General features: G+C 39.3%; 1 non-coding gene and 1 pseudogene across 1 annotated transcript; one reads left to right on the top strand and one right to left on the bottom strand.

Moving 5' to 3' along the window:
- Nucleotides 1-37440: 37440 nt before the first annotated feature.
- Nucleotides 37441-37547, bottom strand: LOC126003028 (U6 spliceosomal RNA). Its single transcript, XR_007493573.1, has one exon. It is a non-coding gene; the product is annotated as a U6 spliceosomal RNA (small nuclear RNA).
- A 29937-nt stretch (nucleotides 37548-67484) lies between these two features.
- Nucleotides 67485-68086, top strand: LOC126000981 (adenine phosphoribosyltransferase-like; annotated as a pseudogene).
- Nucleotides 68087-72089: the final 4003 nt, after the last annotated feature.

Raw genomic sequence — 72089 nt, 5'->3', positions numbered from 1 at the left:
GACTTGGTTCAAACATAAGTATTAAACTGAGGGATTCTTTCACACCAAATTCCATATTGAGCAGTTCACAAAGAGAAGATAAAAAACATGGGGGGGGGGGAAACGTCACTGTATAAAAAAATATTCAGCAAAAGTTTATAGACGTCAAAGAAAACACCCATAAAATGTTGAAAACATATAAGTGTCTTTTTTATGCCTTTTAAAATAGTTGGGTGGGTGTTAATTCCAGGGTACCACTTTGGTCTGAGACTTAGGACTCTACAGTACTTAAGTTAGAAAGGGTAAATGAGGAGTAATGATGATAGGAATTAAAGAAGTTAAAGAGAAATATGAGCTTATGAAAGGGTATGCAAAAGGGCAGAGTACAAAATGGACATTCTGCATACATAAAAACATAATTCAATGATAGTGAGTACTATTAATGTTTCTTGTGTGAGTACTATTAATGTTTCATGTGAAAAAGAAAGAAAAAATAATATCAAAAAACAAAACAAAACAAAACCAGAAAAAGTGCTGGAGTGGCAGGGTTTGGTGTTACTCCACCTTTTTTTTTTTTTTTTTTTTGTATAGGCACAGTAAGTATTGGGGAAGGAAGGAAATCCCCATGGCCTAAGAGATTCAGGGTTTCTCCACTCTTGAAGCATATTGTCATGGGAATAACCACTGGCTCCATACCTTCTCATTGCCAGGGCTTTTTTTTTTGTGGTGTCAGGAACCTTTCCTCTTGGTTGTGGATGAGAAAATCAGGCCACTGTAGCAAGCAATCTTGGTATTTGCGCAGATCCTAGGACAAGGCCTAGTATAGAGTCTTTTTTTTTTTTGGTTTTTGGGTCACACCCTGTGACGCTCAGGGGTTACTCCTGGCTATGCGCTCAGAAGTTGCTCCTGGCTTCTTGGGGGACCATATGGGACGCCGGGGGATCGAACCGCGGTCCGTCCTAGGCTAGCGCAGGCAAGGCAGGCACCTTACCTCCAGCGCCACCGCCTGGCCCCAGTATAGAGTCTTTAAGGTTCTAGAGGTTCTGTTCCAACATTGTTGGTGTGTTCAGTTTTCTGTATCATGTGCTCCATGTTTTTGCTCGTTCCCTAAGCCGAAGTCTAGGAAATTATGGTTCCAAAGGTTCTGCTCAGTTTCTGTAGTCAGAATTGGGTCTCTGTACTAAGACATCTTGATTTTTGTAAGAGACCTGGGCTATACCCTAAGGTAGGGTTTTCTTTAATGGTCTCAAGGTAAGTTCTGCCCAGTCACGGTTGTCAAAGTCAGTTTTCTGTAGTTAGTGCTCTTATTTTTCATAATTCAAAGGACGATACATTTTCTGATTTCCACTTAGTGTTAGGTGATGTGATAGGACCTCCTGGTCTGAGGTCAAGTTGTCATTTCCTTGCTGTCCTCATTGTCATATTAACACTGGCACAAGTATATCTCCCAATGGAGCTTAGTTCCTGGTGTTGTTGCGGGAAGTTGTTTTAGTTCTACGTCTGGGATCTGGAATTTGAGAATGAACTAACACTGTCCAATCCCGTGGAGCCTGAGTTGTATCCACATGACATATGTCCAGGATAGGAGGCATTCTTGGATAAAAAGTGTGAGTTCTTATCCTTGGAAGATAAGATCTTGTGTCTGAGTCCATGATTTCCCCTTATTTACTTTGCATATACAAAAACGTATGGTGTCCTTTTGTATTGCTGGTGCTATTCTGGTTAAAGATGACAGGCTACACATATAGTATCTGTGGTGTGGTCTGAGCTTTTATTCCAGGCAAGACGTTTTTTTTTTGGTTTTTGTACCAAGCAGCCCCAAAACTGGTGAGGATAGAGAAAATATGTATATATAAAAAATAGAACAAATAGATAAAACTGAGATAAGAAAAAGTAAATTGAGGAAAAAAAACGAAAAAAAGGTATTTGAAAAAAGAAAGTAATGAGGGAGGCTATCTTTATGTTTAGGAATACATATCTTATTTTTTTTTTTAATTTTTTTTTTATTTTTTGGGCCACACCCAGTAATGCTCAGGGGTTACTCCTGGCTATGTGCTCAGAAGTTGCTCCTGGCTTGGGGGACCATATGGGACACCGGGGGATCGAACCGCGGTCCGTCCAAGGCTAGCGCAGGCAAGGCAGGCACCTTACCTTTAGCGCCACCGCCCGGCCCCCAGGAATACATATCTTAAGATGCATTATTATAAAGGTATTAAGCTTATGTAGGCAATATAGGCCTCCCAATTAGGTCTTCTGAGATATTCTTGTGGGGAGTGAATGCCAAGGCACTTTTTCGTATCACGGACTTTGGTCTAGAGTTTAAGATAAGATTTGCGGCATTTCAGAGTCCTGTAATGTCCTTGAGCTGGGGGTTTTGCTGCAGCTGAATCCGGTATCATGCAACAGTCCACGATTTGATGGGGGTGAGATTGGTCACAAGCTTGAGTCAGCAGGCGTGTTGGTTGTGGTTTCTTGCTGAGACACGAGAAGGGGGATCGAGAGGGTGTCTTTCATTGAGGAGCTGGATGGTGATCTGTTGGGGAAGGAGGTCGGTCTTGATGCCTAACGAGTTAAGAACTGAGGGTAAAGAGGATTAAATAAGGGGGAGATAACAAATCCGGGTTGGGATATGGGGCAGTAGAAAGGTCTCTGTGTGTGGAAGGGCAATATATAAGAGTGGCTATATACATTGTATAGATGAATTCTTTAAGGATAAAGCTCTGCAGTCACAGAGGACAACTGTATAGAAAGTAACATTCGCATAGACACTGATTTCAGAGATCTATTTGAGTGCTATCCTATATATATAGGGTATTCCATTTCCTTTCCTATAAATAGTCAAGAATTAGAATATTTTTGGACGATGTTAAAAGGGTATTTGTAGCAGGGCGCTAATGCGCCCAAGCGCTTTTAAAAATGATTATCAGTAAGAAAAGACACCCCTGCAGGGGGTCTGTTATGGATGAGAGAATTTTCCTTTAGCTAGCTGTCCTGGCCTGTGGGGTCTCTGAACCCAGCTCTTGCCTCTGCAGTTTGTGAATGAATGCATGGGGTGGAGGAGTTTTTCCTCCACCCCATCCCATCCCCCAGGGCCCAGGTTACCAGATCTGGCCCTGAATCCCCTTCTGATTTTTTGAGAGCACAAAAGTTCTCGGAAAACTGAGGACATTGTGGAAGGTGAGCGACTCAGAATTTACAAGATGTGTGTCTTGAGATCTGAAGATGAGGCCTGACTGACGTTTTTTAAATTATAAATCAATGTAAATAAACAAGTCTGTGAAGTGTTCAAATCTACATTTCAGCAGTAATACAGCCAGATTCCCTGGCAGGCTCCTGGTGTTTGGCATCAAGATTCCTCGATGCTCCTGAAAGGCAAAGGAAGTGTGCCAGACTCCTAAACAGGCCAGTTTACCTGACAAGGAGGAATGTGTTTCACACATAATGGTGGCAGATTTATGTGAAACTCTATAAAAGAAAGTTGTGACTGTAAAAAAATGTACCAGCACTGTAAAAAAACAGGGTGTGATGATTATGAAGTGAAATATAGTAGGAGATAAGTCTAAGTATTTATCTAGATGTCTTTATTTAGCTAGAAACATAGTAGTGCTGGGATTGAACCTCATGCCAGGCAAGTGTCTTAATCTTTTTGCTACTTTGTGCTATCTCTCTGGTTCTTAAGAAATACTTTTAACACTTAAAATAAGTCTCTCTGGTTCAAGTGGTAGAGCACACGACTTGCATATGTGAGGCTCTGGGCATCATGTAGTTTCTGATCCTTAGTGGGTGTAGTCTCCCCAACAACAACAATTGAAATCTTTTTATTGTATGTTCAAAGATAATTTCTTATATAAAATGAAATGAAAAACTCATTAAGGAAAGATGTATTAGGCCAGAGATATAGTATAACAGGTTGGGTGTTGATTTGCCTTACATTTGGTCTATTCATTTGGTTTAATTTATTCTATTAGATTCCATCCTTGGCACCACACACAGTCCCCTGAGCACCATTAGGAGGGATCCCTGAGTAAAGAGTTAAGAGTAAGCCTTGAGATGTGGACTCCAAAATAAGAAAACAGCATTACACAACCGGCATCTTTGTACCTCAGAACGTAAGAGGGAACAACTTTGGAAAACTCATCTTTTCAGTTTTAGTTTCTGCAGATAGGATCAGGACACAGTGGAATTCAGGGACTTCATTTGGCTGGTAGCAGGGGTTCCAGCCATTTGAGCTGGGTATATTCACTTTGATTTTACCCACAACAAGGTAGAATTGCAAGCAGTCCCAGAGCCATACAGTCTTTTTTTCTCTTTTTTTTTAGTCACACCCAGCAGTGATCAGGGTGTATTCCTGGTGCCATACTAAGGAATTACTTATAGCAGTTTGCGCACGCATGTATGTGTGTGTTTGTGTGTGTGTGTGTGTGTGTGTGTGTGTGATATAGGATGAGGATGTTGAAGATCAAATCTAGGTCAGCAACATGCAAGGCAAGTGCCTTACCCTCTGTATTATTCAAGCTCCAGTCATGCATAGTTACATTTAAAACTGAACAATTGTGTGCATCATCTTTTCAAAACTTTTTGTTTCTGTCTACTGAGAGGAACTTATGGTTTCCACTGAGCATTTTTTTTTTTTTGTGGTTTTTGGGTCACACCCGGCAATGCTCAGGGGTTATTCCTGACTCCAGGCTCAGAAATTGCTCCTGGCAGGCACGGGGGACCATATGGGATGCCGGGATTCGAACTGATGACCTTCTGCATGAGAGGCAAACGCCTTACCTCCATGCTATCTCTCCAGCCCCTCCACTGAGCATTTAATATTTGTTCATATTCTCTTCTTCTTTGGGAGAGTGGGGAGTACAACAGGGACTGTTCCTGGCTCTGTGCCTAGGGATCACTCCTGGTGAAGTCCAGGATCAAACCAGCATCACTGGCAGGCAAAGAGAGCACATGTACTATCTCTCTGGTTTGTGTCCTTTCCTATAAAGTTTAAAATCTTTGACTTTGATGTGATGATAGGAATTGTAACTTTGTGTTTGGTGTATAGCTCCTGCCTTTCCAGTGTAAAATTATGAGTTTTCCTTCCTTCTTCCTTCCTTCCTTCCTTTCTTCCTTCCTTCTTTCCTTCCTTCCTTCCTTCCTTCCTTCCTTCCTTCCTTCCTTCCTTCCTTCCTTCCTTCCTTCCTTCCTTCCTTCCTTCCTTCCCTTTCCTTCCCTTTCCTTCCCTTTCCTTTCCTTCCCTTTCCTTCCCTTTCCTCTTCCCTTTCCTCTTCCCTTTCCCCTTCCCTTTCCTCTTCCCTTTCCTCTTCCCTTTCCTCTTCCCTTTCCTCTTCCCTTTCCTCTTTCCTTTCCTCTTTCCTTTCCTTTCCTTTCCTTTCCTTTCCTTTCCTTTCCTTTCCTTTCCTTTCCTTTCCTTTCCTTTCCTTTCCTTTCCTTTCCTTTCCTTTCCTTTCCTTTCCTTTCCTTTCCTTTCCTTTCCTTTCCTTTCCTTTCCTTTCCTTTCCTTTCCTTTCCTTTCCTTTCCTTTCCTTTCCTTTCCTTTCCTTTCCTTTCCTTTCCTTTCTCCTTTCCTTTCCTTTCCTTTCCTTTCCTTTCCTTTCCTTTCCTTTCCTTTCCTTTCCTTTCCTTTCCTTTCCTTTCCTTTCCTTTCCTTTCCTTTCCTTTCCTTTCCTTTCCTTTCCTTTCCTTTCCTTTCCTTTCCTTTCCTTTCCTTCCCTTCCCTTCCCTTCCCTTCCCTTCCCTTCCCTTCCCTTCCCTTCCCTTCCCTCCCCTCCCTCCCCTCCCTCCTCTCCCTTCCCTCCCTTTCCTTCCCTCCCTCCCCTCCATTCCCTCTCTTCCCTTCTTTCCCTTCCCCTCCCTCCCCTCCCTCCCTTTCCTCACTCCCTCCCTCCCTCCCCCCTCTTTCTTTTTTGGGCCATACCTAGTGATACTCATGGGTTACTCCTGGCTTTGCACTCAGAAATCGCTCCTGGCTTGGGGGACCTATGGGACTCCGGGGGATCGAACCGCGGTCTGTCCTAGGTCAGCTGCATGCAAGGCAAATGCCCTACCGCTGTACCATCACTCCGGCCCCAGGATTATGAGTTTCATCTCTGTAGACTCGTCATTTACTGAGAATTGTTCTGATTCTGCTACCTGTGAACCCCCAGATCATGACTTCTAGCTTCACTATAGCCAGATAGGTGTAAGGGGAGCAAGATTTCAATGAAAAATGTGTGAATATCATGACTAGGAGTTTAGCGATGCTGGCTCATATGTAAGCAGTGTAAATAAAGGAATGGGAACCCGTGATGAGTACTACATCCAGGATGTATATGAGCAAAACAGTAGAGCATGAGACCTCAGTGACTACTGAGGCAGTGAGTAAGCATCTTATTCCCTCCTAAAGGTCTCCACTGAGCAACTCAGCCAACTGTATGAACACCATATAATCCCCAGTCATGGGAACAACAGAGAGAAGGGAAGGAGGGGAGGAGTAAGTAAAAACCAAAAAAATACCCAAAAGAACAAAGAAATGTAATCTTACATATTTTAGAACCCTTGTAATTGTTGTGTGTGTGTATTGTGTATCTGTGTGTGTTGTGTATCTGTGTGTCTATCTCTCAAGTGGTGCTCAGAGAACTCTGGGGATACTCCTGGCAATTGTCAGTCAGTGACCCAGATCTGGTCATTCTCAGGAGCCACATAGTATTATTCAATTGTTAGATGAACCCCTATATCATCTCCTTAATCCAACCTTTGTAATCTATGTTCAAAGGATCTATAACTCTTCACTTTCATTTTTAGGTAAAGCAATCTCAAGTTACACCCTATTACATTTTGGATGTCTTTTTTGACTACTTAAATTGAGAGCAGAATTTATTGACTCATCTTACTATTATTTATTCTTCATTAGGTGTACTTTTAAAAGGATAAATATAAATGTACTTTCTCCTCTTTCTTACTATATAATTAATCATCTACTTAAACATGATTAGATAACAGCATTCAATAGAAATACATGAAAGCATTTCCCATTTCTTTTTTCTTTTTTTTTTATGTGTTTATGCTGTTTATTATGAGGAAAATACAAGTCAAAACAACAAGAAATCATAGCACACCAGTGACAATAGCATAAATAAAAATGATCACAAACAAAACAACCTATGTTGGTGGGAATATGGTAATAAAAGTAACCCTTTTCACAATTAGTGACAATATTATCTGGTTCAGACTCCATGGGGAAACTGTATGGAAATTCTTTTTTTTTTTTTTTTTTTTTTTTTTTACAAGTACAACAATTTTAACCAATGGGAGCATAAACACATTTTGATGGCAGGAAGGATAAAGAGGAACCTGGCAGGATGGGGGGAGGGGAAGCAAATTCTTAAACAAATAGCTAATTGATATTTACGCAAATACAATTATTTGTTTAGCCTATTTTCCATTTAGATCTATCTTTGTGCAAGCAATAAGGATCATAATTTAAACTTTACAAAACATATCTATAACTACATGCTTGAGAGCAGTTACATAAACAGGTTCCATGGAAAGGTTAAGGCATCTGGTTAAGCCAGATTCTTTGTGCTGAGCTAAATTTATTTGCAGAGTTTTCTGTTGGTTCGGGGCTATGCAAACTTTTGTGGCTTGAATCAGGCAGGCGGTGGAAAAATCATTCAGAGTTCCTTTGATATGTGGGGATCATTAGAAGTACCCTTTCAGATCACTATGCAACAGAGCTTATAATTGATGTCAAGAAGAAGCAATGGAGGAAAACTAATTCCTGGAGATTAAACAACATGCTGCTTAACAACAGCTGGATCAAAGAACAACTCAAGGAAGAAATAAAAAGATTCCTTGAGACGAATGACAATGAAGAGACAACATGTCAAAATTTATGGGACACAGCAAAAGCAGTAATTAGGGGGAAACTCATAGCAATACAGGCCTATATCAAGAAACAGGAAAATAACAAAACCAACAGTTTAAAAGATCACCTCAAAGAATTGGAACAACAGCAACAGAGAAATCCAACCACAACCAGAAGGCAAGAAATAATAAAAACCAGAGCAGAAATAAACAACATAGGAACTAAGAAAACAATACAAAAAATCAATGAGACCAGGAGTTGGTTTTTCGAAAAAATAAACAAGATAGATAAACCATTGGCAAAACTCACCAAAAAAAAGAGGGAAAACACCCAAATCACTAGGATCACGAATGAAAGGGGAGAGATTACAACAGAACCCCAAGAAATACAACATATCATGAGATCATATTATGAACAACTTTATTCAACTAGGCTAGAGAACCCACTAGAAATCGACAGATTCTTGGACAAACACCCTCTTCCAAGACTGGAAAAGGAAGATCTAGAAAGTTTAAACAGTCCAATCACTTCAGAGGAAATTGAAGATGTAATTAAAAAACTTCCTAAGAACAAATGCCCAGGTCCAGATGGATTTACAGGTGAATTCCATTTATTTTTTATTTAGGGTTTTGGGTCACATCCAGGAGTGATCAGGAGCTACTTCCTCTCTGTGCTTAGTAGCAACTCTCTTTGCTATTTGAGGGATCAAATCTAGGATTGTTTCCCACTTGAAATGCATGTGCTCAGCCTGTTGGATACCCATCCAGTCCTTCACTTTCCTTTTTGAGTAGTGCCTGTTCACTCTTTCGCACATCTTATAGAATAGGTATTTTTTCTTATAGAATAGATATTTTTTCTTTTGTTTCTCAGCCCTCTTGAAGAATATGGTGACCTCTTGATCATCTCTTTGGAATAAATCACAGTGACAGCTTGTCCTGAATCTTAGCTCATAGATGCATGCTGGTTTGATGAACTTTTTTGGGGGGCATACCTGGAGGTATTCAGGGGTAACTCCTGGCTCTGCACTCAGAATTCGGAACTGGCAGGCTTGAGGGATAATATGAGATGCCAGGCATCAAACCTGGGTCTGTCTCGAATTGGCAGCATGTAAAGAAAATGCCCTACTTCTGTGCTATCACTCCGGCCCTAATGAACTATTTTATCTCTACTTCCCTGACTGTTGTATTTTTGTACTCCTATGATTCTACTTTATCATTGCCTTGTTTTACTTTCATTAATTTTAATACCTCATGAAGTTAAGTACTACACCAAGATTTTTCAGTACAGTGATATGGACACATGTAACATTGAATAATAATATCTCTCTGGGGTTGGTGCAGGTTGCCAAGTGACAATGATGATCTTGGAGCTAGTCACTGAGTGAAGAGATGAACAGAGTTAGCAGAATAGGTGGAGGTAAAAATTCCTAGTGACCTGCAGCAAGTGTAAGCACAAGATGCATAGGCATTTTGGTGAAAATTTGGAGAGAAGCATCTGGATAGTGCAGAGGTTTGGAATTATGGAAAGAAAGGTGAAGAAAAGAGCAATGCCAATAAGAGAACATACAAGGAGGCCTCTCACTTTATAGTTAAGTACCAGTATCAATTACTCATTAATGCTTCTGTTCTTTGATTTGGATATGTGTAGAGGCATCCTAGATAGAGGCAAGAGTAGCTCAGCCAGTGATATCTTTGTCTCTGAGTATATATCTGCCAACCATTGGAAGAATTGAAGCTCAATCTTTTTTGTATGACAGTTTGACATGTGACCTTTTTTTTTGTTTTGCTTCTGGGTCTTGTGCTACACCCAGTATTACTCAAGCACAATTTCTGTCTTAGGGTTGGGGGCTACCACCATGGTGCTCAGGGGACCATACAGTACCTGGGATTGAACCTTTACGTTCTGCATTTAAAGCACATTCTCCATCCCTCCAACCCTGCTTCTTTTAACATAGGTGGTGTTAGAAAGGTTATCTGATGCATATAAAATATTTAAGAATTTATGTGAGCAAAAGTCCATTTGACCAGGCCAGAGCCCATTTGAAAGGAAAGTTTTGGCAGCAGGAGTCAGGAAAAGACACAAAGAAGAAATGCAGAAGCTAAGAAAGGGAATGATTTAATCAGCTAGAAGTTAAAATGTAGCTAGATTTTTGAAATTGATTGTCCTTAGTATCTTGATTTTATAAATTGGAATAGGCTTAGATTTTGGGGTGATGAGTACATTGGCTCTCATGTTAATCTGAGTCTAAACAGTTTATGAATCCTTATTAAATTAACAGTTGTCATCATCTTCACCATCAACAATGACAACTCTCTACCATCACTAATTCTGCATGAAAGAATTTAGTTCAGGCTCAGATATATATATAACTACTAATGAAGATGAATGAAGAAACCATAACTTTGCTTTAGGATTCAGATAGCCTTATCTGGTTCCATAGCACATTAGTTGGCATGAAAAATGTTCTGGTGGAACTGAATGATGTGTAATATGGGGACCATATCTGGATCAGCCCCAACCTTCTGTTAGACCTTTACTTGATGCTTTGGTTGCTCCTTATCATTATATTCTGGATCCCGCATAGGAACAGAGTATTCCTATTAATATAAAAATTTGATTATGATGCTTTGTAAATGGGAAACATTTTCATTTTCCTAGTTTCTACATAGCAACATACTAGCCTCTATATCCACAGCCCCTTCTTGGCCTGACACCTACTTTTGTGCTCTGTCTCTGATATTGCTGCTTAATTAACTTCTTTATTTTCTCATTTTTTCCAATGATTTTTCTTTAGTTTTATGAACTCTTTTTATTATTGTTGGTCTGGAGAATTATTATTTATCCTTTGCAAACCGGTTCAAATGTCACTTCTTCCAAGAAGATTTCCTCTATATCTCAAGGGACAAATAAGACTTTATTCCATAGAGTTCCCACTGTGCTTTGCTTTGATTTGTATGAACACATTACAAAACATATAGAGATTATAATGTTGGGATACGTATGATAGTAGTATTTGTGGTCTGCTCACCTTTTATATCTTTGTACAGGGTTAGATACAGACTTGTCCATTAGTAGTTATTGAAGGAGTAAAATCACATTATTTAAGATAACCTTTAAGGATTAATATGAAAAGTTTATTCTTCTGAATAGAAGTTTATACTTTATTTTCTCTCCAGATAATTATGTCCCGTTTATCTTAGCAAGAATGGAATGGGGAGTTAAGAACAGAGCTTGAGTAGATAGATTGAGATATGGATTTAAAGAGATTCAAGTATAGTGAGTGATCATTGAAATAGAGGAAAGTGAAAATCAGGCTATCAAGCTTTGTAAATAAGTCAACTAAAATTTATATTCATATATCAGTATGAGAGAGAAATCTCCAGGATGTTTAAAAAGAATAAATCGGGATTTCTAGTCTGGTGCATAGTGATGCAACGTCCATCAATTCTTGCATCTGAAGAGGACATGAGTAGTCTCCCTGTACAAAGTTCAGAAGGAACTGGAGCATCCACACTCCAGCTGTCTCTTCATTCTGTTTATTTTCTCTTTTCATTCTTCCTCCCACCACTTAGGAACCTTTCAATTCAGTATGTTCAGCTGAAGTCCTCCAGGAAACATGACCTTAGTAACACAGAGGATCTCTAGGGCCCATTCAGCCTTCCTTGACTCCCATTTCAAGGTCTAGGTTTTAGTTAATTTTACCAAAGACTCATCTTGCCTGAGAACCAAGTGTTCAATGACCTGGTGGTGCTCAGTCATCATATGAAAGGATGTTGACTTTTTTTTTTTTTTTTTACTGGAAGTACTAGGTGGTCATGCATGTGTGTGAATGTGCTGTTTATCCATCAAAACTGGGAAGACATATTTGAATGAAGACTATAGTTCTGGGCCCGGAGAGATAGCACAGTGGCGTTTGCCTTGCAAGCAGCCGATCCAGGACCAAAGGTGGTTGGTTCGAATCCTGGTGTCCCATATGGTCCCCCGTGCCTGCCAGGAGCTATTTCTGAGCAGACAGCCAGGAGTAACCCCTGAGCACCACCGAGTGTGGCCCAAAAACCAAAAAAAAAAAAAAAAAAAAAAAAAAAAAGACTATAGTTCTGTGTGTCCTTATATTGGGAATGGCTTTTAGAAATGTTTCTTTTGTAACTTGTTTTTAGGAGGATGTCGTGGTGGATGTCCACTGGTGCTTTAAATATCAGCTACTTGGGCCAGAGTGATAGCTCAGGGCATGTTTTGCATGCAAAAGTTTGGAATTCTGGCCCTTCAGGATGCTGTGAGCACTGCTGATAGTGACCTGTGACTACTGAGCTTGAAGTAGGCTCTGAGCATCACCTCAAAAACACACATATACAAAAAATGACTCAGTTCCCTTAGAGTATTGATTTTCATACAGAGGCCCCATTTGCTCATTTCTTGGATGGTTCACTTTCCTAGTTATAAAGGGAGAATAAAAATGAATTATGTTTAGATGTATGTATGGTTTGTTCATGGGTTGCTAGACTAAGAATGCTCCAATTCTGAGGATCTTTAGAAAAAATCATATTTTACTTTCATAGTCTATGCACAAAGTAAAAGTATTAGTTTTCTCCTGGATGTTAGCATGGAAAACACCATGATTTTGGAAAGACAAACATAACTAAGCACATAAGTCCATATGCACATTTTAGCCTTTTCTTTTCTTTTCTTTTATTTTTTTTGGTTTTTGGGCCACACCCTGTGACGCTCAGGGGTTACTCCTGGCTATGTGCTCAGAAGTTGCTCCTGGCTTCTTGGGGGACCATATGGGATGCCGGGGGATCGAACCGCGGTCCGTCCTAGGCTAGCGCAGGCAAGGCAGGCACCTTACCTCCAGCGCCACCGCCCGGCCCCCCATTTTAGCCTTTTCAATGATATGAGGAAACAAAGCCATTGTCTCATTTATTCATTCATACATAAAGTATGAGCATTTATTTGGGCAGGGTGTAGGTGGGATCACCAATGCTCAAGAGCTTTGTTGAGCACAGCTGGCTCTGTGCTTAAGGATCACTCCTGGCAGTACTCAGCAGACCCTGTGCAGTTCCAGGGATCAAGGAACTGCCAGGCAAGTGCCTTAGCCTTGCACTGTCTTCAGCTCCTATTCTAATCATATTTATGAGACAGATACTCTAAGAGCCAAGATCTATGAGGCGATTTGTCAGCAGGTCTTTATCCTCATGAGTCTCCTATTGCAATAAGTAGAAATCCATATTATTGCTCCAATACAATATTTCATCAACATTTGTCTTTGTTTTCCTATTCCTATCCTGAAAGTCACACTGGTTCTGATGACAGCAATCCTATAGTAGAGTCATTGAGGGCAGTGCCAGCCATAGACACTGGGCAGTGACTGGTAAAGGCCTGGATGAGCAATGGGTTTTATGGGGCTGTCGATTTGCACACCAGTTACTATGACAAAGTCAAAGTCCAAGCCAGTCATTTTGTTGACGTTAGTACTGCAGCTTTTCTGGCAAGTATCTGGATGCTTTTTTTGCCTGTTAGATCTTCTAGCCAAGGTCTGTAGATGAGGTGGGAGGACCACCCAGAAGGAAGGGGCCTGCTGTGCTTCATTGAACAACCCTGGCTTCTTTCTGCCACTGTGTTTACAAAGTCTGCTCAGTCTCAGATGCGCGAACTCCAGGCTGCATAGAATCCTGGTAATTTTCCTCTGTGAGAAAAGAGGCTGGTTGCCAGCCTGCGCCTGTGATCCTGCTGCCATTCCCTCCCATGTCAGCTATTGAAATAAGGACTTTTGATTCCCTTTTGTGTTATTTTCTAGGACATGGAACCACTAGGGAAATGAGGTTAAACATTTTTCAGGTTATTCCTGGCAGCTGAGAGGAAAGAATATTCATAGAAACCTATATTCATAGAGTGCAAATATTAGACTCCCTGAATCCTGGGACCCTTAGTCCCAATGTTATCATTTATGGACCACATTATGTTTGTGAAAGCTTATGTGGAAGTGTGAGAGGGTAGAATTCCCTATTCTGCCAACACTCTTCTCTCATTATCTTGTGTGCTTTCTGTCTCATGGACAAAAAGCAAAAGCTTTCATTTTTCCAGGTCTTCAACAAGTGAGTTTCTTCCCTCATATTTTTAAAAGTGGTTTTTTTTTGGTGTGTGGGGGCATCCCATGTGGGCTTTCTCAGAAAAAGGAAGAGGTGGAGGAGGGTTCCTGCACTTGCTCCAAAAAAGCTGTGGTGATATCTCCAACAACTGGCATACCTGGAGTATGGTCAGATTGGTGTCCCCACAGGGAATTTTAGAGGGTCACTGATGAGGCAGGCCATTGGGGAAATGGTGATTCTGGATCATGGATGTAGAAAGCATGACTTCTCAGGGTGAGTGATTGGTCCACCTTCCTCTTCTGAGATGGCCAGCTTTGTGTTGTGTGGGAAGGTGTAGCTATAATCTTTCATGGATAGGCTTACATCTCATTTGAGTAAAGAGGGAGTCTATTGAGCTGGCCAAGTTCTAACATGGCAACTGCATTTGTGGGTATCTGGAACTACAGTTCTGAGAAAGAATCTTTCACATGGAGTCTTGATATGGACTCAAACTATTTCAGGGTGATTTTATCAAAGGGCAGAGAAAATCTGTTACACATAGGAATATCTCCAAATAGAGCAAAATAAGGATGCAAGGTTCCACAGGCCAGGGACTCTCCATAATTTTTCTCTTGAGTAGTTGAAAGCAGCAGAAACTTTACAGACTCAAAACCAGCCTTTATTTTTTTATTTAAACATCTTGATTACATAAATGATTGTGATTAGGTTTCAGTCATGTAAAGAACAGCCCCCTTCACCAGTGCAACATTCCCACCAGCAATGTCCCAAATCTCCCTCCATCCCACCCCACCCCACCTGTACTCCAGACAGGCTTTCCAATTCCCTCATTCATTCACATGATTATGGTAGTTCTCTGTGTAGTTATTTTTATAGCTGCACTCACCACTCTTTGTGGTGAGCTTCATGAAGTGAGCTGAAAGTTCTAGTCCTCCTCTCATTGTCTCAGGATTGTTGCAAAAATGACTTTTGTTTTTCTTAAAACCCATAGATGAGTGAGACTATTCTGTGTGTCTCTCTCTCCCTCTGACTTATTTCACTCAGCATGATAGATTCCATGTACATCCATGTGTAGGAAAATTTCATGACTTCATCTCTCCTGACGGTTGCATAATATTCCATTGCGTATATGTACCACAGTTTCTTTAGCCATTCGTCTGTTGAAGGGCATCTTGGTTGTTTCCAGAGCCTGGCTATTGTGAATAGTGCTGCAATAAATATAGGTGTGAGGAAGGAGTTTTTGTATTGTATTCTTGTGTTCTTAGGGTATATCCCTAAAAAATATTTATCGATTCATTGATTGGTTTCTGGGCCACACCCAGCAGTGCTCAGGGGTTGCTACTGGCTCTGCACTGAGAAATTGCCCTGGCAGGCTAGAGGACCACATGGGATGCCGGGAACCTAACCGGGTTCCTCATTGGGTCAGCTGCATGCAAGGCACATGCCCCACTACTATGCTATCTCTCCAGCCCTCTCAAAACTGAAAGGCCTACTTTAAGACAAGACTGACCAACAGACATTGAGACTAAAGACACTTTCTTTCTTTTTTTTTTTTTTTTTTTGGTTTTTGGGCCACACCCGGTAACGCTCAGGGGTTACTCCTGGCTATGTGCTCAGAAGTTGCTCCTGGCTTGGGGGACCATATGGGACACCGGGGGATCGAACCGTGGTCCGTCCAAGGCTAGCGCAGGCAAGGCAGGCACCTTACCTTTAGCGCCACCGCCCGGCCCCTTATGTTTTTTTTTTTTTTTTTTTTTTTTTGGGACTAAAGACACTTTCAAGGAGGAAACACCACTGTCCAAATAAGTGGAAGCAGGGATAAAAAAGTGAGAATAAATTAAACTGAGAACCTTCTGCACTTAAAAGGAAACAGTGACTTGGATATGAAGGCCACCCACAGAATGGGAGAAACTATTCATCCAATACCCATCAGATAAGGGGCTAATATCTAAGATATACAAGGTACTGACAGAATGTAACAGAAAAAGACATCTAACCCCATCAAAAAATGGGGAGAAGAAATGAACACTTCCTTAAAGAACTGGCCATAAAGCACATGAAAATATGCTCCACATCACTAATCATCAGGGAGATGCAAATCAAAACAACAAAGAGGTATATTTCATGCCACAGAAATTGGCACACATCACAAAGAATAAGAACAATCAGTGCTATTGGGGATGTGGGAGAAAATAACTCTCATTCACTGCTGGTGGGAATGCAGTCTAGTCCAGCCCTTATGAAAAATATATGAACATTTATTAAAAAAAATGGAAATTGGGGCTGGAAGAGATAGCATGGAGGTAAGGCATTTGCCTTTCATGCAGAAGGTCATTGGTTCAAATCCTGGCATCCCATATGGTCCCCCGAGCCTACCAGGAGCGATTTCTGAGTGTGGAGCCAGGAGTAACCCCTGAGCACTGCCGGGTGTGACCCAAAAACCAAAAAAAAAAAAAAAAAAAAAAGGAAATTAAACTCCCATATGATCCATCTATAGCACTTCTAGGGATATACCCTATTAACACAAAACAATTCAAAAAAGCCCTCTGTATGCCTATGTTCATTGCAGCACAATTTACAATAGCCAGAATCTGGAAACAACCTAGTTGCCTGACAATAGATAAGTGACTAAAGAAACTGAGGTATATCTTTACAATGTAATACTATGCAGCCATTAGAAAAATTGAAGTCATGAAATTTGTGAATTCATGGATGAACATGAAAGATTATTATGCTGAGTGAAATGAGTCAGAGGGAGAGACATAGACACATAATAATCTCACTCATCTGTGGGATTTAAGAAAAATAAAAGACAGTATGTTAATAATACCCATAGACAATAGAGATGAAGGCCAGAAGGACCAACCCATGATATAAAGTTTATCACAAAGATTGGTGAGTATAGTAAGAGAAAAACTATACCAAAACTATCATGACAATGGTAGTGAGAGAAATAGAATGCCTGTTTTGAATACAGGCAGAGAGGTGGGAGAGGAGGGACATGAGGGACACTGGTGGCAGGAAGGTCGCACTGGTGCAGGGGGTGTATTTTTATGACTGAAACCCAATTACAAACATGTTTGTAACCATGGTGCTTAAATAAAAATATTAAAAAAAGAAATGACAGAATAGAATGGTGATATATGTTTTTTTTAATTTTTATTGTGACCAAAGTGCATTACAAATCTTTCACTGCATCATTTATGGTACATAGTGACAATGAATGAGGGACATTCCCACCACCAGTGCTGTATCCTTCCTCTGCCCCATTCCCAGTATGCATCCCATATCTCCCTCCTCTACCCTCCAATATGCTAGTGCAACTGGTCTCCACTTCACAGCTTGTTGTAGATTGAGCATCTATTCCACCGTCATTGGAGATAAAAAGGATAAGAAAAAGGGGAGAAAAAAATTTGGTGACAACTACCAAAAAAAAAGAAAGAAGAGAGAGAAAAAAAAGAAAAGAAAAATGGAAGAAAAAAGAAAAAAATGGGCCTGGCAAATAAAAATAAAAATAAATCTCTAAATAATAACAAGAGTGAAAAAGAATGAGAAAAGTGGAAGAAAAAAGAGAAGGAAAATAAAGTAAAAACTAACAAATCAAAACAAAACAAGAAAAAGTATGGATGCTGGAGTGGTAGGGTTTGGCGTTCTCCCCACTTATTTTATTTTATTTTTTTGCATAGGCACAGTAAGCATTGGGGAAGAAAGGGAATTCCCGTGGCCCAAGAGATTCAGGGTTTTTCCATCCTTGAAGCATACCATCATGGGATCAACCCTTGGCTACATATATACTCATTACCCCATCCCAAAGGCTTTTTTGTGATGCCAGGAAAGTTTCCTCTCGGTTGTGTGTGAGAATATCAAGCCACTGTAGCGCAGGTTATAGGTCAGGGTCTAGGATAGAGTCTCTAGGTAGGTTCCTATCCATCATTGTTGTGGTGTTCAGTCTTCTGTAACACTTGCTTCTTGTTTTCATTCAGTCCCTAAGCCGAAGCCTAGGATATTATGGATCCAAAGGTTCTGCTCAGTCTCTGTTGTCCAAGTTGGACCTCTGCAATAAGACATCTTGTTGTTGTTGTTGTTTATGTGTCCTGGACTACAGTCTAGGGTAGGATTTTCCTTATTAGAGAATGGTGATATTTAAGGACCTATGATGTTTAAATTATCATGCTCATGTACATGTTATTCATTTTGCCATTAAAAATTCTTAACTATTACTTCAATTTTCAAAACTAATAATATAGGAGTATTCATGTTCTTTTTGCCTCTTTTAGGAGGTGATATTGTTAGCTTGTAAAGTGTAAGAGTAGGTTGATTTTAAATATGCTGTCAAAGTTAGGTTCACACACAATATCATCACATTATTCTTTTAATGTAAAATAGGCCCTCCATCACTCTGGTATTAGTTATTAATATCTTTATGTTTTTCTATGTCAGTTTGATTAGAGATCAATAATCAAATATTTTTACTAATCTTTTCACAGGACTTTTCATATGGTTTACTGACTATATCTTTTTTGTCTCCTAATATTAGTTTATTTATATTTGCTATTTATTGTGCCTTCCTTCCATTTGCCCTCATTTTTACTTTAATACAATTATTTTGTCAAGAGAAGGTTAGTGGGCCTGGAGAGATAGCACAGCGGCGTTTGCCTTGCAAGCAGCCGATCCAGGACCAAAGTGGTTGGTTCGAATCTCGGTGTCCCATATGGTCCCCCGTGCCTGCCAGGAGCTATCTCTGAGCAGATAGCCAGGAGTAACCCCTGAGCACTGCCGGGTGTGGCCCCCCCCCCAAAAAAAAGAGAAGGTTAGTTATTTTGAGATTTCTCTTCTTTTTTTTTCTTGAAAGCTATAAACTTATTTGAAAAATAATCATTTATCTATCTGGGTTTTTGGATAATATCTAGATGATTTTACTGGGTGTTCAGGGGACACTCTTGGTCATTTAATCTTCCAGGAGTTGAACTTGATTTGGCTGCTGAAGGTCTAATTTCTACATGATCTCTTTGACCCTAAATTTCCTTTGCTTTAAATCTGCTTTAGCTAGATACCACATATTTTGACCTATTGTATTTTATTTAATTCTACTTTGTAATTTTACCTGAGGACTCTGATTTATAGATTGTTTAAACATGTATTATTGAATATCTAAGCACAGGAAATGTTTTGGAATTTTTAATTTTATAGTTTCTGGTGAGGCTGGTGATCCAGGGCAAGTAAGAGCTTACAGATTCAAAAACAATCCACAAGCTACTTCGGGGAGTAACTCCAAAAACCCTTTTTATTTTAGGTGGGGAAGGGATATTTATAATGTGTCTCAGCCAATCAGGTTCGGAGGAAAACAGTAGAAAAAACAGGGTCCAATCAGGCAAGGAGAAAAAACAGGATCTAATCAGATTAGGAGGAAAACAGAATAGTGCTTTGTTTAAGGAAAAGAACAACAATAACTACACTATCAACTATCATGAAAATGCCTGTCTCGAATACAGGTGGAGGTAGGGGAGGAGGGAGATGGGGTCATTGGTGGTGGGAAGGTTACACTGGTGAAGGGGGTGTACTTTTTTTTATAACTGAAATCCAACTACAAACATATTTGTAATCATGGTGCTTAGATATGTTAATAAAATACTTAAGAAACAAAAGGAATAAATAAGATGTTCACTCTGTCTAGGGAGAAAAACAAGATGTTGGCTCTATCTAGGGAGAAATACAGGATGTGTGATCTATTAGGTTCTGTATTTAATTACAGTTTCTATATTCGATTCTTTTTGTCCAAGTGATGCTTCATATATCTTTTTGGGTCACCTTGAGTAATTCTTCGGCTCACTTCTGGCTTCGTGCTCAGGAACCACTTCTAGTGGACTTAGAAAATCTGGGGTTCCAGTAATCAAATCTGGGTCTTTAGCCTCTGTGACCTACAGTACTGTGAATAGTTCAGTTTCAGGCATATAATATTCTGACACCACATTCACCATTAAAATGGCATAATCTCTCTACTAATGCCCATGGTTCCCTTCCACCTTCACCACCCTCTTAATAAACTCAGTTATGTAGGGCATTTCTCAGGGTTTGTTGTCATTGGTCTTTTATTATTATATTACTATATTTTCTTATACACTTCACATATGAGATAGTTCATTTTATATTTGCCTCTCTCTTTACTTTTCTCAGAATGGTACTTCTAGTTTCATCCAGATGGTGGTAAATTGTAAAATTTTATCTTTTCTTACATTTGAGTAGTATTCTATTGGCTATACACAACATAGTTTCTTTAGTCATTTCTCTGTTCTTGGACATTTGGGTTGTTTCCATATGTTAGCTATTGTTAACCAAGTTACAATGAATGGAGGTATGCACATAAATTTTCAAAATACTTTTTGTGTTTTTGGTATAGATGCCAAGGATGGAAATCACTAGACCATATGGAAGCTCTATTTTAAATTTTTGGAGTTTTTATACCAGATAACATTTCAGCCAGTAGTGAATAAGGGATCTCTTTTGGCCATATCTATGTCAATACTGATTTTCCCCCTACTCTTTGATGTGTGCCAATCTCACTGGTTTGAGGTGCTAGCTCCTTGTTGTTTTAATTTGCACTCCCCCAATAATGAGTGTTGAACCTATTGGCCATCTCTATATCTCCTTTGAGGAAGTGTCTGTTCAGCTTTTTAGTTTCTTAGACCTACTTATGAACTAGAATATGATCTATCTTTGTGAATGTTTCATAAAGATGTAGTGAATCTTTATAAACATTAAGTAAATCTAATAAATGGCATCTTTTCTATATACTTATCAATATTCTTTATTATTTTTATCTATAACTGGAAGAAGAATGCTAGCCTCAAGCAAATAATTTTCTAATATTTCAGATTTTCTAATTTTCTAATAATTGCTATGCCAACCCAACTATAAACATGTTTCTAATCATAGTGCTTAAATAAAGATATTATTAAAAAGTACATTATAGTGGCTGGAGAGATAGCACAGCAGTAGGGCATTTGCCTTGCAAGCACCCGATTCAAAATGGATGGTGGTTCGAATCCTGGCATCCCATTTGGTCCCCAGTGCCTGCCAGGAGTGATTTCTGAGCACAGAGCCGGAAGTAATCCCTGAGCACCGCTGGGTGTGAAAAATGATAAAAACAACAACAAAAAACAATATAGATAAAAGATGGCTATTTCTTTTTGATAAATTAACATTTTTATTATTTTGTAATATACTTATTACAGCTGGCAATTTTGTTTGCTCTGTTTTTATCTCATATTAATATAGCCTTTCTGATTTTCTTCATGATGCTTGTAATCATAACTTCTCCATTTGTTTACTTGTAGCCTACCTGCATACTTTTATTGAAATAACATTTCTTTTTTGTTGTTGTTTTGGTTTTGGGCCACACCCGGTGATGCTCAGGGGTTACACATGACTATGCACCAGAATCGCTCCTGGATTGGGGACCTTATGGGATGCTGGGGAATTGAATCGAAATCCATCCTAGGTCAGCCGTGTGCAAAGCAAGCGCCCCACCACTGTGCCACTGCTCTGGCCCCTGAGATAACATTTCTAAAGAGCTATCTGAGAGATTTTTTCTTTATTTAAACACTATGGTTTCAAAGTTGTTCTGATAATCTTTGTCCTTTAGCCAATGTAATCATTGTGATGCTAGAATTTGGGTCTATTAATTTATTTGTTTTTTGTTTTTCTCCTTCAATTTTTTCAATATCTCTGTTTTTCTTTGGATCCTTTGAATACTTAAAAGTTATAAAAACAATGTTTAGTCACCATGATTTACAATATTGTTAATCATAGGGTTAAATACTTTTTACTATATGTATCTATATTATCATAGATCTGACAAGTATAAAGATTGAGACCCAAGCTAAAATAATCAAATATAAAAATGTGCCCATCAAGGAGGCGAGTTGGTAGGTGAGAGGGAAAGTCACACACAATGTATGTCTAAAACTTTATTATTGTATGTCTAAACTCTATTGTATGTCTAAAACACTATTATAAACTACTTTGTAAATTAAGGTATTTAAAATGTAAATAAAATATGTTGGTGTGTGTGTGTGTGTGTGTGTGTGTGTGTGTGTGTGTGTGTTTGGCTTTTGAACCAAACTAAGCTCTACTCAGGACTTACTCTCAGAGATCCTTTTAGGTGGTATTGGGGGGGGACCATATGTGGCTCTAGAGATCAAACCAGGTTTGGTATATGCAAAGCAAACACTTTAATCTCTAATATCTCTCTGATTAATCTTTTAGTAAAAAAAGTAATCCTCAGGTAATTATTTTTCTCCAGTTGAAGGTCCTGAGGGAAAGGAAATGAATTACTCTGACAGATGTGTCTGCCAACTCTGAGAGGAGGGCAGAACCGCAGCAGCCTGAGGAAGGCAGTGAGCTGAGGATTCCCTTCCCAGGTACCTGCATGCCTCTGTTCCAGAGGGAAAAATATTCTGAACAGTGATAGAAACTGAGCTCCTCTCTAATGGAAGATTTTTTTTACTAAATTTCCAAAGAAATGCAAATGAGAAAAATGGGGTTTGACTTTCTATTTTGTGCTCTTGTGCCTCCAAGAGGTGGGCAAGGTCTGAGGCTTCTCCAAAGACCCCTTCATATTTCTCTTCTCACTCCTTCTCTCAAATCCTCTAGTTTCCTCTTAATTCACCAGGCACTCTTCCTTAGGAATATATTATTTCCTCTGTTAAGGCCTTTTCTAATACATGAATTCTAGCAAAAGCTAAAGGCAAGGTTCTTCATTCCAACTTTATCATCCCCAAGGCAGGAGGCAAGGTCTGTGACCAGAGACTTGATGTGGTAATCCTGGATGCTCCAAGTCTAGTTCAAACTCTGACAACAAATGCCATCATTGTCTTCTGGTGTATCTTTTCACAGAAGAAGGGTGCATATGTATGTCTCTTTTAGCAACACAAAATAGTATTTATTAAATGGGACTATATTAAGCTGAGAAGCTTCTGCACCTCAAAAAATAATAATGCCTACGATACAAAGGCCACCCACAGAATGGGAGACGCTATTCACCCAATACCTATCAGATAAGGGGCTAATATCTAAGATATACAAGGTACTGATAGAACTTAACAAGAAAAACACATCAAAATCCATCAAAAAATGTGAAGAAGGAATGAACAGACACTTTCTTAAAGAAGAAATACAAATGGCCAAAAGACACATGAAAAATGCTCCACATCACTAATCGTCAGGGAGATGCAAATCAAAACAATGACGTACCATCTCACACTACAGAGACTGGTACAAATCACAAAGAAAAGAACAATCAGTGCTAGCGGGGATGTGGGGAGAAAGGAACTCTCATTCATTGCTGGTGGAAATGCCATCTAGTTCAGCCCTTATGGAAAACAATATGGAGATTCCTAAAAAAAACTGGAAATTGAGCTCCCATTTGACCCAGCTATACCTCTCCTAGGTTTATATCCTAGGAACACAAAAATCCCTTCCTCACACCTATATTTATTGCAGCACTTTTTACAATAGCCAGACTCTGGAAACAACCAAGCTGCCCTTCAGCAGATGAATGGCTAAAGAAACTGTGGTACATATACACAATGGAATATTATGCAGTCATCAGGAGAGATGAAGTTATAAAACTTTCCTATACATGGATGTACATGGAATCTATTATGCTGAGTGAAAGAAGTCAGAGGGAGAGAGAGACACACACACACACAAAAATAGTCTCACTCATCTATGGGTTTTAAGAAAAATGAAAAACATTGAAATAATTCCCAGAGATGAGGGCCGGAAGAACATGCTCAAGACATGAAGCTCCCCACAAAGAGTGGTGAGTGCAGTTAGAGAAATAACTACACTGAGAACTATCATAGCAATGTCTGTGAGTGAGGGATATAGAAAGCCCGTCTTGAATAAGGGAGGGGTGGGGTGGGGAGGGAAGAGATGGGGGCATTGGTGATGGGAAGGTTGCAACTGGTGAAGGGGAGTGTTCTTGTTATGACTGAAACCTAACTAAAATGATGTTTGCAATCACAGTGTTTAAATAAAGTAAAAAGGAAATAAAAAATAAATTGGTTACAAAAAACCAAATTAGTATTTATATTATATTATTTTATTTATTTAATTTTTAAATCTGCACCCCACTACCTACCTGCTTACTCCATGTAAGCTCAGTTTGGAGGAGAAAAACTTCAGTTCTGATTCTTTGACCATTTGTTTTCTTACTATACTTTTTTATTTTATTTATTTATTTTTTTTATTTTTTTTATTTTTTTGGTTTTTGGGCCACACCCGGTGACGCTCAGGGGTTACTCCTGGCTATGCGCTCAGAAGTCGCTCCTGGCTTGGGGGACCATATGGGACGTCGGGGGATCGAACCGCGGTCCGTCCTAGGCTAGCGCTGGTAAGGCAGGAACCTTACCTTGAGCGCCACCGCCCGGCCCCCAACTATACTTTTTTAAATATCTCATTTATGTGTTATATCATATTTTTGTGCTTGTGGTGACATCTACACACATAGAAATAAAAAAAATCTAATCTCCTGGATTTTCATAAATTTGTGAATAATTTTTCTAAAAATAAATTTTTTTTTTTTTTTTTTTTTGGTTTTTGGGCCACACCCGGTAACGCTCCAGGGGTTACTCCTGGCTATGTGCTCAGAAGTTGCTCCTGGCTTGGGGGACCATATGGGGCACCGGGGGATCGAACCGAGGTTCGTCCAAGGCTAGCGCAGGCAAGGCAGGCACCTTACCTTTAGCGCCACCGCCCGGCCCCAAAAATAAATATTTTAATAAAGAGGAACACATGTTTCATAATATTAAGAAAAATATGTGCTAATATATTTTGAATTTATATAAAATAGGTAATAGTACAAATGTAAAATTTAGTAAGAGTGAAGAGAATTAAGAAAATGTAAAGGAAAAAATTCTAAATATTACCTACCATAACATTTTCACAAATTAGTCTTATATAGTGAGGGTATTACTTCTCTAATTAAGACACTAATTTCTTCACTTTCTGCTCATAAATAAAATTAACATTACTTTTCTAAACAGAATTAATGCTTCCTGGTGCTCATCCACTTCACCTCTCGAGAGATCTGTGTAAACTGTCTAAAAGAGGGAACCAAGTTAAAAAATTAGATGATTTTTTTTTTTTATTTTGGTTCACACTCGGTGATGGTCAGGGGTTACTCCTGGCTATGCACTCAGAAATCACTCCTGGCTTGGGGGACTATATGGGATGCTGGGGGATCAAACCCCCATCTATCGTAGATCAGCCTCGTGCAAGGCAAACGCCATACTGCTGTGCCACCACTCTGGCCCCAAAATGAGATGATTTCTGATTCTTAATGCTCTTTTTAAGGGGCATGAGGCTTAGTCAGTGATTCCAAGAATCTATTTATCAGGGCTGGAGCAACAACACAGTGAGGAAGGTGCTTGCCTTGCCTGTGTCCAATCAGGTTTGATCCCTGGCACCTTATGTGGTTCTTCAAACTCACCAGGAGTGATGCCTGATCACAGGACCAGGAGTCAGCCCTGAGCACTGTTGGGCAAATGGCCTCAAGCAGAAGAAAACAAAAGAGAAAAAAAAATCCTTCATTTGTGGACACACCCTACATGGACAAAAATCTTAAACAAATTTGTTGCTTCATTTCTTTGTTTAATGATAGTGAAATACACACTTTTTTTTTTTTTTTACTTGGGCCACACCCAGTGACACTCAGGGGTTACTCCTGGCTATGTGCTCAGAAATCGCTCCTGGCTTAGCGGTCCATATGGGACGCTGGGGATCGAACCGAGGTCCATCCTGGGTTTGCCGCTTGAAGGCAAAAGCCCTACCGCTGTGCCATTGCTCCAGCCCTTGAAATAGACTCTCTCCACAGCTCTTTTGGAATCAAAGCAGCCCTGTATGGGCAAGATCCCTTTCTGTGTACTCCAAGGATGAACTGCTGACATGTTACACTTGCTTAGTCCTTTTTCGTGGTGGTCACAGTTGGTAGTATTATGCAGTCTAAAGACACTCAGTTATTGGAACAGTGCATTTTTAAACTCAAAAAAAAAATTCCACAGGTAGGGATAAAAAGTGATAGCAGAATAAACAATCTCAAAGAGGCCATCAGACTTGCTCATCATGTTTGATCATTCCCTCTCGAATCATCCACACAGTGCTGGGATTATTATTTAGCTAAGTGATAGATAGTTATTCTCTTTTCTGGACACTTTAATTTCAGGAGATGCAGTTGTTGTCATAATCTTCCAGTAACTATGGCAATGAACTCTGTGCTGATGAGTTATGTATCTGCCATTATTAGAGATGGGATAGTGTTGTCAACAACAGTTAATTGGAATTTGCCCCTTGGGAACTGTGAGACAATTGAATATAACATTTTCAAGGAACTGAGACAGGCATCATGGATATAGAAAGGGACGTGACTTAATTTGAAGATCATGGTGTCTAGTTGGAAAGATAGCCCGGAGAGAAATGCAAGCTGAGAAGCTGCAGTCTAGTCTACCTTTCTCATCTCCAAGAGAGGGGGGTTGTCAGTACTCTTTTTTTGTTTGTTGCTTTTGGGAAGGTAATATTTAGTTAGTTGTGCTCAAGGCCCACTCCTGACTTTGTGTTCAGGTATCACTCCTGGTAGGCTTGAGGGATTATATGCGATGCTGGGGATTGAATCCAGGTAGGCCTTGTGCAATGCAAACGCCTTATCCACAGTATTATCATATTATCAATCTAGTCCCTTGCCAGCTCTCTTGAATGTGAAATTTGAATTTATGGTCTTGGATAGATCTGATGTAAAACTGCTAGATTTTTCCTTAAAGTATTTAGTGAGAAAGCATCTCAGAAAAAATTCAAATTATGATATATCTTGGATAATCTTGAAGGAAGCTTTTTCTCAGTCTCTCTAAGGAGTTATTTGCAGTTGTACTTCTCTGGGCTTGCTGGTGAAAACAGATCTGCTTATCTTGATTTTGCAACTGCTTTGCAGCATTGGTTGCAGGATATAAATACCTTTTGGCAAGAGGAGTTTCCAATGAGCATAGCTGACACAGACAGGGTTTAGAGACACTAAAAGGTACCTAGAAAGAATTTTCAGCACATTGCAGAACAAGAAGTTGTTCTTGACTACTTTCAGAGGTCTTGAGGAATGCCAGAGAGCACTTTTATATTTATTTTCTCACTGAAGAAGTTAGTATCTTGAAACAGGAGAGATAACCCAAAAGGCTCATTGGAACATAAGCTTAGTATGCAGGAGGCTTGGATTTGATCCCAGGCATCAAAAGGTCTGCCAAGCACAGCCAGAAAAGACCCCAGAGCACCACAGTGTGTATGGCTATAAATTAAAAAGGAAAAATTTTATAGTATCTTATTTTTGTATAAAACTTTATTTAAGCACCATAATTACAAACATGTTTGTAGTTGGGTTTCAGTTATACAAAAAATAACACCCCCTTCACCAGTCAATCTTCCCACTACCAATGACCCCCAACTCCTTCCCCAACCTTTTGCCTGTATTTCAGACAGACATTCCATTTCTCTCACTCACAACCATTGTCATGATAGTTGTTAGTGTATTGTTCTCTAACTTTTTAAAAGTATCTTTTCTAAAGTTAAAATAATTTTGGAAAAAAAATAATTTTGATTGGGGCTAAAGAGATGCAGAAATAGCTTGACTGTTTGAACACATGCTTTATATGCACATGGCTTGGGTTTGATCTCTGAATATCTCCAGGAATGATTCCTGAGCACCAAGCCAGGAACAGCCCATCTGAGTACTGATGGGCATGGCCACTAACTCTTTTTCCCTGCAACAAAGAACTCTGACAATTGTACTTTGTCACATATATAAATATTTAATATATGCACATATTTAAAACATGGCATTGTACTTTTTGACCCAATGAGATAATTAACAAAGGATAAAACAGAAAATCTATCAGGTCTTGCAGATACGACTCTCAAAAAGTGTGGTTGTGATATCTGGCACCACAGCCAGTGCAAACCCTAAATATCACAGTAATCAGTGACAAACACCACCAAGGAATGGAAAGGGTGGGGGTAGAAGTGTCTCTCTTTGAATTCTTGTAGAATTTTATATAGAACCCCCCCAAAAAACATAGAGTCAGAAAATATTTGGGTGTTCCCATTATCAACTTTGGGGGCTCTTCTTCCATTATTAAGGTGACAAATTCTGTCTCCCCCTAAATAAGCTGTAAAACATTTTAATCACCCCTGAAAGTTTTCTTGTGTCCTTTTTCAAGAAATATTCCTGTCTATCCCAACATAAGAAACTCCTCTTCTCATTTGTATTGTCATGTATGATTATTTTGATTAACAATTAGATATAAATGAAAGCATACAGTAAATAATTTTTCCTAGTGAGCCAATATTTGGACGTCCATCCACTTTGTTTCTTTTACTGCATAAATGGGGCCCCACATTTCATTTCCTTAAAGACAAACTATTATGTTTTGTTTTGTTTTTGAGCCACACCTAGTGATGCTTAAGGATTATTCCTGGGTCTACTAAGATATTACTCCTGATAGTGCTTGGGACCACACAGGATGCTGGGGATCAAATCTGAGTAGGCCACTTACAAGGCAAATGCCTTATCCACTATACTATCACTCCATTGCTTACAGACAGAAACTTTATTATTATTATTATTTATTATTTTTCTTTTTTGGGCCACACCCAGTGATCAGGGGTTCCTCCTGGCTATGCTCTCAGAAATCGTTTCTAGATTGGGGGGAACATATGAGACGCCAGGGGATCAAACAGTGGTTCGTCCTAGGTTAGTGCATGCAAGACAAATGCCCTACTGCTTGCGCCACTGCTCCTGCCCCGAACCTTTTTATTTTTGTATTCACACTGATTTTAGGACCAGAATGATCTTGAATATCTGTATCAATTCAAATTGATGAAATAGATGAATGAACATTTTTCAGAAGACATACAAGGTGTTATCTAGAGAAGGGCCTCTAGAGCAGGGTCCTGTTTTAGAGGTTATCCTTAGTCACTTCATTTTAGACAGTGGTGGGACTAGATGAGAGACAGACAAAGGGAAAAAGAATGGCTGGGGCGGGGCTGGAGAGATAGCATGGAGGTAAGGCGTTTGCCTTTCATGCAAGAGGTCATCAGTTCGAATCCCAGTGTCCCATATGGTCCCCCGTGCCTGCCAGGAGCAATTTCTGAGCATGGAGCCAGGAGTAACCCCTGAGCACTGCCGGGTGTCACCCAAAAACCACAAAAAAAAAAAAAAAAAAAAAAAAAAAGAATGGCTGGGGTGAGGATGAGGCAATTGAAAGCACAGGATAGTGGTTACTAACCACTGTGACTCCCACGCACTATTTTAACAACATATGTGTGATATTGAATGTCACCTCTGCTTAGAAAAAGTTCTCTTTATTAAGAGTCTCCATGATACTTGTTTACTGAATGATAGCTGCAAATTATTGTAAATTAAGGACCCTGGCTTGCATTTCTTGAAATGGTTATGTCTTGCAAGTGTTCCTGATTATTTTGATTTTATTTAAAAAATGTATGAGTTGTCAGATATTGAAGGCTGTGAAAGCCAATTCAGAGCCTATATCTGGGTATGGGTTGATAATAATCATGATATAAGAGACATAAATGACCAATGCTTCCATGAAATCTTGAAGATCCCAATCACAGAGAAGACAAGTAGGACTGTACCCAACTGAGAACCCGGTGCATGTTGGATGAATGATGGTGTGGCTTTCTGCTGAATGTAGGTTTCAAAAGAGAAATTGATCAACAGTGACTGCCCCATCTAAAGGACAGTCTTGGGAATGTGGGCTGAAGATATATGATGTAGTTGATGCATTTGACTGATTATGGTGAGGGTAGCATGAGTAAAGAAAAGGCATGAGTTCTGAGTGATACTTGTTTTATTTATTTATTTTTTTGCCTCCCTAGTGCACTTCATTTTTGTTCTTTTGGGAGAATATATTACACATTTTTTTACTGCAGTTTTCAAGTGTGGAGGGATTGCCAATCAAAACAAACAAACAAAGAAAAACCCCTGTTTTACAGGATGAAAAATGTACAGGTGAGGCCTATGGAGTTCATATAGTTGTTAGGATATGTGAAAGGCATGAGTTTAATCTGGGTTTAATCCCTGGAAAAAGCCACAATGGCTCTGGTGGTCCTGAGCATTGTCGGGCCAGAGCTGCACTGGACTGCCTGCTGGTGGGCTGAGAATGCCAGGAGTGACCACTTCCCCACCTGGCATAATTAACATCACTTGGGAACATTCTTCTCTCTTTTTTCAAAGAAAAAGGAGAAGTGATAAAAACTGCAAAAGTGAGAGAAGAGATCTTTCTCCCTAGGAAGTAGATCTCACATAGAAAAATCAGAGTATTATAGTTGTGATGAATGCTAGTGCCCCAGCTCTGTACAGACTTTTACTTGTCTCCTGTTATTTACATTGTCATCATCTTTCTTTTCTTTTTTTTCCTTCCTTCCCTTCCTTTCCTTCTTCCTTCCTTCCTCCTTTCCTTCCTTCCTTCCTTTTTTCCTTCCTTCCTTCCTCCTTTCCTTCCTTCTTTCCTCCTTTCCTTCCTTCCTTCCTTCCTTCCTTCCTTCCTTCCTTCCTTCCTTCCTTCCTTCCTTCCTTCCTTCCTTCCTTCCTTCCTTCCTTCCTTCCTTCCTCCCTCCCTCCCTCCCTCCCTCCCTTCCTTCCTTCCTTCCTTCCTTCCTTCCTTCCTTCCTTCCCTCCTTCCTTCCTTCCTTCCTTCCTTCCTTCCTTCCTTCCTTCCTTCCTTCCTTCCTTCTTTCCTTCCTCCTTCGTTCCTTCCTTCTTTCCTTCCTTCCTTCATTCTTTCCTTCCTCCTTTCCTTCCTTCCTTCCTTCCTTCCTTCCTTCCTTCCTTCCTTCCTTCCTTCCTTCCTTCCTTCCTTCCTTCCTTCCTTCCTTCCTCCTTTCCCTCCTTCTTCCTTCCTTCCTCCTTTCTTCCTTCCTTCCTTTTTATTCTTCCCCTCCCTCTCTCCCTCCCTCCTTCCCTCCCTCCCTCCCTCCCTCCCTCCCTTCCTTCCTTCCTTCCATCCATCCATCCCTGGCAGAATTATGTAATTTTCAATTTATAGCTCAAATGAGTTTTAGGATATACTGACTGGTCTGTAACTGGCTACAGAAAACTAGAATGTTTGCTTTGGAGAGTATATTTCCCTGGATATCCTTTAAAAGCAGGTCATGTCATCTCACTATCTGATTTATAGATTGATGTCTGGAAATTAGATTCTTTATGACTTTCTCATTTTCTACGCATGAGCCCACGATAGATTCCACTGAAATGACTTCTGTGATTTTAAAATGATACCAACCATCCTGAAGATTTGAGAACAGAGGTAAAATCTGATATGAGGTAATTTCTTAATTTTCAAAACATATACATATATATATATATATATATATATATATATATATATATATATATATATATATATATATATATATATATATTTGGTTTTTGGGCCACACCCGGCAGTGCTCAGGGGTTACTCCTGGCTGTCTGCTCAGAAATAGCTCCTGGCAGGCACGGGGGACCATATGGGATTTGAACCAACCACCTTTGGTCCTGGATCGGCTGCTTGCAAGGCAAACGCCGCTGTGCTATTTCTCCGGGCCCTCAAAACATATTTTTTGTTATTAAGGAGACATGGTTGGAATTGTGTTAATGTTTGGGTCAGAGCCATAGTAGGTAGGGCATTTACCTTGCATGTGTGTCCAATCCTGGTTTTCAATCCCTAGCATCCCATATTGGTCCCCCTGGCCTGAGAGGAGTGGCTTCTGAATGCAGAGCCAGAAGTAATCCCTGAGCCCCATAGGGTGTGCCCCCCAAACATAGTGTTAATCTTCATTCTCTTGATGTGCAAAGTTACTGCACTTTCACCACACCAAAGTGCTAAGGATCATTTACCAATGTCTTTAGGTCATTTCTTTTCCTCCACTTCCTTTCGTATCTTCCAACCTTTCCCCTCATTTGGTTAATTCATTTCTGTAGTCAAAAACCCTGTTCAAAATCCAAAGGCTTATTTTCTTTGGACACTGTCCATTTCCTTGCTTTGTTTCTTTATGTACAACAGATGAGTAAGATCATCTGGTATTTGTCCTTCTCCCTCTGACTTAATTTCTTTAACTTAGTCCTCCTCTAGTTCTTGCCAAGTTGTAGCAAAAGGCAAGATTTCATCTTTTCTTATAGTTGAGTAGTACTTCATTGTATATATCTGCCACAATTTCTTTAAATATCATCTGTCATAGACATTTACAAACCTGAACTTGGCAGTCATAAACATCATTACAATGAACTTCATGTCCATATATCTTTAAAAAATGATTTGTTTCCTTGGGATGGATTCTAAGGATTGGAATCATTGGATTATGTAGGTATTTTAGTTTTAAATTCTTGAGAAGGTTCTATACTGCTCTCCATCAAGAATAAACCAGATGTCATCACCAACAATAAACAAGAGTTTCTTTTTCATCTCATTCTGCCAATACTGGTTGTTTCAAGTCTTTGATATTGGCAATTTTTACTGCTGTGAGATGACATATAATTTAATTTTTTTGCATTTACTACTAATAAAGGATGATGAACAGGTTTTCAGTTTGTATTAGCTTCATATATCTTCATTGCGGAAATGTCTATTTAGACTCTCTCTTGGGTATTTCTTGAGTTTTAGCTATAGCCAAAGTCTTTTATAGCTAAAGCTATAGCTATAGTCTTTTGTTTTTACTTTCATTTAATTTACACAATAAAAATAATTATTTCTAATAGTCATTCCTATTTTCTTTTTTTTCCTTTGCCCCTTTGAGGGGGCCAAATGATCACACTATGTTAGCACATTCTTTTTTCTTTCAATCCTCCACTGACTTTTTAACTTGCTTTCCTTACTTGGAATTCTTTCATGTTTGATTCTAACAAGTGCTAATTGAACTATAGTCCTTATTTTTTCTCATGAATCCTGGGGAGAACAGCATTTTCCTCCCCAAGGGAAAAATGAAAACACAACAGAAGACCAAAGTAGCTATTATGTAAACAAGAGAGGACTTGTAGAACAGATTTCAGTAGCCTTTGTGCCAAAGGAAAACAGAAGGGACAAGAGCGTTTCCAATCCCAGGCCTCATGGCCTCTTCTTTTCCCACTATTGCAGGGCATGAGAAAAAAAGGGGCTCTGGCTTAGAGGAAATGCTCCATGCTTGACCACTGAGCTAGTAGTTGCTGAGAGTGATCTGAGGTTGGATGAAACAAAAAAGGTCTAAGGAACCTAAACAGATACAAACTCAAGAGAATCTGTCAGGAAGTAAATTTGATGCTTAATAATTCAGTTTGCTCTCGTTGGTGGGTGATGAGAGGAAGTGCATTTAGCAGATAGAAGATGAATTAGGGGGATCCTGACCTCTGGCTTCAAGGGAAGTGTTTTATCCTCTAGTGATTTGGGAACTATCTTCCATGTCTGTCACCTCTTTCTGTTTTTATCACCAGATTTTATCTGTGCTCTCATTGCTTGTGGCAAGATTTTATTTAAAAGGCTTTCTTGTTCCTTTTTTTTTCTTCAGTATCTTCTTTCTACCCCTCAAATAAACAACACTTGAACATCTCAACCACCTGTAATAGTTTTTAGGGTGTTATAGGGTTTAAATTATATTAGGCAGTGCTCAGGGGCTGCACCCTGGCCTGTCCTCTTAATGACATTCAGGAGACCAAGAAGTGCTGGGAATCAAACTTGGGCCACTTGCATGAAATGTAAATTCTAAAATCTCTCAATCATCTCTCTGATCCCTCAGTCACCTGTTTATAGACTTTTATAGTAGCCCTTAACTCACAGTATCAAGGGATACTTTCATGTGATCAGTAGGACTCTATTAATGTGGCTATACTCTGACATCTAGCTTTGTCCCTGGCTCTGTACTGTCCTTTCTTTTTCACAGTACTTTAACTTGTTCCATAAACTTGCCAAATATTTTACGGCCTTAATGCCTTGATGACTTTGAACAGACCTTTTTAATGTTGGTTTTCTCCTCAAGCTTTCTTCAGATAAATAATTTTTTTTTTTTTTTTTTTGTGGTTTTTGGGTCACACCCGGCAGTGCTCAGGGGTTATTCCTGGCTCCAGGCTCAGAAATTGCTCCTGGCAGGCACGGGAGGACCATATATGGGACGCCGGGATTCGAACCGATGACCTCCTGCATGAGAGGCAAACGCCTTACCTCCATGCTATCTCTCCGGCCCCCAGATAAATAATTTTTAAACTTTATTTGAGAATCTTCCTCAGTGGATTCTGGAGGCTACCAGGATAACATACATTAGTGTTAGGGAGGCTGTGCAATACCAGGGATCAAAATAGGGGCCCTATGCCTGCTAGGCTTTCACTCTGTCCCTTTTGAGAATTTTCCTGTTCTAAGAAAAAACATGTAAAGACCACAATTAAAGGTCAAGTTCTCTACCTTTTTGTTTATGGTTGTCTCTCTCTCTCTCTTTTTTTTTTTGTTTTTTGTTTTTTGGGCCACACCCAGCGATGCTCAGGGGTTACTCCTGGCTGTCTGCTTAGAAATAGCTCCTGGCAAACATGGGGGACCATATGGGACACCGGGATTCGAACCAACCACCTTTGGTCCTGGATCGGCTGCTTGCAAGGCAAACGCCGCTGTGCTATCTCTCCGGGCCCAAATATGGTTGTCTCTTGATACATACTAGGAGATGGCACAAACATCAAACATGTGTAATCTAGTAGAAATGCAACATAATCAGATATTTAAAATTTTCTAGTGGCTGTGTTAAAAAGAATAAAACCTTCAAAGCTAATTTTAATCATGCTTCTTTATTACAAGATATATAATTTTAATTTTAATGTGTTATCAATAATATACTTATTAATGATTTAATATATTATTTATAATAATGCATTCATATGGGATGCTGGGGATAGGATCCAGTTTGGTGACATACAAGATAAATGCCCTACTCACTGTACTATCTCTCTGGCCCATAGAACCAACCACCTTTGGTCCTGGATCGGCTGCTTGCAAGGCAAACACCGCTGTGCTATCTCTCCAGGCCCAAATATGTATATTTTTTAATGTTTGAAACTTTAAACACCGTGATTTACAAAACTGTTCATAATACAGTTGTTTCAGGCATTCGATGTTACCACATCAATCCCACCATCCCTGTGATCTTTCTTCCATCACTGTGCCGAGTTTTCCTTTCAATCCCCTCAAGATTTCTCCCTTAGCAGGCACAAAAAATTTGCTTTATATTGCTTGTTACAGCATGCATCTCACAATGGCATTACTAAAGTCATTGTCAGAAGATTTACTGAGCTGTTAGTTGAGCTAACATTTTTGCAAGTTGAGCTTTGTGTGTTATTGTTTTTGATCACTAAACTTAGTGGGATTCTATGTAACTTTCCCACTTAATGTCCTGAGCTTCCACTGGGCAAGAGTACTATGAATCTTGGAGTTATCTGGTTGTGCACTCTAGAACCTATAGAACTGAGATGATTCTATTTTTTCTCTTGGTATTAGTTTCTCTTGATGTTTCATGGAGTTGGACCATTTAGACACCAGAGAAGTCAGGTGTGAGTGAGATTTTGAGTCTTCAGGAGAGTAGGGATCCCACCCAGCTGCTTCCTAAGAAGGCTCCTTAGATCTCAGCCCAAAGCTATCTGGGCCCATCTGTGATGATATGATTTTCTTATAATATACCTACATGCATGTCAATTTGCTACATTGAAAAATATCAGCAGTGACATTTTCCTGCTGGTTACCACACAGAGTATTCCATATCATGCTACAGATCATTGTACACATATATCTCATTGGCTACAAGATGTATTTCTTGGGGATATGCCTTATTATTGTTTTGATATCTGGTATATAGACCTATAGAGGGGATATAGCTAATGAGTAATAGTGGACTTTTTAAAAGTTTTAGAGATTTATTATATTGGGTCTCAAATCAAGGGTAATATTTTGTTGTTATTTGAGTAATATGTTAATATTAAGTGTTATTAATAACTTTATTTTTTGGATTTTGGGTCACACCCAGCAATGCTCAGGGGTTACTCCTGGCTCTACGCTCAGAAATTGCTCTTGGCAGCCTTGGGGGACCATATGGGTGCCAGGATTCCAACCACCGTCCTTCTGCATGCAAGGCAAACACCTTTCCTCCATGCTATATCTCCAGCCCCATAAACATATTATTTGACTAATGCCTTAATTTCATGTAGCACTTATAGCCCTCACTGGGTAACATGTTTTCATAGTGATCCTATGGGTACTGGGTCTCAGGGATCCTGTGGAATCTTTGAGAGAAGGGCCTGCACTTCATTGGCCAAGATCCCATTCTTGAATTCTGCACTGTAGAACCTCCTCAGTACCACTGGGACAGAGTCAGCAGTGAGGACTCTTGGGATTTTAGGATGAAATTACAGAATACAAAGTACTGTAACATGTATCTAATGTATTATAAACAACATCACTTCTTGCCAGAATAAAGTCCTTGAGAATCACTTAGTGACTCAAAATACAAGTACTGATTTTGTCTAAAAAGATAATCAAATAATGCTTTTAAAAATGCCTTAGTAAAAATAAAACCCACATATTCTGTTTTTTAGAATTTAATTAAAGTGAGTTTCTTATCATGCTATTATAGCCATCATTTTAGGTTATTTTAATATTTCAATGTTTTTATCTTATTTTTAATATTTTTTTTTTTTTTTTTTTTTTTTTGGTTTTTTGGGCCACACCCGGTAACGCTCAGGGGTTACTCCTGGCTATGCGCTCAGAAGTTGCTCCTGGCTTGGGGGACCATATGGGACACCGGGGGATCGAACCGCAGTCCGTCCAAGGCTAGCGCAGGCTAGGCAGGCACCTTACCTTTAGCGCCACCGCCCGGCCCCTATTTTTAATATTTTTATGGGATTCCAATGCTTATTTTTACATGGTATCATCTTTCATATTGCCCATCCATCCATCCATTTACAACAGGTGTCAAACTATTATAATCATTGAACTATGATTTACATGGGATAGCCAGTGTTTAAAACTCTTTGGCTAATCAAAAATATCTAAAAATAACTATTTGACTCTAATTTTAGAAAAGTTAGTAACAAAATAAAGAAGTATAAGTGAATAAAAGAAGGACTGGTGATTTTTTCTGATAAAAGATGATTTAAATACAGTTTATCTTTGAGTTCTTTTGAACCAAACATTCTCAGTAGAATCAAGTCAGGTCTGTAGAACATTAAAGTGTCATAGCAATGAAAATAGTATTGGCATTTAGTTATTCAATTTTATCTTTTATTGTTTTTGTTTTTGTTTTTGGGTCACACCGGCAGTGCTCAGGGGTTACTTCTAGCTCTATGCTCAAAAATCGCTCCTGGCAGGCTCAGGGGACCATATGGGATGCCGGGATTTGAACCACCGACCTTCTGCATACAAGGCAAATGCCTTACCTCCATGCTATCTCTCCGGCTCATCAATTTTATCTTTTTTTTCAATAGTAAACAAAAAAAATATGAAACGCTTCACAAATTTGCGTATCATCCTTGCGCAGGGGCCATGCTAATCTTCTCTGTATTGTTCCAATTTTAGTATATGTGCTGCCGAAGAGAGCACTCAATTTTATCTTTTAATTAAAAATACTTTAGGTTATGTTCCATACCTGGTGGTGGTGTTCAGGGCTTCCTGACTCTTTACTCAGGAGTGACCCTTGGGGGATGTTCAGTGAGCCAAATGTGATTCCAGAGTATAAACCAAGGCTGTGGTTGAAGAGACTACATGCAAGGCATAGGCTTTACCTCCTTTACTAAGTCTCTGGAAAATCATTGTAGGGCAAAGCTATTGGTGCTGTTTACTTAAATCCTGAACAAATGAGTTACATCTTTGCAGTTGTCAGATGCACAAGAAAGTTGTTTTCAATTGTCAGATGTACAATGCATGCTTATGACATGTGTGTAATGTGCTGAGCTGAGAATCAAATTCTATTTTATGTACATATGACATGGGGTTATGAGGGCAAGTATAGAGATTAATGTAATTCCTCTGTAAGCAGATAACCTGACTGTACATATGATTCCATGAATGTTGCCAGGAGTAATCCCCGAGTGCAGAGATAGGAGTAACCTCTACCACCAGATATGGTCCAACTACCCCTCTTCAAACTCTAGCCACCAATTAAAAAACATCATGAGGGGTTGGTTGGAGGGAGAGACACAGTTTTTACACTAAACCATGCATTTTCTGGGAAGATGACTCTAAAATTGAGGGAAGAATATACCATGTTACTTTGTTTAGAGTCCTTCAGAGAGCTGTTTTGTTTAGAATCTAAGAGTTGTTTCTGGATTGTCCAGATTATTGTGGTCTGGATTGTTTTTGGATTGTCTCTGATATTAAATACCTGAGAATGTAAATGTGGTTAGAAATAGAAACCCTGGGGGCCAGAGCAGTGATAAGGCATCTGTCTTATGAGTGTAGCCTAGGACAGACCATGATTCAACCCCCCAGCGTCTCATATGGTTCCCCAAGCCAGGAGCGATTTCTGAGCACACAGCCAGGAGTAACCCCTGAGTGTCACTGGGTGTGGCCGAAACCCCCCTTCCTGCCAAACAGAAACCTTGCAAGTGCAGTGAGTTAAATGTATTATTAGGCTGGGCCTCACTCCAATATACCTGGTGTCTATTAAGTGACAAAGGGGGCTGGAGAGATAATAAAGCAGGCAGGGCATTTGCCTTGTATGTAGCAGTCCTGGGTTCAGTAAGTGGCTTCCCATATGGAGTTATTCCTGTGTGCAGAGCCAAAAGTAATCCCTGAGCACTGCCATGTGAGTCCCACAAACCAAAAAAAAATAAATAAAAACAGAGGAGACAGACTAAGAAAGTACATTGGTGTCCAGATGGAAAAGTAGAAAGTGGCTGTATGCTGGCCAAGGAGAGACCTCTGGAAAAACCAAATATGCTGTTGCTTGATCATGGTCTTGTAACTTCCATACACATGTGCTATTGCTCTAGTGTCCTCCTTTTTAAATGGAAGGTACTGTAGACCTGAATAGTTGCTTATTTTATCTATAAACATATGTATTTGTTTATGGGACACACCTGGTAATGCTCAAGGGCTATCCCTGACCCTTCATTCAGGAATTATTTCTAGAAGTACTTGGGAAGCCTCATGGGATACTGGGGATCAAATTCAGGCCTACTATGTGCAAGGCAAATATCCTATACACTATGCAATCTAGCCTCATTTGTCTATAAGTATTTTTTGTAGTGTCTGTGATTAAATTTCTGTCTCACACATGCACTAACACTGAATTACTTCCGAGTTGTTCTGTATATATGTTCTTTATAAACACATATGGAGGGCACAATTGGCTGTGATCAGGGATTACTCTTAGCTCTGTGCTCAGGAATCTCTTACGACTGTGTGATCCTCAGAACAATATGGGATGATGAGGATAGAACCCAAGTGTCTTACCTGTTAGAAGATCTGTCCTGACACTCAAACTTTTCTTTAGGGAAAGGGGCAGGCACATCCAGGAACGCTCTGGGATTATTCCTGGCTCTGCTCTCAGAAATTGCTCCTATCAGGCTTGGAGAACTATATGGGATTCTGGGATTGAACCAGGATCTGTCCCAGGTTGACCTCCTGCAAGGCAAATGCCCTAACACTGTGATATCACTCTGGCCCCTAAAACTGCTTTTTTAAAACATTATATCAACAAATGTAAAGCTACATGTTGTATTTGAATTCACAGTATAGTAAATTCATTTCAGGTTGCACTTGTATGTTTCATTCAATTGATTCTGAGTATAGTGCACACATTTGATTACTTTTGCATCATATTTTCTGCTCTACACATTTACTTTATTTTTGAGAACATTTCTGCTATTTAATTTTAAATTACTGTATTTTTGTCTTTCATAGAGATTAACTGGAGAAAATATTTTTATTTTGTAAATCATAAACAAGTTATATTAACTTTACATTTTAATTCAGAACATAGCAAGACTTTTCACCACAGAAAGCTGATCTTTGTTCAGGTTGAAAAGTGAAAACTTCTGTGAAAAAGGTTTTAGGTAGTTCTTTATGAAGATGGAGAGATAGTACAACAGCTAGAGATTTTTCCTTGTATGTATCCTACCCCAGTTTGATCCCTGACATCCCATATGATCTCTCAGCACCATTAAGAGTAATTTTTGTGTGTAGAATAAAGAATTACCCCTGGGGCCGAAGAGATAGCATGAAGGTAAGGCATTTGCCTTGCATGCAGAAGGTTGGTGGCTCGAATCCCAGCATCCCATATGGTCCCCTGAGCCTGGCAGGAGTGATTTCTGAGCATAGAGCCAGGAATAACCCCTGAGCACTGCCAGGTGTGACCCAAAAACCAAAAAAAAAAAAAATAGAATTACCCCTGAGCATTGCCAAGTGTGACAGAAACAAAACAAATGACACAACCAAAGAAAAAAAATATAAAAATGTTTTAGGCATGTCTTCAAACTTTTGTGTGCTGAAAGGAATATTAACATTGTCTGAAGAAGTAGCTCTTAAAGTTGGGCTCTAATATTAAAGTCCAAATTTCATTGAAAGAGAGTCTTCTTTGTTTGGAATTGGTACTTGCATCAGGAGTTATCCAAGTTACTGTACAGATGATTCTAACCTGTTAGTATGGCTGAGTTTTCAACTATGGTGGATTGTCATGTCTATAAAAGGTGCATCTGATTCTCCAGGAACCAACTGAAGAAAAATCTCCTCTCTGATTTATAAAGAGCTTGGACCTGAATTTCCTCCTTTAGAAAAGGAGGCAACAATTGGTACAGATCTTCCATCACTGTCCACTAGGACCCTGGTGTTTTCAGCAGAGGCAACAACATGTCCTGACCTCTGAACCAGAAGCTAAGTGTCGAGGAAGTCTTCTCGATGGTGGCAGGAAACACATGGGATCCAAGATTGCATGCACTTCTGGAGAAGCCCCATGTACAGCAGTCCATTGTCTGGAAAGAGCCCCCTGACTGGGTGTCTGGAGGTGACTTCCGGCTCTGGTCTCATTCACTCATTCTATACGTAAATGTGGGTTGCTCACTCTGCTTCTTTCTTGGTAAAAAGGAATTGAAATAGACAGTGGGTTTTACAGTGTGATTTTTGGAGTCCAGCAGTTGAGCTGGACTTTTATTTTATTTTATTTTATTTTTTTTGGGAGTACCATAAAGAAATGGAGTAGGATAGATGGGGTTTTAGAATTGCCTAACCTTACTTTAATTAAAGCAGCCTGACATTTTTCTGCTTGGATCATTTGGATTCTATGGAAACACATTTTTAGAAAATATGGGTTCCAGGGATCGGAGTGATTGCACAGTGGTGGGGCATTTGCCTTGCACGAGGCCGACCTGGGATGCGAATCCCTGGCATCCCATATGGTCCCCTGAGCCTGCCAACAGCGATTTCTGAGCTCAGAGCCAGGCGTAACACCTGAGCGCCTCCGGGTGTGCCCCTAAATCCTAAGATAAAATAAAATAAAATAAAATAAAAGAAGAACATATGAGTTCCAGAACTTACAAAAAATAAAGTTTGCAAAGCACTGGATTTTGCTTCAAGGCCAGCAAGGGCTTCAAGTCACTGAGGCTGGAACTCCTGGAATAAACTTTTGGGGATTGACCTAAATCTAAATGTAAACAAATAAATACATCACAAGAATTTCTTTCATTGATCATACTTCTTTGCAACTAAGAACCTCAATTTCAGGATGGGGGTGGGACAGTAAATATTGGACCTCATGCAGATCAACATTTAATTTAAATAGACACAGCTGAGCAAACAGAGACTTTAAGCTGAGGCTGTATTTACGGACGCATTTCCTCCTTGGGTCAAGTGCTAAATGAACTCAGTGACTTTTTTCGCTTTTTCCCCTCTAATCTTAATTGTGACCTGTTTGACTAAGTTGGTGGAAATGAGTGAAAAAAAAATGTAGACCAAAAAACAAAACAAAAAAACAAAAGACCTTTTAGCTAAGTTTTTTTTTTTTTTTTTCATTATTTAAAAGTGAGGTAGTGGTGGTAGCTTGTTAAGCAAGAGGTTTAAGGTACTTTAGAAATTTAAAATAACAAAGTGTGGATTTTCATAGTCCATTCCTCCCTCATTCCATGTAAGAAGTCACCATGGATGCTGAATCTTGGCCAACTCTGCTGACATGTTCTTGTGAGGTTTTCCTGAAGATGATCTGAGTCAATGACTACTTCTTCAATGAAGGTACCTAAGATGTGACTAGGCAGGCTCATCATTTAGTGTGCAACATGAAGAGCCCGATATAGGATCCTCATGTAATGTGTTGATTTAGAATTTTCTTGGGGGGGATGTTGAGTGTGATATTTGGGCTGTATTTTCTTGAGAAGTTGGGGTGAGGTTTTGGCTGCACCTACAGTCTTCCTGGCCTATTCCTGGCTCTGTGCTCAGGAGTGACCCCTTGTGGTTTGTCAGGAACCACATGTAGTTCTGGGAATTGAATAGGGGTTGATTGCAAGTATTTTACCACCTAATATATATATTTTTGGAATTTTTTAAATTAAATAATATCTTTATTTAAGCACCATGATTACAAACATGTTTGTAGTTGAGTTTCAGTCATATAAGGAACACCCCCTTCACCAGTGCAACATTCCCACCACCAATGTTCCCCATCTTCTTCTTCCTCCATGCACCCAACCTGTATTCAAGACAGACATTTTACTTCTTTCACTCATTAACATTCTCATGATATTTCTCAAATTTCACTCAACACTCTTTGTGATGAGTTTTATATCAAGGGCTGGTCCTTCCAGCCCTGTCTCTGGGCATTATTACAATAATGCCTTTTATTTTCCTTAAAACCCATAGATGAGTAAAATTAGTCTGTGTCTATATCTCTCATTCTGACTTATTTCACTCAGAACGATAATTTTCATGTCCATCCATGTATAGAAAAATTTTTATGACTTCATTTCTCCTGACTGCTGCATAATATTCCATTGTGTATATGTACTACAGGAGAAAGTTAATCTTTTTTTAAAATTTATTTAAAGAAAATGAATCACATAATTGATATAGCTGATCATAATACATTTATTTCAAGATTACAGGAAGCAAAGTTATTAAAAATAAAGAAAATAGAAAGAAAAACTAAGAAAATGGAAGAAAAAGAAAGAAAAAGTTTAGTAGCAAGTATATTTGTGAATATTATTATATCTCCAGTGAACTCATTAAGACAATAGCAGAAGGTTTGATGAACTTATTTTTTAAGATTAGAGATAAAATTATAGTAAAAGCGGTGTGCGTGTGGCAGTTGTTGTTTGCATAGGCCCAGCAAAATATGGGAGAAATAGAAAGGAAAAAGCTCTTGGCATAAATACAGGGAAAACTTACCCCTAAAGTATTCTGGCATAAGACCAACTCTGGGCTCCAGGCATTTGTCCAACCCCTGAGTCATTCTCTGTGGTGCCAGTAAAAGCTCTTCACACCATGTCAGTTGTTGCTGTCAGGTTCCTGTTTCTGTAAGATATTAAATCGAAGTCAGGATGATGTGTAGCATCTTCTGGTTTCATTTCACCATTGGGGGCAGTGAGGAGAACCCTGCCCTGAAAGCAGGTTGTTGCTGTTGCTAAGTCATCTGGGTGTCAAAAGAAATGTCTTTGGAGTAAGTCGATGCCAGGACAGCAATAGGGTCTTCCCTGAAAGAGGTTTGCTTCCTGGTGATGGTATAGACAACCGAGGTTGTTTCCGTAAATGATATCCATGGTTCCCACCTGACATTTTTTTAAGACCCCCCCCCCCTTGACATTTTAAAATGCAGACTTGGGAATAAAGAACAGGACTACTGGAACACTAATGTTCTTTGTTACAACTATCAATGACAAACCAACTATTGCTTGAGCAATTACTAAGCAGGCAAGTTTAATTTATTGATTGATTTTGGTTTGGGAGTTTCACCCAGCAGTAGTTAGAGCTTATTCTAGGATCTGCACTCAAGGATAATTCCTGGTGGGCTTAGCTAAGGGACAATATGAGGTGTCAGGAATAAAACCTAGGTATGTTGCATGCAAATGTTGTTCCCTATCCTCTGTACTATTGCTCTGGCCCCAGTCAGAAAAGTTTGAAGCCAAGTCTTCTGAAGTATATACCTATGTGAATTTATATTCCAACATCTGTCATCACCCGTCATCAAAATTCTAGTGTATCTCATTATCAACATACTCTCATTTTCAAAGCCCTATATCCCATTTCCTCCATTTCTTTCTGGGAACCACCTTATTTTCAGTCCAAGGTATTTTTGTTGTGTTAAATAAGTAAGTTGATATTCTTGATTGCTTTAGTGAAAGCAAGAAGAGAAAAATGTTCAGGAAGTGATGCATTTGCAGCAATATCCTGGCTATGCTAGCCTATCTCACTGAGGGCATAAGCCTACTTTAGTCAGTATCACAAAAGAATGTACAAAAGCAAAGGCCAATTTCTTCCACATAGGTTCAGAGCATTACTTATTATTTATCTGTGCTTCAGTGATTTCTTTAAAGGTAAAATTGCCGATAGTCTTTAGTAACTATATCCTGGAAATATGAGTTTCCTTTCTTTTATTATTGAAATCATGAAACTGGAATATGTGTATGATTAAGAGTAGTTCTACTTCAGGAAAGGCATAGGCAAAAGTGTTCAAAAAATTAGTCAGAAGAAATGGGGAGCTAAATGTTTGCTTTTCTTAATGAGTTTTGTTCATGATTCCATATATTTAAATGTAAAATACATACCATTTAACCACAACTTGAATACTAAAGGCAAACATGAGCCAGATGATTATGTGGCATATATTTTGAAGTATTAACACCAAAAAAATCTACACATGTAATTGTTAGGAATAAGTCTTCTACTAACTTTTTTACTGATGTAAAATTTAAGAATTCTTATTTAGGCTACTCTAAAATCACATTTAAAAATTATTTTTAATTTATTTCTGGGCCACACACATGGCATCACTCAGGAGTTACTCCTGGCTTTGTGCTTGGAAATTACTCCTGGCAGTTTCAGGGGACCCAATGGGACGCTGGGGATTGAACCCAGAGCTGTTGCGTGCAACTCAAATGCCCTACCTGCTGTGCTATTGCTCAGGCCTAAGATCAATTTTTTGATGAAAATAATATATTTAAGCATCATGGTAACAAACATATTTGCAATTGGGATTCAGCCATAAAATATACTTCTTCCTTAACCAGTGCAACTTTCCTGCCATCAATATTTCCCATTTCCCTCCTTTCCTTTTCCTGGACCATCTTCAAGACAGGCATTGTATTTCTCTATCACTGTAAAAGTAGTTGTTAGTGTAGTAATTTTCTAACTGCATTTACCACTCTTTATGATAAGCTTCATATTATGGGCTGGTCTATCTGGCCCTCATCTCTATTGTCTCTGGGTATTATTACTATACTGTATTTTTTTTTAAATCCCACAGATGAATGAGACTATTCTGTTTATCTCTATCCTTCTGACTTATTTCACTCAACATAATAGTCCTCATATCCATCCACTTGCAAATATCATGACTTCATTTTTTTCTAACAGCTCTGTAGTATTCCATTGTATAGATGTACCAGAATTTTTTATTCGCTCATCTGTTGTCAGGCATCTGGGTTGTTTCCACATTTTGGGCTATTACAAATAGCTCTGCTATGAAAATAAGAGTGCAAAGGGCATTTTTGTATTGTGATTTTGTGTTCCTAGAGTTTATTCCTAAGAGTGGTATTGCTGGATCATATGAGAGCTCAATTTTCAGTTTTTTTTTTTTTTTGAGGATTCTTTATATTGTTTTCCAGAAAGGCTAGTCTAGATGGCATTCTCACCAGCAGTGAATGAGAGTTCCTTTCTCCCCACATCCCTGCCAGCACTGGTTGTTCTTGTTCTTTGTGATGTGTGCCAGTCTCTGTGGCATAAAATGATATCTCATTGCTGTTCTGATTTGTATCTCTCACGAAGCATTTTTTTTTTTTGGGCCACATCTGGTGACATTCAGGGGTTACTCCTGGCTATGCACTCAGAAATTGCTCCTAGCAGACACAGGGGACCATATGGGACACTGGGGGATCGAACCATGGTCCATCTTGTGACATGTGAGACAAATATCCTACCACTGCACCACTGCTTTAGCCCCAACATGGAGCAATTTTTATGTGTTTTTTGGCCATCTGTATTTACGGTATTCTTTGAAGAAATACCTATACATTTTTTTCCCCTAATTTTGGATGGGGTTAGATTTTTTTCTTGCTAGGTTCTGTGAGTACCTTGTCTGGTGGGTATTGGGTAATTTCTCCTATTTCGTGGGTGACCTTTTGACCATACTTGCTGTTTCCTTTGAAGTGCAGAAACTTCTCAGTTTGCTTTAATCCCATTTCTCTTTTTCTGCATCAGTTGTTTGGATAGTGGTGTTTTCTCCTTGAAGATGCTTTTAATATCAATGTCATGGAATGCTTTGCCTATGTTTTCTTCTATATACCTTATAGTTTCAGGTTTGATATCAAAGTCTGCAATCCATTTTGATTTGTTCATGGTGTTAGATGGTATCTGAGCTTACTTCTTTGCATATGGCTTACCAATTATTCCAGCACCACTTGTTGAAGATGCTTTCCTTCTTCCATTTTGCATTTCTTGTCCCTTTGTCAAGGAATAATTGATTGTATGTCTGGGGGGTCATTCTCTGAATACTCAAGTCTATTCCACTAATCAGAGGGTCTGTCTTTATTCTAGTACCATGCTGTTTTAATGATTATTGCTTTTTAGTACAATTCAAAGTTGAGGAAAGTGATGTCTCTCATCTTTATTTCCCTAAGGTTTCCTTAAACTATCCTTGGTCTTTTATTGTTTCAAATGAATTTTAAGAGAATGAAGAATGTTATGGGTACCCTTACAGGGATTGCATTAAATCTGAATAATGCTTTGAGAAATATTGTCATTTTTTTCTTTTTTTTTTCTATTTTGGGCCACACCCATGATTTTCAGGGGTTACTTCTGGCTATGCACTCAGAAATTGCTCCTGGCTTGGGGGATCATATGGGACACCAGGGGATTGAACCGCACGGTCCATCCTAGGTTAGCGTGTGAAAGGCAAACATCTTACTGCTTGCACCACCACTCCAGCCCCGAGAAATATTTCCATTTTAATAATGTTAATCTTCCCAATCCATGAACAGGGTATGTGTCTTCATTTTCTTGTGTCCTCTTTTATTTCTAGAAGCAATGTTGTATAGTTTTCTTTGTATAGGTCCTTCACTTCTTTAGTTAAGTTGACTTTAAGGTATTTGAATTTCTGTGGTGCTATTGTGAATGGGATTGCTTTTTTAAATGTCGATTTAAGATCACATTTTACTAATAAGGATATTTTTCTCCTACATTATCTCTTGTTTCATGTCATCATTGATTTTTAAAGGATAAATATTTGGAAATTTATCAAGAATTGGAGGTATCTTGTAGAATGCTTGTTCATAGATAACTTGGCCTGTTCTTTAACTTTGGAAAACAATGTATTAATTGGTTTATTCTGCAACCAGGAAAGTAACTTTCTGTCTACCAAAGTCTTTCATCTGAGTTTATTTCTGTTCACAGGACTTCAGGTTTAATGAAGAAAAGCATCTGTGTTCATGCTGAAGAGCCAATTGATGTGAGCTCAGAAAAGAAAAAAATTCTGGTACAATGTGAGTATAGGTGAGAGATGAAGGTGATGTAGGTTATGAACTAGAAAAGGAGATCCAGGATAAGTTGTGGGACTAGATGAACTAATACGCACAGAATTCTGGAGGAGAAGCTAAAGGGCATTTTCCATGTGCACCATGGGGAGTTGGCACTCTAAGTAGGCTGGAGACATGACTCCAGTTTTCTCTGTAAGGTTCCAGTGAAGCCTGAAACATAAGATGGTGATTTTTTTGCCTCAAGCTCAATATTGTTAATGATAATTCCAACACACCCATTTTCCTCAGAAGGCCTGATTCCAAATCTCTTCAGGAGCTCTTCAGAGACTTTTGGGGGTATTATCCTAGGCTGGGATCTGGAACCCAGGCACCTGCTGCCTCTGTTTCCTTTCTTGATCTCTTCTTTTCCTTTCTTTTCTCTGTCTTTTCCTCTTCTTTTCTTCTTTATAACTCAAATTAGTCTGATCCATCTTTGGATGCAGTTCTTTTGTGTTCTAAAGGTGAAGCCCTTATGCCACACACTTTAGAGAGTGACTTGAAGTGTGAGGTGTGTAGGAAGAGGCCCTCCATAACCTGAAGATTTTAGAGTGAAAAGCCAAGTTTAGTTGGATATGTCCATGATCCATCCCTATGGCAGCATTTCTACTCAGCTTCTCAGTTTCTCACAGTTCTCACTTGGTTTTCTTCCTCAGAGCAGAGCCCAGAGTGACCTTGGTCTTTTTCCACCAATGTTACTAGAACCCAGGTATCAAGGACATCTTGACTCATGCTGGATGAAATGCTAAGGATGCCAGAGTGTGGATCACTCATCTAATCTCACTTCTCACATTGGCCCTACCCCCCAACTCTTCACTATGGGACATCATTGTTACTCAGTTTCTTCTCTAGAATTATGTGTTTCGAGTTCACCTAGACCCCACACTTGAACTGCTTTCTCAGTTTGTCACATTCCCCTCCAACTCTCATTGTGCTTACAACTTTGCTCTGCATTGTTGGTCTTGCCCATTTTCCCAGTGCCTTGTCCCTTACAATGTTCTTTGCTGACCTCCTGCTATTCCATCTACTGTCCTCTTTTACCCCTCTAACCACTCACCTGAGCAGCTCTTCAGCTTTTGGGCATTTATTCAGACAAGGTTCCTATTGACAAAGAAGAGGAATTACTTCAGAGTCAATTTCTGGTGTGGGCCTTGATGCTGATGGCACTCCCTATGTTTGAGTATCTGCTTTCTTTTCATACTTACTTCATCTTGAAACTGGAGATATCTTCTTGTCTTTGGACTCCCCTTTACCAATAAAGAATCCTGGGCAAGCATTGAGTTCTTTGCCCAAAGAGAGTGCTCAATATTTGTTGCTTGACTAAGACTGCTTGAGAAAGGTGGCGGGAAGGTAAGGGTTGGAAGTTGACACACAAGTGCTTCTTGTGGGCCTCATGGGGTTGTCATTGAGGCAAAGAGAGAAGTTTAGATTGGTTTGTTGTGATTCCTCTATGCTATCAGGATCTTGAACAGGCAATGTAGATGTAAATGAATGGCAAGTCTGATGCAGAAAATTTTCTTTCACTAGTAAGGGTGTCTATTAAAGTGGACAAAGACAACATGCTTTCACTGCTCAATTTTACTTTCTTGCTTGTTTTTCTCATACTTGCACTTTTTGCTTAGTGCACTGCAGGCAGTGCTTATCTTTTCTTTTCTGCTGGGTACATGGAGAGATGCCATGCCATAGAAGTATAGCTCCAGGAATAGATGGGTGGGTTGGGTTGCAATGTTGACAGACCTGGAGATCAGACTTTGCTTGAGTTGTCCATAGGCCTTGATTTCTTTTAGTATTGGTTGGTGGCAGATGAGCCTCTTTTTTTTTTTTTTTTTTTTTTTGTTTTTTTTTTTTTTTTTTTTTTTGTTTTTGGGCCATACCTGTCAGTGCTCAGGGGCTACTTCTGACTGTCTGCTCAGAAATAATTCCTGGCAGGCACGGGGGACCATATGGGACACCGGGATTCAAACCAACCACCTTTGGTCCTGGATCGGCTGCTTGCAAGGCAAACGCTGCTGTGCTATCTCTCTGGGCCCCAGATGAGCCTCTTAACTGGGGTGTCATTTTGCATTTAATTTGCTGCAGTAGTCAGGACAACTTGCTATGTGATCTTGCCAAGTTTCTTCACTTTTTTCTATTTCTTCATTTCCAGATGGATAAAGTAATAGTCTGTTTAGCTGTGTTTAGAGAAACAACACAATAATAACAATGATAGGAGCAGCTAAAATATCAATATTAGAGTCATTATGGTTTGCCAGGCACAATTCTGGTTTGTTTGTGTTTTGGGCCACAATTGATGGTGATCATGGTTCACTCCTGGCTCTGCACTCAGAAATCACTCAGAAATCAGAATCAGGGAACCATATGGGATGCCGGAGAAAGAAGCCTGGTTGGCCAAATGCAAGGCAAATGCCTTATCTGCTGTGCCATTCCTTCAGAATTGTCTTTATTTTTTTTTCAATTATTTGTGTTTGTTTTTGGGTTATATCCAGTGGTACTCAGGGGTATTCCTGATTTTGAGCTCAGAAGTGATCATCTGCAGTGCTCTGAGGACCATACATGGTGCTGGGGATGGAACTGGCATCAGTAGGTGTGAGGCAAGCACCTTAACAGCTGTATTAACTCTCCAGACACCTTAATTTTTATGTCAATTCTATCAGCATTTTTTTTCCCAACAGACAAAAAAGAATTTAGGAGAAAAATGACCAGAAGCAACTTTTAAAGAATTTTGGAAATTAGCCAAAGGCACATTGCAATCTTGGGAGTGTTTATTCAAGAATAGTGGCTGAATCTCCGTAAGAACAGTAAATTTTATGGCGTGTTAAGTTGCTCTGTTTGCCTCTTCCTCTTCAACTCAGCAGTAAGTATCTTTTTAACCTGCAATGTAAAAATGAGATCAAACTAAAACCCTGTGGTCAGCCAGCCAAAAGTAAGCACAATGGGATTGGATGGTCTCCAAAATTTGATTCCCAGAAAAACCCCTAAATTTTTATTTTCAAAATTCCTGTCATTATTTTACCTTTCTGGTTGTTCTTTAGGAAACTATTTTATTTGCAAGACCAACTTTATTTGCACAATGAAGAACTTTGTCGAATGAGAAGGTTTTTTTACTCATTTTTATTTAGTTATATTTTTTTATCATTTTTTTATTTTAATCAAAATGGATTACATATCTTTCACAGTAATATTTTACTCATTTTTTTTTAAAGTTGAAGCAACTGATTAGCCTTGTAATTGTCTGAAAATGTAGATACTATTTGGGGCAAACAATAAACTTAGAGAAAATGCAAAGGTAAAAATGTAAAAGAAGGAAAAACGGGACTGACATGTTCATGGGGACTTTAGAATAGCTCTGAAATATTCCTGGGAATCTAGAAAGCTGCACACAAGAACAGGGGAGTTAATGTACATGTTCAGGACAAACTTGAAGAAACCTAAACTGTCTTCTCTGGCTAATACCAATGTTTCATGCAGGCGTGAAGTAAAGACTTTAGTTGAATCATAGATTTTGTGTCTGAGATGCAGATAAGATGTGTCTCAACATGTGTAGAGACCCATATCTTATTGATTTGGAGGACATTTACATGTTCTCGAAGTTTAAATAAAACCAATCTTGTCTAGTTAAACTGGACAGAGACAAGAAATCAAAATTAATCCAGAAAAGTAAATAATATTTAGAGGAGAAAAGGAAATCAAAGTCATGTAGATTGACAAAGGAAGACATTTTGATTTTCAGATTCCAAGATCTTGTACATAGAATAGTTTAATACATTCACAATCTGTTAAAAGTAATAAATTCAACATGGTTATAGCACACAAGAGCAACATATCTGTAGACAACAAAAGAAAAACAAATGAATCCAACTTCATCCAATTTAAAACTTTTTGTGTGCAAAGGACATGAATACAAACATGATAAAGCAACTTACAGAATGGAAGAAAATGTTTGCAAATCTAATATGATAATTATTTCTTATTTAGTATGTACAAAACTCACAAAGCATTAATAAAGGCAACTCAATTTAAAGAATGGACAGAGGATTGAACTGACATTTCTTTTTTTATAATTATCTTTATTTAAACACCGTGATTACAAATATGATTATAGTTGTATGATTACAGTCATGTAAAGAGCACCCCCCTTCACCAGTGCAACATTCCCACCACCAATTTCCCAGATCTCCCTCCTCCTCACCCCCCCACACCTGTACTCGAGACAGGCTTTCTACTTCCCTCATTCATTCACATTGTTATGATAGTTTTCAGTGTAGTCATCTTTCCAACTGCACTCATCACTCTATGTGATGAGCTTCATGTCATGAGCTGCACTTACCAGCCCTCATCTCTCTTGTCTCTGAGATACTGTTAAAAATGTCTTTCATTTTTCTTAAAACCCATAGATGAGTGAAACCATTCTGCGTCTTTCTCTCTCTCTCTGACTTACTTCACTCAGCATAATAGATTCCATGTACATCCATGTATAGGAAAATTTCATGACTTCATCTCTCCTGGCAGCTGCATAGTATTCCATTGTGTATATGTACCACAGTTTCTTTAGCTACTCATCTGTTGAAGGGCATCTTGGTTGTTTCCAGAGTCTGGCTATTGTAAATAGCGCTGCAATGAATATAGGTGTAAGGAAGGGATTTTTGTATTGTATTTTTGTGTTCCTCGGGTATATTCCTAGGAGTGGTATAGCTGGATCGTATGGAAGCTCAATTTCCAGTTTGTGAAGGAATCTCCATATCGCTTTCCATAAAGGTTGTACTAGACGGCATTCCCACCAGCAGTGAAAAAGAGTTCCTTTCTCTCCACATCCCCGCCAGCACTGCTTGTTTTCCTTTTTTGTGATGTGTGCCAATCTCAGTGGCATGAGGTGGTACCTCATAGTAGTTTTGATTTGCATCTCCCTGATGATTAGTGATGTTGAGCATCTCTTCATGTGCCTTTTGGCCATTTGCCTTTCTTCTCTTTCAAAGTGTCTGCTCATTTCTTCTCCCCATTTTTTGATGGGGTTAGTCGTTTTTTTTTCTTGTATAGTTCTGTCAGTACCTTGTAAATTTTGGATATTAGTCCTTTATCTGATGAGTATTTAGTGAATAATTTCTCCCACTCAGTGGGTGGCCTTTGTATTCTGGGCACTATTTCCTTTGAGATGCAGAAGCTTCTCAGCTTAATATAGTCCCATCTGTTTATCTTGCTTCCACTTGTTTGGAAAGTGCTGTCTCCTCCTTAAAGATGCCTTTAGTCTCAATGTCCTGGAGTGTTTTACCTACATGTTGTTCTATATAACTTATAGTTTCAGATCTGATATCAAGGTCTTCAATCCATTTGGAGTTTATCTTTGTACATGGTTTTAGCTGGGGTTCTGAGTTTGCCTTTATGCAAGTGGCTAATGAGTTGTGCCAACACCACTTGTTGATAGGCTTTCCTTGCTCCATTTAGGATTTCTTGCTCCTTTATCAAAAACTAGGTGGTTATATGTCTGAGGAACCGTCTCTGAGTACTCAAGCCTATTTCACTGATCTGAGGGTCTGTCTTCATTCCAATACCATGCTGTTTTTATAACTATTGCTTTGTAATACAGCTTAAAATTGGGGAAAGTAATGCCTTCCATATTTCTTTTCCCAAGGAGTGCTTAGCTATTCGAGGTTGTTTATTTTTCCAAATAAATTTCAGAAGTGTTTGATCCACTTCTTTGAAGAATGTCATGGGTATCTTTAGAGGGATCATTAAATCTGTACAATGCTTTTGGAAGTATTGCCATTTTAATGATGTTGATCCTGCCAATCCATGAGCAGGGTATGTGTTTCCATTTCCATGCGTCCTCTCTTATTTCTTGGAGCAGTGTTTTATAGTTTTCTTTGTATAGATCCTTCACATCTTTAGTCAGGTTGACTCCAAGATATTTGAGTTTGTGTGGCACTAGTGTGAATGGGATTGTTCTCTTAATGTCCATTTCTTCCCTATCATTATTAGTGTATAAAAAGGCCATTGATTTTTTTGTGTTAATTTTGTATCCTGCCACTTTGCTATATGAATTTATTATTTCTAGAAGCTTTTTGGTAGAGTCTTTAGGGTTTTCTAAGTAGAGTATCATGTCATCTGCAAACAGTGAGAGCTTGACTTCTTCCTTTTCTATCTGGATTCCCTTGATATCTTTTTCTTGCCTAATTGCTATAGCAAGTACTTCCAGTACTTTGTTGAATAGGAGTGGTGAGAGAGGACAGCCTTGTCTTGTACCAGAATTTAGAGGGAAAGCTTTTAGTTTATCTCCATTGAGGATAATATTTGCCACTGGCTTGTGGTAGATGGCTTTAACTATATTGAGAAAGATTCCTTTTATTCCTATCTTGCTGAGTGTTTTCATCAAGAATGGGTGTTGAACCTTATCAAATGCTTTTTCCGCGTCTATTGATATGATCACGTGATTTTTATTTTTCTTGTTGTTTATGTTGTGTATTATGTTGATAGATTTATGGATGCTAAACCAGCCTTGCATTCCTGGGATGAAACCTACTTGATCAAAGTGAATGATCTTCTTGATGAGGCACTGGATCCTGTTCGCCAGGATCTTGTTGAGGATCTTTGAATCTGTGTTCATCAGGGATATTGGTCTGTAATTTTCTTTTTTGGCAGCATCTCTTCTGATTTTGGTATTAAGGTGATGTTGGCTTCATAAAAGCTATTTGGAAGTGTTCCTGTTTTTTCGATTTCATAAAAGAGCCTGGCCAAGATTGGTAGTAGTTCCTCTTGAAAGCTTTGAAAGAATTCATTCGTGAATCCATCAGGGCCTGGGCTTTTGTTTTTGGTCAAATATTTGATTACGGTTTTAATTTTCTCAATAGTGATGGGAGTGTTTAGATATGCTACAACTTCTTTATTCAACCGTGGAAGGTTATATGAGTTCAAAAATTTATCCATTTCGTCCAGGTTTTCATATTTAGTGGCGTAGAGTTTTGCAAAGTATTCTCTAAATACCCTTTGGATCTCTGCAGTATCTGTAGTGATCTCCCCCTTTTCATTTCTAATACATGTTATCAAGTTTGTCTCTCTCTTTTGCTTTGTGGTCTAACAATCTTGTTTATTTTTGTCAAAGAACCAACTTCTGCTTTTGTTGATCTTTTGGATTGTTTTTTGGGTTTCCACTTCATTGATTTCTGCTCTCAGCTTTGTTATTTCCTTCTGTCTCCCTATTTTTAGTTTCTTTTGTTGATCATTTTCTAATTCTATAAGCTGCATCATTAAGCTATTCATGCTCCTTCTTCCTTCCTGATGTGTGCTTGCAAAGCTATAAATTTTCCTCTCAGTACCACTTTTGCCATATCCCATAGGTTCTGATAGTTTGTGTTTTCATTGTCGTTTGTTTCCAGGAAATTTTTGATTTCTTCTTTGATTTCATCTCAGACCCACTGGTTGTTCAGTAGTAGACTTTAATTTCTAGGTGTTAAATTTTTCTTCTGTGTCCCTTTGTAGTTCACTTCTAACTTCAGAGCCTTGTGGTCAGCAAAGGTAGCCTGCAAAATTTCTATCTTCTTGATTTTATGGAGGTATGTTTTATGTGCCAGCATGTGGTCTATCCTGGAGAATGACCCATGTACGTTGGAAAAGAATGTGTATCCAAGTTTCTGAGGATGTAGTGTCCTATATATATCTCGTAGGCCTCTTTCTTCCATTTCTCTTTTCAGGTCTAGTATATTTTTGTTGGGTTTCCATTTGGTTGACCTATCAGGTGTTGACAAGCCTGTGTTGGGGTCTCCCACAATTATTGTGTTATTATTGATATCCTGTTTCAGATTTGTCAACAATTGTATTAAATACTTTGCTGGTCCCTCATTGGGAGTGTATATGTTTAGGAGAGTGATTTCTTCCTGCTGTACATATCCCTTGATTAGTACATAATATCCATCTTTGTCCCTTACAACTTTTCTGAGTATAAAGTTTGTGTCATATGATATGTGTATGGCCACCCCCGCTTTTGTAAGTGTGTTGTTTCCTTGAATGATTTTCCTCCAGCCTTTGATTTTGAGTCTATGTTTATTCTGACTATTCAGGTGTGTTTCTTGTAGGCAGTAGAAGGTTGGCTTCAGTTTTTTGATCCATTTCGCCACTCTGTGCCTCTGTGCATTTAGTCCATTGACATTGAGAGAAATAATTGTCATGGGATTTATTGCCATCTTTGTGTAGAAGTTTGGTGTGTTTTTTGTTCCATCTTGTCTTTAGAATAGATCTTTCAGTTTTTCTTTTAAGGCTGGCTTTGAATCTATAAAGTTTTTGAGCTGTTGTTTATCTGTGAAGCCATGTATACTTCCTTCAAACCTGAAAGTGAGTTTTGCTGGGTGCAGTACTCTTGGCAAAGCATTTATTTCATTGAGTTTTGCCACTATATCCCACCCACTGCCTTCTGGCCTTGAATGTTTCTGGTGACAGGTCTGCTATAAATTTCAAGGATGCTCCCTGGAATGTAATTTTCCTTTTTGATCTTGCTGCTTGCAGTATTCTATCTCTGTCTGTGGAATTCATCATTGTGACTAGGATGTTTCTCCTGGGGTCTCTTTTAGCTGATACTCTTTGGGCATGCAGGATTTGGTCACATGTTTTCTTTATCTCTGGTAGTTTCTCTGTGATGATGTTCTTTTTTTTTGTCTGTTTTTTGTTTTTTTGTTTTTTTGGGCCACACCCGGCATTGCTCAGGGGTTACTCCTGGCTGTCTGCTCAGAAATAGCTCCTGGCAGGCACGGGGGACCATATGGGACACCGAGATTCGAACCAACCACCTTTGGTCCTGGATCATCTGCTTGCAAGGCAAACACCGCTGTGCTATCTCTCCGGGCCCTGATGATGTTCTTGACTGTTGATTTTTCCTGGAGATTTTCTTCTTGGGTCTCTGGGACTCCAATGATTCTAAAGTTGTTTCTGTTGAGCTTATCATAGACTTCTATTTTCATCTGCTCATATTCTTTGAGTAATTTTTCCATTGTCTGATCATTTGATTTAAGGTTTTTATCCCCAATCTCTTTTGCTGTGTAAAGTTGTTATGCATCTCATCTTCCAGTGCACTAATTCTATTCTCAGCTGCTTTTAACCTGTTGGAAAGCTCATCCATTATGTTCTTCAATTTGTCTACTGAGTTTTTCAGACCTGTTATTTGACCTGATATTTCAGTTTGGAGTTTTCTGATTTCTATCTTCATATTCTTTTGATTTTTATTAGTGTTCTGATCTATACTTTCTTTGAGTTCTCTGAGCATCCTCCATATTTCTTCTCTAAACTCCATTTCTGAAAGACTGTTTAGGTGGTTGGCCATTGTTTGGTTATCAGAGTTTCCATCTTCATTCTCTATGGCTAAAGTTGGTCTGCGTAGTTTCCCCGTTGTCACGCTTATGCTATGGGTTTTTCTACATGTTGTGGTGGTATTCATTGGCTAGGTGGAGTGCGTGGCTGTGAAGCAAAGTGTGCTCCTCTACTTTGACCCCTTATAGGTGGACTTAAGGGGGCCAGCAGAGTCAGCTTTATTCACAACCCTGGCCCGGAAACACTCACCTCAGCGAGGCAAGCCTTCTGGGGATGAATGCCAAAGAAGATCAAAGTTCCCAGTTTGAAGCAAGCCGGGGGAAGCCCCAAAATGTCTGTTGAGCTTAAGGGGCCCAGCAGAGTCTGTCTTATCCACAACTCCAACCCGGAAAGACACACCTCAGCCGAGGCACACCCTCAGGGGATTAATGCAGGAGAAGATCAAAGTTCCCAGGTTGAAGCAAGCTGGGGGAGGCCCCAAAATGTCTGCCGAGCCTAAGGGGCCCAGAAGTCAGCTTTATCCACAACTCCAGCCCGGAAACACTCACCTCAGCTGAGGCAAGCCGTCAGGGGATGAATGCCGGAGAAAATCAAAGTTCCCAGGTTGAAGCAAGCCGGGGGAAGCCCCAGAATGTCTGCCGAGCTTCTGAACTGACATTTCTAAAAGAAGATATCCAAGCAGTCATTATATTTAATCACTGGAAAATGCCTTGTGGCATTTTATATATTATCTATATACTCTATATATTCTATATAACCACAAGAGTCTGGCAGGAGGATTATAATCAGACACAGGGAAGTGACAAGTATTCAATATCTGGACTTTCTATACATTGAATTAAACATTATATTACTTAGCACTAAATGGGGGAAAAATGTGGTGTTTCCTCAAAAAAATTAAACATAAAATTCCCATATATTTCAGTCATTACTTATTAAAGGCACTGTGGAATCAGAACCTGTACTCAAATGATTACCACAATATAATTACCAATAGCTACAAAATGGAAACAATTCATATGAAGATGAACTGAAGGAACTAAAAAAATGTGGTAGTGCTATATTTTGGAAGAACATTCAGTCACAGAGTGAAATACTGATACTTGCTATCTGGAGTGAATCTGGAGGATTTACTTAGTGAATACAGGGTCTCTTAAAGTCTGGAATGGGTACAATTCCATGTAGATAAATTGGTCATTGCAGCCAAGTTCTTAGAGATATAAAGTGGGCACCAGGAATGGATTTAAATAATATTTTGGAATTTATGTCAGGCGTGGATATAGCTCATATGGTGAAGCACCTGCTGGCCCTGTGTGAGGCTCCAGATTTGACCCCCAGTACTAAAAAAGATAATTGACTGTATTTTGGAATTACATAGTGGGGATAATTGTACTACATTGTAAATAAATGTAAAACTATTGGGTTGTACACTGCATTTTATAGTATGAACAGTCTATTTTAATTTTTAAAAAGCTGGGCATATTTTCTGGGTAAAGATTAAGAGTAAGAGCTAGGTTAGGTAGAGCTCAGCAGGTGCAGTGCCAAACAAAGTGTAAAGGGCTTAAACATGCTTTTGTTGTTTGTACTTAGCACAAATTATTATTATATAGCACAACCTTCATCAGGATACAGATGGGTTTAGTAAATTGCCTAGAGCCACATAGCTGGTAGAAGGCAGAAATGGGACTCAAGTGCAGGCAACTGATTCTGGAAACCTGGGGTTTTACTCTGCTGCTTTAAATGTGCTTTGCTGCTATGGTGATGATTTTTTTTTCTTTATAGACCTTGGCTTTTCATGGTAACTTGGATCATAATAACTTGGATTTTCCCAGGCTGATGCTTGAGGTAAAATTTGTGTTCCTATTCTTAAGAGAGAGAAAAAAATCCTATTTCCACAACTAATGATCAATGGCCAATGCACAGGGCAGCTTTCTCTCTCTCCTTAGGAGCCCCTTGAACCCAGGTCAGTTCAGGTTGACTTTTATCCTCCCCAGACTTTTTTCTGTGTGGATCAGCATTTATGAGGCTATTTCTTACTTGTGTGCAGGTGTGAATTTTTCCTTGAATTCAGAAGAAATTTTTACCATGGCTCCAGGGATCAGACTCAGATTTCCAGATCCAAACTCTTAGCAAACCATTCTCCAATTATCTCTCTGCATGAGGATCAGCTTAGTTTTTTCTGAGTACTAATCTCGGTGGAATATTGTTATGGCCAGTTCTCTTGAGGAATGCTTCCTTATCATTATTCAGCTGATTGGCCCTGGGCAAGTACCACTGTGATGGCAAATGTTCTCCTTGACCTTTGACCTCAGGAACTGTGTACTTTGGATTATTTTTTCTTTCTTAGTTATTTCTTTCCCTTTTAATTTTGAGGAATAATTGACAAATATAATTACATTTTAAGGTGTATAATAATGATTTGATATACATAGATGTTGAATAATTACCCAAGAGTGAGGTAATGAACACACCCATGAACATTTTACTTACTTCAGTATGTAGTGAGAATCATTCACATCTACTTACAATCAGTTAGAATGATATGAGGCCATAGACTCAGGAAGTGTTGGGAGCCATCTTAAAGATTTGATTTTGCATAGCATCTTGTGAGTTCTGCTTGTTTAATGTAAGATTACATTGGCACATTGCCTGGAACCCTGTCTAGAATGTGTGAGTGTTCATTTATTATGAATATTTAACATTAGCAAAATGCAAAATGGTAATATTTGGGAAGCTCTGTAGCATTATTTATCTTAAACTGCAACTAAGAAACCTGAAGTGATTGTCCACTAATTTATTCCCAGAACCTGGTATGGTCTTTGACTTATAGTCGGCCTTAGAGATATTTGTTGAATGAATAACAATATACTAAACTCTCCTTCCAGGCTTTCTGATTCTGTTTTTACAGGAACCCAGGAAGGGCTTTTATGAACAGGATTCTGTGACTGTGGGAAATGGTTTCTAAAGAGATGAGTAACTTAGTCCTTACAAACAGGAAGTAAAAGACCCCAGTGGGACCACCTATTGGAAGTCACATTAGACATTCACCATTTTGGGACTGAAGCTGCTCTATCCTTCTGGGTCACTTCCTCCAGCCCCAACTAATCAAGGGGTCAAGATGGACCTTTGAATACCCTGGAAAAGCAAGATTAAGGAAAAGTTTCAGGAATTTCAGCTGAGGAGGACAAAATTGTCACCCAAGAATTAAAAATAAATTAAGGGGACAGGGAGAACAGTAAAGACATTTACTATGCAAGTGACTGACCTGGTTTTGATTCCCTGATACCACATATGGTCCCCTGAGCTCCACTAGGATGGAACCCTGAGCATGAGCCAGGAATAGGCCTTGAGCATTATTCTGAATGGTTCAAAACCTTTTAAAAATAAATTTGGAGCTTGTTGCCCATGTTTATCTTTATGTATTTTATAGATTCAGGTCTGATTTCAAGATCTTTCTTTGATCCACTTTGAATTGACTATTGCATAAGATCAAATTACACAATGAAACCAGCTTTACTTATTATATGCATGTGGTTATCCAATTGTCCCAACACCATTTGTTGAAGAGGCTGTCTTTATTCCATTTCATGTTTTCAGCTCCTTTGTCCATATATTTGGGTGTTTGTCATTTGATATTCAATTCTAAACTTATTGATCAAAAATTTGGTCTATTTCAGTACCATGGTGTTTTGATTACTAGTAGCATAGCTTCAAGTGAGGTAATGAAATGTCTTTCTCAAAGGAGTCTTCAACAATATGAGGGGTTGGTAATTATAATCCTCCTGATGGTGCTCAGGACTTAACCCTGGTTCTGTGCTCAGGAATAATTTCTTGCAGGACTTGGGAGATCACACGTATGTGGTACCAGGAATTGAATTCAGATCAGGTGTATGCAAGACAAATACCTTAACCCTTGTACTCTCTTTCTGGTCCCTAAAAGATTTTGTTAAACCAAGAACCAGATTATAAGAAGACCCCCAAAAATCCAAGAAATGACCAATTTCTACAGTTAGTTTCCCCTGAGCTAAAATAAAAGGCTGGGTGCAGAGCCTATGATTTTTCTCATTATTGTTAGGTTATGTCCCCCTATGCTGAGGTGGTCTAGTTTTTTTAAACAGTAACAACTTAATGATTAATATGTCCATTCCCAAATGATAGTAAAAGTTCTGCAATTTATTGAGTTGAAACTTGTGTGTGTGTGTGTGTGTGTGTGTGTGTGTGTGTGTGGTTTTTGGGTCACACTCGGCAGTGCTCAGGGGTTACTCCTGGCTTCATGCTCAGAAATTGCTCTTGGCAGGCACAGGGAACCATATGGGACGCCAGGATTCGAACCGATGGCCTTCTGCATGAAAGGCAAACACCTTACCTCCTTGCTATCTCTCCGGCCCGAGTTGAAACTTTTTTCTGTTTTACCTTCTGTTTTGGGTAAATAGCATAAGAGGCCAGTTGGAGGTTTGCTTCATCACCTCTAAGATACCCAGTCTTATTTGATCCAATTTCTAGGCATGCTAAAGTATGTGTGTCTAGGAAGTGTGACTCAGGGCTTGCGAAGGGCTGAACTCCATCATAGTTCCCAGACAACATGTTAGAAAGGGTTTCTGGGAAGAGCCAGTCTGGGGTGGGCACACAGAGCTGCATTTCCTAATACTCTGCAACCACCTATCCTGATTGTCTTACTTAGTATTCGGCTCTGCTCTGCTCCTGTTTTTACTCAGAAGGGATATCTTGGTGGATTCTGGGACATTTCTGAGTGTCTGGAGACAATTAATTTCCCTATCCCTGACAGGCCTGACAAGCTAAAACTGAAACACAGAGAGATTATGCAACGTAGTCAGTCACGTAGCCCGCAAAGGGCTGACGCTGGGTCAGATCTTTGGACTCCAGACTTCTGTTTAATCCGATGAGATTCGCCACTGTGTTGCTATCCCAGCGCAGATTTTGTTTAGTCCCAGAAGCTGCAAACATCATTTAAGAGAAGTGTGGACAGGGACTCCTGGGTCATCTGGTGAAAATGACGTCACCGAGAAATCAAAATATTCAATGCTCTGGAGGTTTTTTTTTTTTGGTTAGACTCAAGGATCGTGTGTGTGTGTGTGTGTGTGTGTGTGTGTGTGTGTGTGTGTGTGTGTGTGTGTGTGTGTGTGTGTATGGTGTAGGGAATAAAAACACAAGATAAGAAATCAACTATACACAAATAAAAGAAAAATCATCTTTCTATGGGCAACATGGAGGTTGGGCAAGAGGACAGCTACTTCACCAAACATATCTAGAACATTCTAAGAATAATGTAGTCTCCAGTATTTAAGAACATATAAATTTCATTTTCACAGACATTATTTGAAATCTCATCTTTGCATTTCTGTTTGTATCTGTCAATTAGGAAGGAATCCATTCATAGTTTTTCTTTTAATTTTTTTTTTTTTTTTTTGGTTTTTGGGCCACACCCATTTGATGCTCAGGGGTTACTCCTGGCTATGCGCTCAGAAGTCGCTCCTGGCTTGGGGGACCATATGGGACGCCGGGGGATCGAACCGCAGTCTGTCCTAGGCTAGCGCAGGCAAGGCAGGCATCTTACCTCTAGCGCCACCGCCCGGCCCCTTCTTTTAAATTTTTATGCAAAACCATAAGAAGTTGAAATAATTACCAATCATTTTTTTTTTTTTTTTTGGTTTTTGGGCCACACCCGGCATTGCTCAGGGGTTACTCCTGGCTATCTGCTCAGAAATAGCTCCTGGCAGGCACGGGGGACCATATGGGACACCGGGATTCGAACCAACCACCTTAGGTCCTGGATTGGCTGCTTGCAAGGCAAACACAGCTGTGCTATCACTCCGGGCCCCAATTACCAATCTTTAATCTTTCCACTCCCATTCACTCAGTTTCTTTCCTGGATCTCACTGAGTGGGACAAGTGGTGGTGGGAAGATAAATGGTTCTATTGTTGTAGACCTGGGTTCAGATTCTGGCTAGTGCCTGTGACCTGAACTTTAACACTTTGCTTTACTTTTTTTTCTCTCTGAAGAGTGTTTAAAATACTTAGAAACATTTAATTTGCTTTAATTAAAGAACATGTATCACATAGATGACGTAGTTGACTTAATGAGGTCATTAAATCATTGTCAGAATGTTAGTGTTTATAATATTTGATGGGACTGATAGAAATGAAATCTTTACCTGGTAGTTTGATACCAAATAAACATTAAGTTAGGGATGGACTGAAGCACATCTTAGAGTCACTTACAACACCAATTTGGAAAGAACTATCCAAAATTAATGCTATTGATGAAAAGGAGCAGGGTTTAGCATTCAAATATAAATCTGAACATGTAGGGTTATATAATTTGTTGGATTCTGTTGGCTCACCCAGGCAGCGTTTAGGAGTTAATCCTAGCTCTGTGTTCTGGGTTCTTTCTGATGATGCTCAAAGGAACATATCCAGGGCCAGAGATCAAATCAAGATTGGCTGTGTACAAGGCAAACACCTCAGTGCCTGTACTCTCTCTCCTATTGCTGATTTTTGGCCAAAGTTCCAAGATAATGCAAGGGAGCTCGTGAGGTTGGAGCAGTTGATATTTATATGCAAAATAAAAATCCATCTTATTTATATTCTTTTAAAAATGGATTTTTAAATTGAGTAACCATGAAATTACAGTTATTTATGACTAGGTTTGGGAATATAATATTTCAACACTGATCCTGTCAGCATATCTGTTTCCTTTACTAATCTTCGTCCCCCTTTTTTCCTTCAAATCCATTAGTGTGCCTCTAAGAGGGGCACTTTTATTTATTTATTTATTTATATTTTTTTGGGCCACACCCATTTGATGCTCAGGGGTTACTCCTGGCTAAGCATTCAGAAATTGCCCCTGGCTTGGGGGACCATATGGGACGCTGGGGGATCGAACCATGGTCCTTCCTTGACTAGCGCTTGCAAGGCAGACACCTTACCTCTAGTGCCACCTCACCAGCCCCAGAGGGGCACTTTTTAAAGATTCATTTCTTTATAATTAATAGAGTTATTATCAATTAAAGTTTTTTTTCTTGGTTTTTGGGTCACACCCAGCAACGATAAGGGGTTACTCTTGGCTCTTCGCTCAGAAATCACTCCTGAAAGCCTCGGGGGACCATATGGGATGCTGGGATTCGAACCGTCTTTCTGCATGCAAGACAAATGCTTTACCTCCATGCTACCTCTCTGGCTCCATCAATTAAAGTTTTAAGAGCATCAGATAAACATGTTTAAAACCAACTTTCCTCATATTTATTTTTATCTTAAATTTTATTTTATTGAATCAATTGTGATCTACAGAGTCCTTCATAGTTGACTTTCAGATATACAATGTGTCAGGACCCTTCCCACCACCAGGTCAACCTTCCTACACCAATTAACCCAGAGTGCATCATATCCCATTGCCCTTTGTCCCCTGGTCTGCCAGTATAACAAACTCTTTCTATCCTTATTTCCCTGCCAATGCGTCTGAGACCACTTGGCCCATAGCCCCCAACCATTCTTTGATCCTTTCTTCTTAGTTTTAGAGAAAAATGCAGAAACTAGTAAAATAAAGTGATCTGTATCCTAAGGTTCTATGGAAAAGATGGGAGCCCAGAGGGGCACTTTATTATATTTTTAATTTTAAATCTTTTTTTGGGTCACACCCAGAGGTGCTCAGGGTTACTCCTGACTCTGCATTCAGAAATCGCTACTGGCAGGCACGGGAAACCATAGGTGATGCTGGGATTCGAACCACTGTCCATCCTGGACCAGCTGCTTGCAAGGCAAACACCTTACCATTATGCTATCTCTCCAGCCCCAAGGGGCACTTTTTAAATGCATTTTTGCACTTTGGTTTATGGTACTATTGATGATAGGATTAGTACTGTTGTTTCATACATGACATTTTACCACTGTTTATACCACCTCTGCCTGGTTGAATGCTTTTCTACACCACAGTCATTACTCCCTCCCTGTCCTACTCCCCAGCCCACTCAAGTGGCATGTTTCCACTGAATATAAGTTCTCAATGTTTTCATTTTTGGGACATTCATTATTTTACCACTAGGTTTGTTTAAATCCTGCATATAAGAGAGATTTTTCTATGTCAACTCTTTCTGTCTAAATAATTTCACTCAGCATATACTCTTATGGTTGAGCAAAATTTCATTTGTCTATGTATCATATATATATATAAATATATTTTTAATCCAGTCTCTATTCTTTGACATGTAAATTGTTTTATTTAGATTTTGGCTATTGTGGATAGTGCTGCAAGAAGTAAAGAAGAATATATGTTTGTTTTTCTATTCTGTTTTAGGGTCCTTGGGATAGATGATAAGAAATGGATTTGCTAAATTGAATAAAAACTCAAGTTCTAGATTTTTGAAGAATGCTTATATTATTTTCCAGAAAGGGTAAGCCAGTTGACATTCCTACCAAGAACGAGAGTCCCTTTCTCCCTGCATCCACAGAAGCACTAGCTTCGCTCTCTCTCTCTCTCTCTCTCTCTCTCTCTCTCTCTCTCTCTCTCTCTCTCTCTCTCCCCCCCCCCCCCCGTCATACCACAGAGATTGGCACACATCACAAAGGACAATAACAGTCAGTGCTGGCGGGGATGTGGGGAAAAAGGAACTCTCACTGCTGGGCTGGTGGGAATGTCATCTAGTCTGGCCCTTATGGAAAACAATATGATGATTTCTCCAAAAACTGGAAATTGAGCTCCCATATGATCCAACTATACCACTCCTAGGAATATACCCTAGGAACTAAAAAATGCAATACAAAAACCCCTTCCTCGCACCTATATTCATTGCAGCACTATTTACAATAGCCAGATTCTGGAAACAGCCAAGGCGTTTTCAACAAATGAATGGCTAAAGAAACTGTTGTACATATATACAATAAAATATTATGCAGTTGTCAGGAGAGATGAAGTCATGAAATTTTCCTACATATGAATGTACATGAAATCTATTATGTTGAGTGAAATAAGAGAATTAACTTCACTGAGGACTATCATAACAATATCAATATGTGAGGGAAGTAGAAAGCCTGTCTCGAATACAGGCGAGGTGGGAGAGGAAGATGAGGACATTGGTAATAGAAATGTTGTACTGGTGAAGGGGGGTGTTGTTCTTTTTATGACTGAAACCCAACTATGATAATGTTTGTAAACATGGTGTTTGAATAAAGATATTTAAAAAATGTGTGTCAGTCTCTATGGTATGAGGTAGTATTTCATTGCTTTGATTTGCATCTCTTAGATGATCAGTGATGTAGAGCATACATACACCATAGTACATGTTTGCATCACATATAATAATGAACTGGAAATAGATTTTATTACTAGATGTAAGAGCAAAGCCTATCAAACACCAAATGGAGAATCAGAGAAAATTTTTGTGACCTTTGGGTAGACCTTTGGGAAATAGATTTTATTACTAGATGTAAGAGCAAAGCCTATCAAACACCAAATGGAGAATCAGAGAAAATTTTTGTGACCTTTGGGTAGACCTTTGCTTTGATTTGCATCTCTTAGATGATCAGTGATGTAGAGCATACATACACCATAGTACATGTTTGCATCACATATAATAATGAACTGGAAATAGATTTTATTACTAGATGTAAGAGCAAAGCCTATCAAACACCAAATGGAGAATCAGAGAAAATTTTTGTGACCTTTGGGTAGATTTTTTAGGATACTATTAAAATATTAATGTATTATTAAATATACTAAACATGCAAATCATCAAAATATTAGTATATTGGAATTCATCAAAATATTTTCCCTTCTTAAGTTACTGCTAAGAGAATGGAGAGACATACTTCAAATAAAGAGAAAAGATTTGTACAATGGATTTATTGCTTTCTCCTATTACTGGAGACTGTGTTCCAGAGATTTTATTGGTAATCCCCGTGTGTTTTCCTCACCTCCCCGAGAGAACACACTTTTGTTCCTCAACATTTGTGCCATTATTTACTGCTATGATGCTCACAATGCCCTTCTGGAAATGAACTAGAGAGATGATTAAACTATATCATTAAAGGTTGTTATCCCTGCACTTGGAAATACAGTTTCAGTGAGAAAGTAAAGGAAAAAGCAGCCATATCCCATCCCAATAAATTCTGCTTTCTATTAGAAAAAGGAATACCTGGAGTAATAGCATAGTGGTAGGGCATTTGCCTTGCATGTGACCAACCTGGGATGGACCCGGGTTCGATTCCCGGCACCCCATATGGTTCCTTAACCTGCCAGGAGCAATTTCTGAGCACATAGCCAGGAGATAACCTGGTGCTGTTGGGTGTGGTCTGAAAACTAAAAAAAGAAAATAAAAAGGAATATGCATAAATTTTGAGAGCATGATGCACTTTGGTGATTATTTCACAGCTATATGTATATATATATGCATATATCATGACAAAACTATACATTTTATTTTATTTATTCATTTAGCATTGTACAATAATATTAAATTTCTAGCAGGAACCCTTGAGAGTGTGCATCAATAGATATGCATACTTTAGGCCTGGCCGCGGACACGCAGGGACCCACCATGGCGGACCAGGAGCTGCAGCTAGTGGCGCGGCGCATCCGCAGCTTCCCCGACTTCCCCATGCCGGGCCCCTCCTGAAGGACCCCGCCTCGTTCCGGGCCGCCATCATCCTGCTGGCGCGGCACCTGAGGAAGACCCACGACAAAATAGACTACATCGCGGGCCTGGACTCCCGGGGCTTTCTGTTTGGCCCTTCACTGGCCCAGGAGTTAGGCTTGGGCTGTGTGCTTATCCGGAAACGGGGGAAGCTACCAGGCCCCACTGTGTCGGTCTCATACTCATTGGAGTATGGGAAGGCTGAGCTGGAAGTCTAAAAGGACAGCCTGGAATCAGGGCAGAAAGTGGTGGTTGTGGACGACCTGCTGGCAACTGGTGGAACCATGCGGGCCGCCTGTGAGTTGCTGGGCCTGCTGCGGGCGGAGGTGTTGGAGTGTGTGAGCCTGGTGGAGCTGACCTCGCTGAAGGGCAGGGAGAAACTGGGGGCAGTGCCCTTCTTCTCACTTCTGCAGTTCGACTGAAGCATTCCCGCCCAACACCACCAGTAGCTTGGGCCACGGCTCACCCAAGGATGCAGATGCCTCTCCCAGCCACCAGGGGCAGGGGCGCTGGCTGCCTGCCTGGAACTTTCCTGTGGCCTGGGGACAGAGGATTGAGCAAGCCTTGCCTGGGGCTCAGGAAGTGTAGAGTGGGTGCCAAACCCTTGGTCTGCGCAGGTTGTCAGGGACCCAGACTATAATAAACAATTTATTTGCTAAAAAAAAAAAAAAAAAAAGATATGCATACTTTAAATGTATGTAGTTTGTTGTATATTAGTATATGTATTTATTTTTATTTTTAAATTTATTTTTATTTAAATTTATTTTTATATTTTAACTTAAAAATGTTGAGGCTGTGGCTGGAGTGGTGGCACAGCAAGTAGGGCATTTGCCTTGCATGTGGATGACCTAGGATGGACCTTGGTTTGAGCCCCTGGCGTCCCATCTGGTCCCCCCAAGCCAGGAACAATTTCTGAGCGCAGAGTCAGGGGTAACTCCTGAGCTTCACCAGGTGTGGCTCAAAATGTTGACTTCTTTGTACATGTTATGAGAGGGAGGTCCGAGTTTGCTTTTTTGCATGTGGCTGACCACTTGTCCCAACACAACTTGTTGAAGAGGCTTTCTTTGCTTCATTTGTGTTTTTTTGCTCCTTTATCAAAGATTAATTGATGGTATGTCTGGGGAACATTTTCGAACTCTCAAGTCTATTCCATTGATCTGAGGGTCTTTCTCTATTTCATTACTATGCTGTTTTTTTTAATGACTATTGATTTATAATACAATTTAAAGTTGGGGAAAGTGTTGTCTCCCATCTTCTTTTTTCCTAAGTGTTGCTTTAGCTATTCGTGGGTGCTTATTGTTCCAAATGAATTTTAGGAGTGTTTGATCCACTTTTTCAAGAATGTCCTGGGTATCCCTAAAGGGATTGGATTAAATCTGTATAATGCTTTGGGAAGTATTGTCATCTTAATAATGTTAATCTTCCCAATATATGAACAGAGTATGTGTTTCCATTTCCTTGTGTTTCTTTTAATTTTTGAAGCAATGATTTTTAGTCTTTTTTTGTTTTTTATAGGTCCTTTACCTCTTTAGTTAAGTTGACTCCGAGGTATTTGAGTTTGTGTGGAACTAATGTGAATGGGATTGTTTTTTATTTGGGGGGGGGCACACCCAGTAATGCTCAGGGATTACTCCTGATTAAGTGCTCAGAAATTGCTCCTGGCTTGGGGGACCACATGGGATGCCAGGGTATTGAACTATAGTCTGTCCTAGGCTAGCACGTGCAAGGTTGATGCCTTACTGCTTGCGCCACCACTCTGGCCCCAAATGGGATTGTTTATAATGTCCATTTGTTCTCTATCATGAATTTGTATAAGAAGGCCATTGATTTTTGCTTGATAACTTTGTAGCCTGCCACTTTGCTATACAAACCTATTGTTTCTAGAAGTTTTTTAGTAGAGTCTTTAGGTCAAATCAAAATGGATTATGGTCCTTGATACCACAACACAAACCATAAAGTATATAGAAGAAAATGTAGGAAAAACACTCCATGACATTGAGATTAAAGGCATCTTCAAGGAGGAAACACCACTCTCCAAACAAGTGGAAGCAAAAATAAACAAATGGGACTGCATTAAACTGAGAAGCTTCTGTACCTCAAAGGAAATAGTGACTGTTACACAAAGGCCACCCACAGTTTGGGAGAAACTATTCACCCAATACCCATCAGATAAGGGGCTAATGTTTAAGATATACAAGTTTCTAACAAAACTTGACAAAAACAAAAACAAACTCATCTTTCCCCATCAAAAAATGAAGAGAAGAAATGAACAGACACTTCCTCAAAGAACTACAGATGGCCAAAAGGCACATGAAAAAAATGCACCACATCACTTATCATAAGGTAGATGCAAATAATACAACAGTGAGGTACCATTTCATGCCACAGAGACTGGCACATGTCACAAATAACAAGAACAATCAGGGCTGGTGGAAATATGGAGAGAAAGAAACTCTTATTCACTTCTGGTGGGAATATCATCTAGTCCAGCCTTTATGGAAAACAATATGGAGATTCCTCAAAAAACTGGAAATTGAGCTGCCATATTACCTAGCAATACCACTCCTAGGGTTATATCTTAGAAACACAAAAACACAATACAAAAATGCCCTCCGCATGTTTATGTTCATTGCAGTGGTATTTACAATAACCAGAACCCAGAAACAACCCTGAGACCTAACAACAAATGAGTAGTTAAAGAAACTGTGGTATATCTACACAATGGAATACTATGCAGCCATTAAAAATTGAAGTCATGAAATTTGTTTTTACATAGATGAACATGAAAGACTATTATGTTGAGTGAAATGAGTCAAAGAGAGAGAGATAGACATAGAATAGTTTCATTCATCTATGGATTTAAGAAAAATAAAAGACATGGCAATAATACCCAGAGACAAAAGTGATGAGAGCCAGAAGAACCAACCCGTGATATGAAGCTCACTACAAAGAGAGGTGAATGCAGTTAAAGAAATAACTACACTAACAACTATTATGACAATGATACTGAGTGAGAGAAATAGAATGCCTATCTCTAATACAGGCAGGGGATGTGGCAGGAGTGAGATGGGGGCATTGATGGTGAGAAGGTTGCACTGGTGAAGGGAGGTGTACTTTTTATGACTGAAACATGTTTGTAATCATGGTGCTTAAATAAAGATATTATTAGGAAAAAACCCAACCCCCCAAAAAAACATGTTGGGGCCACATACTACAGTTCTGGAGGTGGGTATTTCTAGCTCTTTGCTTGGGGGAACTAGTTGATGCCTAGGGTCAAAGTTGGGGCTTCCAGATGAAAAACATATTCTAGACTTTGGGCCCTTTACATGGCTCAAGAAATTTTGTTTCTTTGGTTCAGCAATAGCATAGCGGGTAGTGTGTATTTTTTTTTTTTTTTTTTTTTTTTGGTTTTTGGGTCACACCCGTCGGTGCTCAGGGGTTACTCCTGGCTGTCTGCTCAGAAATAGCTCCTGGCAGGCACAGGGGACCATATGGGACACCGGGCTTCGAACCAACCACCTTTGGTCCTGGATTGGCCGCTTGCAAGGCAAACGCCGCTGTGCTATCTCTCCGGGCCCGGTAGTGTGTATTTTTGCATTCAACCAATCTGGGTTAGATGCATAGCATCCTGTATAAGTTCGATCCCTGGTACCATGAGTTTACAAAGAGTAATTTTTGAGCACAGAGTCAGGAGTAACCCCTGAACACAGCTGGGTATGGCATCCCCTAAAAAAGAAATTTTTTTTCTGTGTTTGTATGTCTCAGTGCTGGGGACTGAACTCAGGACTTCACCAGTACAAGGCAAGTGCTTTGATAATGACACGCCCTATCCTCTCTGCCTTTTTTTTTTTTTAAACTGATTAATATTTTCGGGGTTTATTTCTTATGAGAGGGCAGATTGATTTCTTTTTGTTTGTTTGTTTGTTTTTTTTGGTCACATCCGGCAGCGCTCAGGGGTTACTCCTAGCTCTATGCTCAGAAATTGCTCCTGGCAGGCACTTGGGACCATATGGGATGCTGGGATTCGAACCAATATCTTTCTGCATACAAGGCAAATGCCCTACCTACATGCTATCTCTCCAGCCCCAAGGACGGACTGATTTTGAATTTTTTTTGGCCTTCTTTTTTATTATTAAAAGAAAATAAATTTCATAGTTTACATAACTGGTCATAATACATTTGTTTCAGGATGAGAGAAAGTGAAATTATTCAAACATAGAAAGAAAATAGAGAATTAAAAAAAGATGGAAAAAGAAGGGGAGAGAGTTCATTAGCAGTTATATTTGTGAAAATTATTGAATCACCAATAAAGTCGTTAATACAGTATTCAAAGGTTTAGTACTCCCCCCATGTTTTTTTGAGATGGGAGATATACTAAAAGAGAAAAAAAAAGAATAAAAAATGTGTGTGTGGCAGCTGTCATTTGCACAGACACAGCAAAATATGGAAGGAATTGAAAGGAAAGACCTTTGGCCTAAAAAACAGGGAGGTCTTGCCCC

This window comes from Suncus etruscus, chromosome 2, assembly GCF_024139225.1.
Source record: "Suncus etruscus isolate mSunEtr1 chromosome 2, mSunEtr1.pri.cur, whole genome shotgun sequence".
NCBI lineage: Eukaryota > Metazoa > Chordata > Mammalia > Eulipotyphla > Soricidae > Suncus > Suncus etruscus.
Note: the sequence above shows the minus strand (reverse complement) of the source record. Positions and strands in the feature narration are given on the sequence as shown.